The sequence below is a fragment of the Cervus canadensis genome, chromosome 29 (genome assembly GCF_019320065.1).
Source record: "Cervus canadensis isolate Bull #8, Minnesota chromosome 29, ASM1932006v1, whole genome shotgun sequence".
Lineage (NCBI taxonomy): Eukaryota > Metazoa > Chordata > Mammalia > Artiodactyla > Cervidae > Cervus > Cervus canadensis.
In genome coordinates, this window is record NC_057414.1 from 36,139,413 (window position 1) to 36,211,501 (window position 72,089).

General features: G+C 42.9%; 1 protein-coding gene and 1 pseudogene across 1 annotated transcript; both read right to left on the reverse strand.

Annotated features, from left to right (window-relative positions):
* Positions 1-2,119, reverse strand: part of LOC122430726 — a 21,438-nt pseudogene extending 19,319 nt beyond the window's left edge.
* Positions 2,120-35,769: 33,650 nt separating this feature from the next.
* On the reverse strand, positions 35,770-44,946 carry LOC122430692 (pregnancy-associated glycoprotein 1-like). Its single transcript, XM_043451536.1, has 9 exons — positions 44,894-44,946; positions 43,673-43,823; positions 42,586-42,703; positions 42,368-42,486; positions 40,979-41,172; positions 39,936-40,052; positions 37,758-37,917; positions 37,602-37,700; positions 35,770-35,919 (listed from the first exon to the last, which is right to left on the reverse strand). The coding sequence occupies exons 1-9, from the start codon at positions 44,944-44,946 to the stop codon at positions 35,770-35,772; spliced, it is 1,161 nt and encodes a 386-aa protein (XP_043307471.1).
* Between the last annotated feature and the right edge of the window lie 27,143 nt (positions 44,947-72,089).

Here is a 72,089-nt window from a genome sequence, read left to right on the forward strand (position 1 = left end):
GCATATCTCTCAGGCCAGCATGGGTATTCTTGAAGACAAAATAAGCCTTTTTTCTAATCTAAAAACAGTAACCAATGTGTTAGATTCTTACGGCCTTACACAGAATACGGGTTCAGTATCTTTTTACGGCTGTGGTTCTTGCCTCTGTGGAAATTGAATTCCTCTGCCTAGGGATTTACAATTGCTTTGCAGTTTGTTCTACCTTCTGATCAGAGATTGTTCACTCTTCGTCTGTAACTGAGTGACTCACTTAGTTCAGAAGGAACCTCTGCTTCTGCTGCTGCTAAGTCGCTTCAGTTGCGTCCGAGTCTGTGCAACCCCATAGACAACAGCCCACCAGGCTCTCCCTTCCCTGGGACTCTCCAGACAAGAACACTGGAGTGGGCTGCCATTTCCTTCACCAATTCAGGAAAGTGAAAAGTGAAAGTGAAGTCGCTCAGTCATGTCCGACTCTTAGTGACCCCATGGATTGCAGCCTACCAGGCTCCTCCATCCTTGGGATTTTCCAGGCAAGAGTATTGTAGTGGGTCACCATTGCCTTCTCCTCAGAAGGAACAATCTCCCTCAAACTAATGACACATCTTTGACACAGAAATGGATGTTTACCTGCCACCTGCTAATTTCTGAGCCCAGTCACCAAGACCAGGAGTTGAGGATGAGAGTGCCTTCTCCTCTGGGTAAGGCCCCTATGCCCAGGGTTTCCATGTCCTGCAGGAAGCCCTGGCCCCAACATCCCATGTGGCATCTCCAAATGAGCCCTAGTGCTAGGCTAGAGCACCAGGGGTGCTGTGGGGCACCATCCTCCCAAAACGCTCACTTCCATGATGTTCCTCAGGGGTGAATAGTTATATTTGAGCCAAGAGAAGAAATCTGAGACAGTCTTTAAGCATGTTCCTTCTGGAAATTGTTCAGCATATCTCTTTCACTGAGGGTATTTCTCATGGTCTTCACTTTCATTAGAGGTATTCTTTCACGGAACATTTGACAATGAAAACAAAGAAGAAGCTACAATTAGCTGTCAGTGTTAAGGTATAACTGTCATTGTAATGGCCCTGTGTATTTTCCAATCATTTTTATGAGTCACCTTATTATCAGAATGTTATGCAAATACCATGGCAAAGACATAGGTTTGATTACATGTTCTGTTCTGTAATGTTAGGTAAGTCATATGACCCTGTGGGGTCTCAGTCTCCCCTCAGTAAGATGGTGGAATGTAATGATTCAAACCCTCCAAATAGAATATTTTGGGGATAAGTGAAGTGATGTATATAAGGTACATAATAAATAGAAATTCTCAACAATGCAAGCCATTCACATTGCTCTTGCCATCCCACTGTATCCTTCTCATAGAAGCTCAGGGAAGTAGGTAGAAGGGGGATTCCTATCCTCTCTTACAAGGGAGGAATTTGAAATGCAAGAGGTTTGCAAATTTGCTGTGGTCACATTGCCTGTCAGATATAAAACAGTGTATAAGTAGCTCTTATAATCTTTCTCCAAGTTAAAAGAGAGGAGAGAGTTGAAAGAAGAATCCAGGAGATAGGAAACAAGTTAGGGAAATGTAGAGGCTCGAGAAGGAAGTAGATGAGTCAAAAGAAAAATTAAAAGAAAACAACACAGAGACAAATACACTCACAGAGACTTCCAAAGAGATGAAGAGATAAATGATAGTGATACAGAGAATCAGACAAAGACATATACACACTGAAGTAGAGAGGGAAAAAAGAGGACATGTTAAATAAAAGGTAGAAAAGTGCTATTCCACAGGACCACACCTACATCTGCATTGACTGTGCACTGAACAATTGCAAGGAGTTCCAATTTCCATAGGCCATGACATAACTGGACCCCAAGAGTTGTGCAACTCTGCAAATCTACTCTGAAAATGTACACCAACCCTTGGGACCCACAGTTCCTATAGCAAGGTACTTATCAATAAGTAAGAGTTGAACTTTAACACTGTCAGGGAAATATTCCATTTCCTTCTAAACCTGATGGGTGGAAGAAAAATCAGATGAAAAGAAAAATCACAGAAAGAAATATGATGCGGCTTAAGTCCCCATACGTACATGACTCTGCAATCTGAGAAGGCAACCAGCTCAAAGAGCACAAACCACTTCATGCTTCTTTCCTGGCTCCAAGTACTCAGGGAAGTTCAGGTTCTTAGTATGTAGTGGTAACCAGGAGCCCCTAGTTATATATGCTCTGGCATGCCCTAGCTGAACCCTTTAGGCCACTAGTAGATCTGAAAAAACACAAAGGTCTCGATAAAATCTGTACCTTCATCAGTGCCCTTGGCGAGTAGACTTTGAATCTTCTCAGAATACAGACAATTGAACTGTAATCTCTTCCTTGAAGCTTGGCTGGAAAATCAAACAGATCTACACTGACATCTAAGAAGATGGAGAACCTTGCCTACTTGGAGAAAAAGGCTGCTAAGAACATCATAAAAATGGATACTAAGGGCCATACTAGACATTCACGGTTTCATGTCATCTTCCTAGCCACTTCGTGAGATATGCATTGCTGTCTTCGTTGGAGAGGAGATTTCTAGGAGGATCAGTTGTCAAATGGCAAAGTGAAGACTTCAGGGACAGCCCAGGGACATACAACTGGCTTTAGGTAGTGGGTCTAGTGGCAGAGATCAGGGGTTCCTGTGAAACCAGTCTGCATCAAAGATTTAAGGCAGAGCAGTACTTCAATTACATGGTTTCAGTATTGGAAGAAACGTCATATGCATCCACAAGATATTTTATATCATCCAACAAACGTACAAGGAAGTACTGTGTGTTGGGTTCTGGGTTAAATGCTTCAAAGTCATAGTTGATCAAGACAAAAGTAGTCTTTATCTTCCGCGAGCTAGCAGTCTAGTTCTCACAAACTCATGGCCCCAGAAGCAAGAGAAATGATAGTACTACTAGTTGGCCATGTTGGACCCTGGGCAGCACAGGCCTGACCACTGGGAGCAGCCTTTCCTCCACTTCAACCATGCTGGAAAGCAGGCCAATTGGCCATGTTTTCAAGAGAATCAGAAGGTTGGATATTTATGTACAATCTACTGATTTTAATGTTAGCAACTAATTTTTTTCTGGAAAAAACAGTGGGAACACAATCTCCACAATGATGTGCTGAAATCAGCCTTCAGTCTCTGAAGGTTTTTATTTCTGGCCTGGACTTGGGAGTGCAATGGGGACAGAGAGGAATTTAATTCAAGATGGTTGATTTACAAAGAGACTGAATGCATACTGAACATGTTTGTTTCCTTTGTATTTATAAAGAAAGATCACTGGAGACATACAAACCAACAAATTTAACTGCTGAAGATAAATGGATATATTCTGATAAAATTTCCCCATAGGGTCTATGCCACGAAAAATTTTGTCTGCCAGAGCAAACATACAAAAAAATAATTTTGAAATGTCTTCCCAATCAAAGAAGACAAAACACCTGTGGCAGCCAAAGTAAAGATAACCCTGTTTAATGACTCATCCAGAACTCCCTGGGCCTATTCCTGCCTGAGATCTATCCAGGCCTGTCCCTTGAATACAACAGAAGCCTCTCCTGTTGCCAGATGTGTTTAGGTGGGGCACTGTGAATTAATCCTCATTTTTGCATATTGTTTAAATTCAGTTTGGGTGGTTAAATCCCAACAGGGGAATATGAAATCACTGACAAATGACACTCATATATGCCCTTTGAACTATGGTGTTAGAGAAGACTCTTGAGAGTCCCTTGAACTGCAAGGAGATCAAACCAGTCCAAAGGAAATCAGTCCTGAATATTCACTGGAAGGACTGATGCTAAAGATGAAGCTGCAACTATTTGCCCACCTGATGGGAAGAACTAACTCAATGGAAAAGACCCTGAAGTTAGGACAGATTGAAGGCAGGAGCAGACGGGGAAGACAGAAGATGAGATGGTTGGATGGCATCACCAACTTGATGGACATGAACTTGAGCCAGCTCTGGGAGTTGGTGATCGATGAGGAAGACTTGCATGCTACAGTCCAAGTCACTGCAAACAGATGGACACAACTGATTGACTGAACTGAATTGTACAAATACAGAACAAAGACTGATAAATCTAATTGCATCAAGTTGGTGACTATGTGCCCGTACCAACACATTACTTAAGTGGCTTTAAAATTCAGAATTATGACTATATTCATAGTGGAATATCTTCTAAAGAAAAACAAAAATACTGCCCATCCAAAACAAAACAAAAGAAAACCAAAAGAAAAACAGGAAAGAAATCTGAAACCATATTCAACAACTTATTGTTCCTCATATTGCTTCTGTTATTGTGACAGAATCATATGTATGTTAACAGATAAAAACAAAACAATAATTAAAACTAACATTCTGAAGTATGCCTTTCAGTGGCTAGAAAACGAGGTTCACACATAACATAAAGAAGTTTAATTAAAATCCTGCTGTCTTAAATCTTAAATGGAAAGCATAAGTTTGTACCAACTAATTATTCCTTTTTATTTTATTTTTTAAGGAAAATATGTACTTCCTACTCTGACCAATGTAAAGTCTACAAGCAATGACAACTTGATAACAGTGGCTATTCTGAGGTCTAACATGTAGCTTCTAAATACATTTTCCATCAGACGAACCATAGATTGTTAAAGAGATGGCTGATTTCAGGACTGGGTCAAGAAATGCATAAAATAATCTTGGGAATCGTGAAGGACCAGAAAGCTGAGGGACTTCAAAGACCAGAGAGGACTGGACAGAAAGTTTAGGAATCCAAATGAAAAGGCCAACCATCTATCAGTTTGTTGGCCAGAATGATGTTTCTGCTTCTCAACCAACTGTTTATGTTTGTCATAGCTTTCCTGCCAAGAAGCAAACGCCTTCTGATTTCATAGCTGCAGTCATCATCCACAGTGGTTTTAGAGGCTAAGATGAAGAAATCTGTCCTGCTTTGACCTTTTCTCCTTCTATTTGCCTTGAAGGATGGGGCTGGATCCCATGGTCAGATTTTTCTAATATTAAATTTTAAGCTGGCTAAATGCGCCCAAATGTTGATAGGCAACATTTACTTTGTCACTGTGATAGACTGCAAGTCACCAACTCACCATTCTGAGCACTGAGAAAGGAAAATAATCATCAATATTTATATTATTTTTGTTTATATTAAGCATATGTTATGTAACTATAAACAGTTCCAGGAAAACAAGCTAGACTGCCCCTTCAGGGGGTGATGAGAGAGTGATGGGGAGCAGCTATAATACAGATGAAGCCTCACTCACTGGCCTGCAGCTCATCCCCTCTGGGGAGTTCTGGTTCCTAATAGACCAAGGACTGGTACTGGTCCTGGACCACTGTGCTGGTATTGTGGACTCCTACTCTAAACCCAACATGGGACATTCTGTAAAACAAACCACCCTGCTTCCTCCCAGTTTCTGAACAAATAAATGGCATTAAATTTGGGAGAGGAACAGTTATTTTGTCTTAAAGGAGAAAAACAAAGTGCAAAAAAATGAGTACATCATTTCAATGAACTGTGAAAAGACAACTGCTTTTTGAGAATCAGAGAAATTTGCACATGAACTGGATATAAGATGTTCATTTTATTGGGAACAAAGAGCAATTTTTTCACATCCTATTACTTTATCCCAAATACTTATTAGGTACATTTTGTGAACTGTTCATCTCGTCCCTAAAATACTTCAGAAAAAATGAATAAAGAGTAAAAGAGAGAATCAAATGAGGGATTATCTCGATTTGAAAACTGATCAGAGTAGCTGCTATGGATTGAATTGTGTCCACCCTTGACTCCCAATGTGATGGAATTAGGAAGTAGGGTCCTTGGGATATAAGCAGGTTGACATGGGGTTTTGATGGTGGTTCCTCATGATGGGATTAGTCACTCCCTCTTTTTCTTTCTTATTCTCCCTCTTCCTCCTTACCTTCCCCCACCACATGTGTGAACATAGCAAGAAGAGAAAGACCTGATGCAAGTCAAGAATGTCTCTACTGGGAACTCAACTGTCCACCACCTGGATGTTACATAGTCTCCAGTCTATGACAAGCTGTGGGACTAACAGGTTAGTTTTGTAGTTACTAATGCCAAATGATGAAATATAGGGTTCATGACACACTTCCTTCTTATATTTGTTACGTGTGAAATCGTTTAGTACTAAGAAGTTAATAGGAGGTCCATTTTGAAGTTTCTGTATTAATGATACCATGAGGAGCCCAAGATAGCTGATTCAGGCAGGTCCCCAATGAATGAGTGACTAGAGGAACACATGTTCATTACTCCACCTCATCTCTTGTCATCTGAAAACTGTCCCCCACACCTGACAACGTTACCGCACCCCCCCCCACCACCACCATCGACATCTCCATATCCCTGGTAAGCTGAGTAATCTAGTTGGAAATGTTGATTCAGGACAGGGTCTGGAAGAAGAAGGAATGCAGACATTTTTACAAACAATTAACGGGGCAGACCTCTCCTTGGTTTTCCCTTCTTTAGTGCCATCTTCAGGTGAGGGATTGGGCCTGGGTACGGAGTGAGCCACAAGTGGGACTGCAAGTGAAGGGAGGAGGGATTCAGAACCCAGTAACCAGCAGGTGGGCAGCATGCACGGGACCCAGGAGGGAAGGAAGAAGCAGTGGGAAAAGAATAGTGTGTAACAGAGGGCCAGACCCACCTGAGTCTTCTGGTTAATCTTGGAGGTCATGTCCTTCCTGCTGGAATTCTTACTCCAATTGTGGAGGGGCTAGAACTGTACTCACTGCCAAGGAGTCATGGGGAGATGGACAGCCTCCCCTCGAGGCCGTTTGATTCCACTCCAACTGTGGGTATCCTCCCAAGCCAGAGAGCAAATGGCCGGTTATCCAAAAGATGACCTACTTTAAATAGTGTTTAAAATACTACAATATTTGTCTAAGAGTCCTGGGATATCTTGTTCCCAGAGATTTTTAAGAGAGAGGATTCATCAGCCAAATTTGGGTTTCCACTGAAGAATCTACAAGCTTCCCCATTGGTAATGTCTGAATTATAACTACCTGATCTCATCCCACAGAACTCAAGTGACGGTAAGTTCCAGTAAGCAAGGCCTCTAAGGTCCTCGGTGTCACAGCACCTGTGGGCCAAGTGGTCTATCACTCCCAGGCCTGAGGCCAGGACAGAGGAACATCACCAGACAGTTACAGTCCCCTGCCCACCAGAGGCAGCCTCAGAATCCTCAACAACACGCACCTCTGAGCCATTTGTCCACTGATTGGCACTGAGCTTCAGTCTGGAACAAGTGTTCTGGAGCAAGTCCAGTCTCCCTCATCCAAGATGGCAAACTGAGCCCTGGGTGTATGTCTCACCTTAAGGCTGCAGGTAAGTTAGTGAAGACTTGGGACCCAGGAACTCTGGTTCCCAGGCTAGGAGACTTCCAGGAAGGGCAAGATGAGTGAAAGCTCAATTGCATCCACTGCTGGGGAGCTCTCAGATATCTGCAAGCATCAGAGTGGAAGTTCCTTTCCTGTTGCCCCTCAAGTCTGGTTCCGATTTTATCAGCAGACCTGCCTCCACGTAGCAGCAGGAAAGCAACATTCAGGGCTGTTTCTTCTGTGTTCAAGGCACAATGGGGAAACCCCAGCTGTAGTGACCCCAGGAGGCAGTCATGCAGGTGGTGACTGACTCACTTCCAACTTAGGATCCAAAGAGCACCTGCTCCTCATTCACACAACACAGACCCTTGGCTGCCTGGGTAACATGTACCTGCATTCACAGCGAGAAGCATTCTCTTCACAGCCTTCTGGCAACTTAGATAAGTGTCTTATGTTTCCTCAGGGAACCCCTGGCTGAGCGAAGTTGGGGTTTAAGACTAGCATCAATGAAGGGGATGTTTTCCCTCTTTGATGCTCCAAGAAATCTTGGAGCGTCAAAGGCCTTGAATAGGTTACAATCACATTTATGCTTTTCAGGGACTTTGCTTTATGAATCTGGTTGGAGACAAAGGACAGAAAGACAGGACAAGGCTGGCCATCTCTGGGTCCCAGCTGATTGTGAGTTGTTTCAACCATCAGGCTTCATAGTCAGGGGCTGATGTTATTCACAAGCCACCTTTGAAGAAAGAATAGAGGAAAGAGTTTTTGGGCAGAGAGCAGTGTGGTCAAAGGGCCATGGGAATCACACAGGGCAAGATGAAACAAGTGATTACTTGTTTTTTTTTTTTTCTCTATCAGTTCCTTGGAGTTTCTATGCCTGAGAACAACTACATGGAGACAGTCAAGGCATTGAGGGTGCCCCTGGCACCTGATGCTCCTGGTGATAACCAGTGTGTGTACACGTCCCAGAGTCCAGAGCCAATTCAGCCTTGTGATAGCCCCAGGTTTTTCCTTCTTGGAAGGTTGATATGGCTCATTGCTGCTAACTCACAGCTGAAATGTGGGATAAGGCCATGCTGTTGACCTGTAGGGCATGTTCTAAACATGGAAGGATGCTTGGCAGTGGAAGGGTAGCCATTCATTAAGCTTGGTTACCTTGATTCTTAGCAATGGCTACTTCCCTCATCTAGAATGCTTTTCTCCCAGCTTTTTGCATGGCCAGGTCCTTCTCAACATTTAGCATCATCTCAAATGAGTGTCTCTCAGGTTTGCTTTCCCTGGTCACTACACTCTCACAAGCACAGACTCTGATCCAAAAAGTGCCTAGACACTTCCTTTGGTCAGAACAATAATTAAAGTTACCATAGTGGCAAGGTGGGAGAGAGATAAATTGAGAGTTTGAGATTAATATATGTATACTGCTACATTTAATAGATAATCAAGAAAGACCTACTCTATAGCACAGGAATTCTGCTCAGTAGTCTGTAATATCCTGTATGGGGAAAGAATCTAAGAAAGAATGGGTACATGTGTATGTGTAAGGGAATTAATTTCCCATACAACTAATATTAATATGATACTGTAAATACACTATAGTCCAATATAAATTAAAAGCTCAATTAAAAAAAAAAAAAAAAAAAAAAACAGGTTACCTGTAGAGACACATGGGGTTTTTTAGACACACAGGATTCCAGATATGATGCTGGAGATGGCAGAATGGGTGCAGAAATCTAGACATGATCTGAGGTTTCATTTTCCTGAGCTTTGGTTTCTCCTGCTTCTAGTGTCACCTTTGATTTGTCTTTGGAGGATCTAATACAAGGGCTCGGAGACACGAGCTGGGTGTAGTTGCAGCATGAGTGGGAGGTGCTAATAGCAGAGTGAAATCCTAGCTCCCTAGCCTTGGTTTGGGGAACGTTTGAGGCACAACTTATGGCCCAAGTTCCCTTTGAAAACAGACTGTAGCTTCCCTCTCCACAACTTGCAAGAAATCAGACCCAGACTGGTTTCATCTTTTGTCATGTCCTGCTTCCCCTGAGACCACACTGGTTTCTCTGGGAGATTTTTTTTTTTTAAATTTTGACTGCACTAGGTTTTCATTGCTGCTCATGGCTTCTCTATTTGCAGCAAACAGGGGCTACTCTGTAATTGCAGCACACTGGTTTTCAATCCTGTGCTTCTCTTGAATAGATTGCAGGCTCTAGGGCACTCAGGCTGAGTAGCTGTGGCCCACCAGCTTAGTTGCTCTGGGGCATTTGCAATCTTCCACAACCAGGCCCCAAATGCTTATCTTAAGCACTTGATCAAAAGGGGACACACTCTGGAAGGAATTAGAAATGCATCACTTTTACATGAAACTTGTCACCATGGCCTATTGATGAGGAGACTGATAGAGGATTGTCTCCTGCTTCAAGCAACCTCCTGAGACCAGGACTGATTTAGGTTCCCCTCCCAAGTGTTCCTACAACATCTTGACTGTCCTGCCATGTGGCTTTGTTCTTGCTTGAGTTTCTGAAACCCACACTAGACCACAGCTTCCAGAGGGCAGGGCTGTCACTTGACTCACTTGTAAGTATACATCAGTAGATCTTGTCTCATTCAGACTCTAATGTCAAGACAAGGCTAATACAAAGATCAGTTATTCTATTATGAGTATTAGTTTACAAGTTCACCTACTGTAATCAAACCCTAAATAACATAGTCTTAAATAGAATACAATTTCAATTCTCTCTCATATAATGGTTGTGCAGTTCACTCCAGAGAGATGAGGAGCCACTTCTTTCTTGTCACAACTTCCACCTATGCTACTTACCTCTGGTCTGAAATGGCTACTCCAGCTCCTGTCATTACATCTGCATCTCAGCTTGTGGGACAGAAAATAATACTTCCATTTGGAAGTGACTTATCAACTCTACTCAAATTCTACTGGCCGAAGTATCTTCCATGGTCATGGCAAAACTGGAGGTGGTGGGTCCACAGTAGGGCAGGGAAATGTGATCCTAGTACAGAACATTCATGATGAGTGACAAGGGCCACCATCCTTCATTCCTGTACCCATAATTCATTCTTCTTTCGTTCTACCCACACACCTCTCAGTCTATTGTGGCCTGCAGACATGGATATGATGAGGTTAAAAGAGAGGAAATGGCCCAGCTGTACAAATATGGAGAAAACAAGAAAGGAAAGAAGATAAGAAAGTATAAAAATGCAAAATCTATAGGAAAGCATGCTTGTAATTGTAATTTTGCATCTATACAACTTATGTATACCTGTGGTTTATGAATCAATTTATAAAATAAAAACTAAGAGAAATGTAAACTATAAATATATTCACTAAACCCAACAAAATAATAAGGCTATATCATATTAAATGCATAGTAGTATCAGGATTAAGTTTGGATGCACATTGCAAAAAACTAAAACAACCATAATTTTAGCAAGATAAGCTTGATTTTTCCCTCCCACTGAAACAAAGCTGGAGGTGTGCCAGCCAGAGCTTGGGTGGTATCCATCTATAAGGTTACATGATCGTCCAGTACAACTACAGGAGTTCCAGCCATCACAACTAAAATCCAGACAACAGTTAGGAAATACGTGGGAAAGGGAAGAGTCTCATCTTTCAGCTAAGTCAGCTCCTTGAAAGCAGTCTTCCAAGAAATCCGTCTTCTAGGTTGCTTGCATCTCAAAGTCGCCAGTCATTACTAAGAGCATGGGTGGGCAGGAAATGCAGTCCTGTAGCTACTGGGCTCATAGCTATATAACAAATTATTTTCAGTTTTCAAAGAGAAGCAGAGAATAGGTCATTTTGTAGGTAGCCACAAGTGCCTCCCTTAAAGAACAAACCTTTTCTGAATGGATGAGGCTGAATGGCTGGGCACAGTGTGGGAGCCAGGAGGGAGGAGAAGCAATGAGAAACAGCTAGCAGGACCTGAACTGTGCTCCAGAAAAAAAGAGACAGACTGGTCCGTAGAGATCTTCTATGGACTGAAGTGAGGATTATACATACCACGTGAACCAATTTGTTTTGAAAACTGCTTTTCCAACTCAGGTCCCAAATCTCTCTCAATTCTTCAGCTTCTAAATTCCTTGACTTCATTACTTCACATTCTGACCTACCTGTCTCACCTTCCTTATTTATGTTCACATCACTTCTCCATCTAGTCCACCAGCATTGCAAGATCCAGTACCGAGGAGCTAGCAATACTTTCTAGCAGTGGGTAGAAATACAATGACTATTACTATTTTGTTATTTGTTTGTCCTGATCAAGGTCTTTTGAAGGACTGAGATGGTTAGAATTATGAAGATCTCATGTTTCCTCTAAAACCCCAACCAAGAATGTGACTTCCTTGGACCTGGAGGGGATGTGTTCACTTTTGTATCCACAGGTCTTAGCAGAACAGTAAGTCCCCAGTATATGAACAAGTTACATTTCAAAGGGGTGTTCAAAAATCCCAATTTCTTTATAAGTCTAGCAAAGTTACTTAGGTAGTCAACTAAGACAATTGCCTATATATTAGTTTAAAATAGTAGCTTAATAGCTTTATGATACTTTTGACACAAGTAATACATAAAAAACAAACACAAACAATAAAACAAACATTTTTAATCTTGCAGTACCAGGATAGGGCATGGCAACCCACTCCAGTATTCATGTCTGGAGAATCCCCATGGCAAGAGGAGCCTGGAGGACTACAGTCCGTATGTTGTCAAAGTTGGACACAGCTGAGCAACTAAGCACACCTTTAAAAGTAGAGTAGTAGTACCATCTACATCACCACTGCATTTATGCTTCCATCCAGACAGCATAGGCTTGAAATAAAAACACTGCACTATTGTCCTCCATACACTTCTGTACAATAAAGTACACAAAGCACACCCACTTCTCTGGGATGTGCCCACGGCAATGTGTGTCAGATCTGTGAACTAACTGATGGGATTGCACATGCAAACGCACTTTTATATGTTTGAAAGTTTTCAACTTAAATGTCTCTATGTAACAGACTTACTACACAGGCTTTCAGTGAATGTATGTAGTGAAGGAAAAAGAGAGGAGAGTAAGGAGCTGCCTGTTCTTTCTCTTTTTCCATGCATTATGGTCACTCTGAGCGGGAATTCCATTGGGTATAATTGAAGCCCTGTGTATGGGATCATCACTGCCAGTGAGAGGGGACAATGATCCCAGAATGTGGGACAATAGACACGGTTGGTTGAAAAGATCCAGAGGTGAAAAATAGGAGGAAACAAGTTTTCACTGGTGTATGTGAAAGTCTTGGCAAATATCATCCGGATTTGTTTGTAGTGATTGAACGGTGGTTTAGGGGAGCAGTCCCTGTTGCCCAGGATGAGCAAGAGAGGAGAAGAGAGAGGCGACTGAACCGTGAAAATCAAACTTGTATCCTAGGTCAAGTATGTCTAGTATTGAAGAGACATAAGTCCTGTCAATTTATCTGCTCCCTTCTGAGAAAAATTAGAGTAGTAAAAGAGGGAAGGTCCAACTATGCTATCACCTAATTCTTATGTCCAGTGAACATTGATTTCTAATGCAATTTCTTTATAAACAGAGCATATACTTTGTATGATGGAAGACTTCTAATTTACTGTCCCATATAAACCTTTGGGGCTGTGTTGTGCCCAGGAACATGGGGCCCTGGAGACTGGCAGGGTCTGTTTTGGCTGCAAAGTGCAGTGTATGGGGATCTGCTATCGTCTGGGCCCTGGGTTATATCTTCAGTCTGGCTTCACATCTGAGGGTTTAACTCTAGTTGGGTTTAATTCTATCATCTTGCTCTTTATCTTCAATTTGTCCCATGTTCTATGTTTCCATTTCTCCTTTTATCCCTGACTTCTTTGTGACTGAGTAGTTTTTGAGATTCCCTTTTATATCCTTTGTCACTTATTAACAATAACTGTTTTTTAAATAGTTTTAAGATCCATGGTATGCATCTTTAACTTGCCAATCTATCATTAATTATGATAATTATTAAAAATTATTAAATTATATATTTATTTGTCATTTCTTTGGCTGTGTTGGGTCTTAGTGTGGCATGCAGGTCTTCCTTGTTTCCAGGACTCTAATTAAGTAGGGCAAGCTCAGTACTTGCAGCATGTAAACTCTATTGAGACATGCAGACTTAGTTACTCAGTGGCATGTGAGATCTTATTTCTCTGGCAAAGGAACAAACCAGTATCCCCTGCATTGCAAAGCAGTTCCTTAACCAGTGGACCACCAAGAAAGACCTTATATTTACCTTTTAATATATATTACATGTTTATCATTTTGGGGACTGTTCATTCCCCTGTAAATCCAGATTTCCATTTTCTTTTAAATTTCTTCTGACTTGAGACGTTTTATAAAACATTTATTACATTGGTCTGTTGGTGGTGATGCAGTCTTGTAGCCATTGTATGTCTGAGAAAGTATTTTATCTTGTTTTTGATATGTATTTTTCTTGGGTATAAAATTCTGAGTCAATTATATTTCTCTAAGCACTCTAACATGTGGTGCCAGTGTCCTCTGGCTAACATTGTTTCCTATGCCTGATCAGCTGTCATTCCCATTTTTCTGTTCTACTGCGTCTGTTTTTCCTTCTGGTTACATTACTTTGGTTGATTGTTTTAAACAATGAATTATGATGTGCCTTTGAATAGTTGTCAAATTTCTTGTCCTTGAATTAAGTGAGCTTCTGTGTGAATGGGTTTAAAGCTTTCATCATATCTGTAAAATTTTCAGCCAGCCATTATGAAGTTCTTTTCTCTATTCCCCTTTCACTTCCTGTGGGATTCCACTTACATATATTTTAGTATTCTTTACATATATATTTAACTATATTTAGTTTCAAATCTCTGTGAAGGACAAATAATTTTTTCCCAAAGTCTTTCCGTTCCTATTTTCCATGTCTGTGTTTAATATACTCAATATTCTTCAGCTTCATGAATATAAGGACTACTGTTCTAGTAAGTATTTTAATGTCTTTTCCTGCTAATTATGTAATTATATTTTAACTGGGCTTTTACTAATTGATTTTTCCCTCATTATGGATATTTTCTTGCTTCTTTGCACATTGGAATTTTTTTTTCTTTTTAAATGTATTGGAGAAGGCAGTGGCAACCCACTCCAGTACTCTTGCATGGAAAATCCCATGGACGGAGGAGCCTGGTAGGCTGCAGTCCATAGGGTTGCGAAGAGTCGGACATGACTGAGTGACTTCACTTTCACTTTTCTTTTATGCATTGGAGAAGGAAATGGCAACTCACTCCAATGTTCTTGCCTGGAGAATCCCAGGGTCAGTGGAGCCTGGTGGGCTGCCGTCTATGGGGTCACACAGAGTCGGACACGACTGAAGTGACTTAGCAGCTGCATTTATCTTAATTAGAGGATAATTACTTTACAATATTGTGATTGACCTAGGACAAATACTTTCACAATTCATATGGAAATTTTAAATTGGATATTGGATATGGCCATTTTTACCATTGGGATGCTGGATATTTTTTAATTTTTATAAATTACTCCTGGCACTGTTTGCAAACTCTGTTAATTTCTTGGAAACAATTGTACTTTTTGAAGGCTTGCTGTTCAGTTTTTTTTGTTGTTGTTTTTTGTTTTGTTTTGTTTTGTTTTTTAGCTGAGATGAGACCAGCCTTTAGACCAGGTTTACTATTCTCCACTAGCAAGGCAATATTGTCTTCAGGGCCATACTGGTGTCATGGGAATTATGAGTAATTTGCAGGCTGGTGGGTGGGGACACAATTAGACCTGGCTCAATTTGAGCCTCAAGGATTGCTCCTTATAATACTGACCAGTACTATCAACTCTCTGCTGAAAACTGGAGGTGTATCCCCTGTACACTGCCACAGATCTTTGTATGTAGCTCTCTACTGTGAACTCTAACTATCTAGAGTCTCAAATCCCTCTTCTTGGGGAGACCATTAGTCTCTGCCTAGATATCACTTCCATGGAAGTGTTGGAAAATATTTCTAGAGTTGAGGCAATTGTAGAACTCACCTTGCTTGCTCCCCAGCTCAGGAATCCATTCTATGTTGCCTCATGTTTGAGGTAACAAACTGCTGTTTCATTTATCTTGTCTACTTTGGAGTTGTTTGAGACAGGAGGATAAATGTGTCCTTTACTCCTTTATGTCGACTAAAATGGAGGTCCCCCTGCAATCAGAACTCACTGAATGCCTTGTGAGTGCTAAGCACTGACTTCTGTGCCTGGGTGCAGACTTTATTGGGGATATGTGTTGGGGCCTTGGGGAGACCCAGTCTTTCTGGAGAAACACTCCAATTACAAATAGCATTTGCTATGGGGTATGTTCAGTTCAGTTGCTCAGTCATGTCTGACTCTTTGTAACCCCATGGACTGCAGCACGCCAGGCCTCCCTGTCCTTAACCAACACCTGGAGCTTGCTCAAACGCATGTGCATTGAGTCAGTGATGCCATCCAACCATCTCATCCTCTGTCGTCCTCTTCTCCCCCGGCCTTCAATCTTTCCCAGTATTAGGGTCATTCCTAATGAGTAAGTTCTTCACATCAGTTGGCCAAAGTATTTGGGCTTCAACTTCAGCATCAGTCCTTCCAGTAAATATTCACGATTGTTCTCCTTTAGCATTGACTGGTTGGATCTCCTTGTAGTTCAATGGATTCTCAAGAGTCTTATCCAACACCACGGTTCAAAAGCATCAATTCTTCATCACTCACCATTCTTTATGGCCCAACTGTCACATCCATACATGACAACTGGAAAAATGATAGCTTTGATTACATTGAATGTTTTCATCCAAGTAATGTCTCTTCTTTTAAAACAATTTGTCTAGGTTTGTCATAGCTTTTCTTCAAATGAGCAAGCATCTTTTAATTTCATGGCTGCAGTCATCTTCTGCATTGATTGAAGTGATGGGACCAAATGTCATGGTCTTCATTTTCTGAATGTGGAGTTTAAGCCTGATGTTTCACTCTCCTCTTTCACTTTCTTCAAGTGACTCTTTAGTTCCTCTTCATTTTCTGCCATGAGGGTCATGTCTTCTGCATATCTGAGGTTATTGATATTTCTCCCAGAAATCGTGATTTCAGCTTGTGCTTCATCCAGTTGGGCATTTCGCATAATGTACTCAGCATATAATATAAATAAGCAAAGTGACAATGAAACGCTGTTGCTCAACCATGCAAAAATGCCAGGATTCTTGTCCTCCAGAGGAGAAGAATTCAATCTGGGGCCAGAGATAAGGCTTGTTCACTCAGAGCTTTTGTGTAATAAAGTTCTGTTAAAGTATAAAGGTTATAGAGAAAGCTACTGACATAGGCATCAGAAACGGGCGGAAAGAGTACACCCTTGCTAGTGTTAGCCATGGAGTTATATACTCTCTAATTAGTTATTACAGTGAATCAAAAGAACGTCTGAAGGTTACAAAGACCTCACTAGACCTACTGCCATAAATTACACCTTAAGATAACAGGATTAACCAGAAGGTTTTTTTTCCCAGAGATGGTCCTCAAGCAGGATACTTTATTGTTATATAATCCTAAGGAATGTAGAGGGACAAAAAAAGTTTGTCCTTTCTTCCTCCTTGAGAATTCCAGACCCCTCTCTCCTTGGGGACCCCTGGACTTTTTATCAATCTGCCTAAGAATTGACGCTCTCATTCCCCTCTTTTTTTTTTTTTTTTAATTAGTTGGAGGCTAATTACTTCACAATATTTCAGTGGGGTTTGTCATACTTTGATATGAATCAGCCATAGATTTACACGTATTCCCCATCCCGATCCCCCCTCCCACCTTCCTCTCCACCCGATTCCTCTAGGTCTTCCCAGTGCACCAGGCCCGAGCACTTGTCTCATGCATCCCACCTGGGCTGGTGATCTGTTTCACTGTAGATAATGTACATGCTGTTCTTTTGAAACATCCCACCCTCACCTTCTCCCACAGAGTTCAAAAGTCTGTTCTGTATTTCTGTGTCTCTTTTTCTGTTTTGCATATAGGGCTATCGTTACCATCTTTCTAAATTCCATATATATGTGTTAGTATGCTGTAATGTTCTTTATCTTTCTGGCGTACTTCACTCTGTATAATGGGCTCCAGTTTCATCCATCTCATTAGAACTGATTAAAATGAATTCTTTTTAATGGCTGAGCTATATATTCCTGTTTGTTATTATGTACCACGCTTCCTATCATTCATCTGCTGATGGGCATCTAGGTTGCTCCATTGTCCTGGCTATTATAAACAGTTGCTGTGCTATGAACTTGGGGATGTGTCTCTTTCAGATCTGGTTTCCTCAGTGTGTATGCCCAGAAGTGGGATTGCTGGGTCATATGGCAGTTCTATTTCCAGTTTTTTAAGGAATCTCCACACTGTTTTCCATAGTGGCTGTACTAGTTTGCATTCCACCAACAGTGTAAGAGGGTTCCCTTTTCTCCACACCCTCTCCAGCATTTATTGCTTGTAGACTTTTGGATAGCAGCCATCCTGACTGGTGTGTAATGGTACCTCATTGTGGTTTTGATTTGCATTTCTCTGATAATGAGTGATGTTGAGCATCTTCTCATGTGTTTGTTAGCCATCTGTATGTCTTCTTTGGAGAAATGTCTGTTTAGTTCTTTGGCCCATTTTTTGATTGGGTCATTTATTTTTCTGGAAATGAGCTTCAGGAGTTGCTTGTATATTTTTGAGATTAATCTTTTGTCTGTTGCTTCATTTGCTATTATTTTCTCCCAATCTGAGGGCTGTCTTTTCACCTTGCTTATAGTTTCCTTTGTTGTGCAAAAGCTTTTAAATTTCATTAGGTCCCATTTGTTTATTTTTGCTTTTATTTCCAATATTCTGGGAGGTGGGTCATAGAGGATCTTGCTGTGATTTATGTCGGAGAGTGTTTTGCCTATGTTCTCCTCTAGGAGTTTTATAGTTTCTGGTCTTACATTTAGATCTTTAATCCATTTTGAGTTTATTTTTGTGTATGGTGTTAGAAAGTGTTCTAGTTTCATTCTTTTACAAGTGGTTGACCAGTTTTCCCAGCACCACTTGTTAAAGAGGTTGTCTTTTTTCCATTGTATATCCTTGCCTCCTTTGTCAAAGATAAGGTGTCCATAGGTTCGTGGATTTATCTCTGGGCTTTCTATTCTGTTCCATTGATCTATATTTCTGTCTTTGTGCCAGTACCATACTGTCTTGTTGACTGTGGCTTTGTAGTAGAGTCTGAAGTCAGGCAGGTTGATTCCTCCAGTTCCATTCTTCTTTCTCAATATTACTTTGGCTATTCGAGGTTTTTTGTATTTCCATACAAATTGTGAAATTATTTGTTCTAGTTCTGTGAAAAATACCGTTGGTAGCTTGATAGGGATTGCATTGAATCTATAGATTGCTTTGGGTAGAATAGCCATTTTGACAATATTGATTCTTCCAATCCATGAACACGGTATGTTTCTCCATCTGTTTGTGTCCTCTTTGATTTCTTTCATCAGTGTTTTATAGTTTTCTATGTATAGGTCTTTTGTTTCTTTAGGTAGATATACTCCTAAGTATTTTATTCTTTTTTTGCAATGGTGAATGGTATTGTTTCCTTAATTTCTCTTTCTGTTTTTTCATTGTTAGTATATAGGAATGGAAGGGATTTCTGTGTGTTAATTTTATATCCTGCAACTTTACTATATTCATTGATTAGCTCTAGTAATTTTCTGGTAGAGTCTTTAGGGTTTTCTATATAGAGGATCATGTCATCTGCAAACAACGAGAGTTTCACTTCTTTTCCTATCTGGATCCCTTTTACTCTTTTTCTGCTCTGATTGCTGTGGCCAAAACTTCCAAAACTATGTTGAATAGTAGTGGTGAGAGTGGGCACCCTTGTCTTGTTCCTGATTTCAGGAAATGCTTTCAATTTTTCACCATTGAGGTGATCTAACTGTTGGGGTTTGTCATAAATATAGCTTTTATTATGTTTGAGGTTGTTCCTTCTATTCCTGCTTTTTGTAGAGATTAATCATAAATGAGTGTTTGAATTTTGTCAAAGGCTTTCTCTGCATCTATTGAGATAATCATATGGTTTTTATCTTTCAATTTGTTAATGTGGTGTATTACATTGATTGATTTGCGGATATTAAAGAATCCTTGCATTCCTGGGATAAAGCCCACTTGGTCATGGTATATGATTTTTTTTAATATGTTGTTGGATTCTGTTTGCTAGAATTTTGTTCAGGATTTTTGCATCTATGTTCATCAGTGATATTGGCCTGTAGTTTTCTTTTTTTGTGGCATCTTTGTCTGGTTTTGGAATTAGGGTGATGGTGGCCTCATAGAATGAGTTTGGAAGCTTACCTTCATCTGCAATTTTCTGGAAGAGTTTGAGTAAGATAGGTGTTAGCTCTTCTCTAAATTTTTGGTAGAATTCAGCTGTGAAGCCATCTGGTCCTGGGCTTTTGTTTGCTGGAAGATTTTTGATTACAGTTTCGATTTCCTTGCTTGTGATGGGTCTGTTAAGATCTTCTGTTTCTTCCTGGTTCAGTTTTGGAAAGTTATACTTTTCTAAGAATTTGTCCATTTCATCCAAGTTGTCCATTTTATTGACATAGAGCTGCTGGTAGTAGTCTCTTATGATCCTTTGTATTTCAGAGTTGTCTGTTGTGATCTCTCCATTTTCATTTCTAATTTTGTTAATTTGGTTCTTCTCCCTTTGTTTCTTAATGAGTCTTGCTAATGGTTTGTCAATTTTGTTTATTTTTTCAAAAACCCAGTTTTTAGCTTTGTTGATTTTTGCTATGGTCTCTTTAGTTTCTTTTGCATTTATTTCTTCCCTGATTTTTAAGATTTCTTTCCTTCTGCTAACCCTGGGGTTCTTCATTTCTTCCTTCTCTAATTGCTTTCGGTGTAGAGTTAGGTTATTTATTTGGCTTTTTTCTTGTTTCTTGATGTAAGCCTGTAATGCTATGAACCTTCCCCTTAGCACTGCTTTTACAGTGTCCCATAGGTTTTGGGTTGCTGTGTTTTCATTTTCATTCATTTCTATACATATTTTAATTTCTTTTTTGATTTCTTCTATGATTTGTTGGTTATTCAGAAGCGTGTTATTTAGCCTCCATATGTTTGAATTTTTAACAATTTTTTTCCTGTAATTGAGATCTCATCTTACTGCACTGTGGTCAGAAAAGATGACTGGATTGATTTCAATTTTTTTGAATTTTCCAAGACCAGATTTATGGCCCAGGATGTGATCTATTCTGGAGAATGTTCCGTGTGCACTTGAGAAAAAGGTGAAGTTGATTGTTCTGGGGTGAAATGTCCTATAGATATCAATTAGGTCTAGCTGGTCCATTGTGTCATTTAAGGTTTGTGTTTCCTTGTTAATTTTCTGTTTCGTTGATCTACCCATAGTTGTGAGTGGGGTATTAAAGTCTCCCACTATTATTGTGTTACTATTAATTTCCTCTTTCATACTCATTAGCGTTTGCCATACATATTGCGGTGCTCCTATGTTGGGTGCATATATATTTATAATTGTTATATCTTCTTCTTGGATTGATCCTTTGATCATTATGTAGTGTCCTTCTTTGTCTCTTTTCACATCCTTTATTTGAAAGTCTATTTTATCTGATATGGGTATTGAGACTCCTGCTTTCTTTTGGTCTCTGTTTGCATGAAATATTTTTTTCCAGCCCTTCACTTTTAGTCTGTATGTGTCTCTTGTTTTGAGGTGGGTCTCTTGTAGACAGCATATATAGGGGTCTTGTTTTTCTATCCATTCAGCCAGTCTTTGTCTTTTGGTTGGGGCATTCAACCCATTTACATTTAAGGTAATTATTGATAGGTGTGGTCCCGTTGTCATTTACTTTGTTGTTTTGGGTTCACCTTTATGCATACGTATATGCATTTCCTGTCTAGAGAAGATCCTTTAGCATTTGTTAAAGAGCTGGTTTGGTGGTGATGAATTCTCTCAGCTTTTGCTTGTCTGTAAAGCTTTTGAATTCTCCTTCATATCTGAATGAGATCCTTGCTGGATACAGTAGTCTAGGTTGTAGGTTATTCTCTTTCATTACTTTCAGTATGTCCTGCCATTCCTCATTCCCCTCTTTTCTTTTAGGAGAATTATGTTGCCAAGGGAAAGGGGCTTCATTTTCATTCCATAACTACTTTCTGCTGTTTAGGGTTCTGGTCCCTAAATCGTTAAGGCAGTATTTTCTCCTAACACTCATATTGAGGTTCTCTGATCCAGGAACCTCAACTAATAGTTGGAGGAACCTGTGGCACAGATAGCAGATCAGACAACCATTTGTAACTTAAAAGCCTTCATTTGACTAGAAACAAATCCACTTACGTAGTTGCAGATGCAGGGAACAAACAGCAAAAGTGGAACAATTAGAATTATTGTCACTAAGATAGTTTTCCACCATGGGGAACTAGTTAACATCTCCCAAAGTGAGGCAATTGAGGCTTCAGGAGTCTCCATAGCCTCAATCATCATGGTCATGCATTTAGTAAAATGAGTGACATCAGTGCTCATATCAGGTATATAAGTACAGCGTTGGGTGTGAATAATGGCACAAGTTCCTCCTTGCACAGATGGCAGAATAGCTAAAGCTAATCTGTTTTGTAAAACTACCTTTCTAATTTGTGCTTGTTCAGCATTAAGAGCTGAAATAGCTTTTTGAGAATCTTGTAATGCCTGCTGAGTAAAATTAGTCAAAGCATCCTCTCATAGCATAACATCTGTAGTTCCCAAAGAGGGAACAGACACTGCAGCCAAATAATCATACCAGTGAAATACAGACCTTGCCCACCGGCTTTTAAGGTAGGGTAAATTAGCAGGCTTTTCCAGAAGCTCTGAAAATATAAAGCCATGAGTAAAGGTTAGACCTAGGGTGCATCTCCCTATCTAACCAGGGGGAAGCCATGCCCATAGGTAAGAGCCACATATCCAATAAGTCCCGATTGGAGCAAGCCAGCATGACTGAGATATCCAGTGGCTGGCCAGAGAAAGGGAGGATATGAATTGGGGTTGGAAAACAAAGGAATGATTATATTGCATATTTCCTGAGGCAAAAATCCCAAGTGTTTCGAATCACTATAATTAATTTGCCGACTAACTTCTGGGGATGGTTCTATTTGTTCCCCGCATATAGGGGCAGTAGATATTAGATGTCCTTTTTCAGGAGCTAACCATATAACCTCATGCGGTATTTGATAGACATCAGGTAAAAAGCCATTAGATCAAGACCGATTTGCCTTTTATGTAGCAAACTCGTCATTGAACCTAGACAATGTATAATCGAAATTAAAAGTCACATTATATCCATAGTTAAAGTACAATGTGTTGCACCCATCCATTTTAGGATTGTTAGATGTCTTCAGAAGAAGAAGAGGCATCGCATATGAGTGTTGTCAAAGGTATTTGCAGACTTGGAGAAAGTATTTCTTTGAAGTGGAGATGTCCACCATGGGAAGCCTTCCAGTGACGAGGAGCAGAGTTCTCCACAGACCCAGCTGTCAGACTGATTGTGAAATGCTGCAGAGGAGTGAGCCCAGGACATGAAGGCATTGTTTTGAGGATCAAAAGACAGACTCAGGATATTTGGAGTAAACATAAGTAGGCTCACATAGATTATCAGTCCCATCTGAAAAGTATAAAGTCAGAGCATAGAAAGTAAAGACATAAAATGAAGTCACTTAGTTCTGGTCAGAGTGTCACCTCTTAACTCGAGTCTGATGTACCCACATATCAATTCCTGGCACTTTGATAGCTGTGGGAGAAGAAAGAATAACCTGGTAAGGGCCTTCCCAGTGGAGCTCCAGGGTTGGCCCCTAGGCCCCAATATGAGGACCTCGGTTCCTGGCTCAGATAGAGGCTTGCTTGACTCAGAGCTGGGTCAGGAGTCATCTCTGGGAGTTCTGTTAATGCCTGTTGAAAAACTGAGAGCTGAGTTACATAACTAGTTAATTCCAAATCTTCAGGGTCTATAACAATGTCTGTGCATAAGAAAAGCCTTCCATAAATACATTCAAAGGGGGGGGAGGGGCAGTCCTTCATTTTTGGGAGCAGTTCAAGCCCTCATTAAAGCTATGGGTAGGACTTTAATCCAGTTGTCCTGGGTCTCTTGAGTTAATTTGCACGGATATCTTTTGATAATGTCATTAACTTTTTCAACCTTTCCTGAGGATTGGGGTCTCCAGGAACAGTGTAAGTGACACTCTATTCCTAGAGCTTTAGACACCCCCTGAGTTACAGCAGCATTAAAGGCGGAGCCATTGTCACTCTGAAGGCTCCGTGGCAGTCCAAACCTGGGGATAATTTCATGGATTAAAATCTTTATAACCTCCTTAGCTCGTTCATGGAAAAGCCTCAATCCATCCAGTAAAAGTAGCCACCCAAAATTGTAAGTAAGAATATCCCTTAGCTTTTGGCATATAAGTAAAATCAATTTCCTAGTCCTCTCCAGGATACTTTCCACTTCCTTGTAATCCAGATTTTGCCAGCTTTTCAGTCTTTGGGTTATTTTTCTGGCATTCCTCACACCTTTTGATAATGTTCTTTAAGTGCTCATTACATTTTTCCCTTCAAACAAACAAGAAGCTATCTGGTAAGTACTCTCTCACCCAAATGAAAACTGATGTAAACCCTTAAGAATTTTGCATTGAGCACTTTCAGGAATTATTAATCATTCGTGCTCAGACAGTAACCATCCTTTATCAGTAATCTTTGCTCCTCTTTTCTCATATCTTTCTAATTCTTTCTCAGTATATTGTGGTTTTCCTGTTCCACAGGACCTGTCCAGATCAAAGGCATCTGTAGTGTGTGGCCTTCATAAAGTGCCGCTTTTCTGGTTTGACAGTCAGCCAGCTGATTATCTTCACCTACTTTACTCCCATCCCTGTTGTGTCCTTTGCAATGCATAATAGCTACCTCTTTAGGACAGTATATAGCAGGTAAATTCTCTCGATCTCTCTGAAATGTTTAATAAGTTCTCCTGTTGCTGTTTAAAACTGTCTTTCTTTCCATATTGCAGCATGAGCATGTAAAATCAAATAAGCATACTTAGAATCAGTGTAGATATTTACCTGCTGCCCTTTGCTTAACTTTAGAGCTTCCCTGGTGGCTCAAAGGTTAAAGCGTCTGCCTGCAATACAGGAGATCCAGGTTCAGTCCCTGGATCGGGAAGGTCCTCTGGAGAAGGAAATGGCAACCCACTCCAGCATTCTTGCTTGGAGAATCCCATGGATGGAGGAGCCTGGTAGGCTACCAGTCCACAGGGTCGCATAGAATCAGACATGACTGAGCGACTTCACATGTCATGTCATGTCAGAGCTTGGGTCAGAGCCACAAGCTCCACTAACTGAGCACTGGTTCCCTGGGGGAGAGATTTTGCTTCTAAAACCTGTTGAGCAGTCACCACGGTGTAACCTGCTTTACACTCTCCATCCCGAACCAACGAACTGCCATCAGTAAATATTTCCATGTCAGGATTGTCTAATGAGGTATCCATTAGATCCCCCCAAGCTGCATAGTTTAAAGTTAAGAATAGGGAACAACCATGATCAGGTGTTTCATTTTCCTTCTCAAGAAAGAAAGTGGCAGGATTTAAATTTCCACACACTTTAAGCTTAGTTGATGGTCCTTCTAACAACAATGACTGATATTTAAGAAGTCTACTGTCTGTCATCCAAATATTAACCTTAGAATTTAAGATTCCACTCACATTATGAGAAGTCAAAACAGTAAGGTTTCATCCATTAATTACTTTTAAAGCTTCAGGTGCTAATAAAGCCCCTGCCTCAATTACTCTTAGGCAGTGGGGCCACCCACGTGAAATTACATCTAATTCTCTGCTTAGATAAGCAATAGGTTGCTGGTGAGGCCCTTGGGGTTGTGTCAAAACTCCCAAGGCCACACCTTTCCTTTCAGTGACAAACAAATTAAATTCTGACCCTGTGGGCAAGCTCAGAGCAGGAGCTTTCAGGAGGGCAATCAGAAGAACCTTAAAAGCCTTTTGAGTATCTGAAGACCAAACTGGTTTGTCAGTTTGGGCCTGCTGAGCTTCAGCTATAAGTTTATTTAAAGGCTGGGCAGGTTCCCCATAAGCTGGAATCCATAAGTGACAGTAGCCAGTGATTCCCAAAAATCTTCTCAATTATCTTAAAGTCATAGGTAGGGGATGATTTATTATAGGTTTAATTCTCTCAGGGCCTATGGCCCTAGTCCCTTCTGATAAGATTAAGCCCAGATATCTAACAGATTGTTGACAAAACTGAGCCTTCTTTCTTGATGCCTTGTAACCACAGCCTGCCAGAATGTTTAAGAAGTCTTCTGAGGCTCGTGAACAAGCCTCCTCTGTCTCACAACAGAGCAAAATGTCATCTATATTTTGTAACACCACAGCTTTGGAGCTATTAAAGTTTTGTAGATCCCATGACAAACATTGTCCAAATAATGAGGACTCTAACGAAATCCCTGGGGCAAAACTGTCCAGGTTAATTGAGAAGCTGGCTGTGCAGGGTCCTGAAAGGCGAATAGAAATTGACTTTCCTCTGTGAAAGGCCCTGAATAGAAGGCACCTTTTAAATCAATTAGTGAGAAACATTTGGCTTGCTCAGGAATTTCAGACAATAGCATGTAAGATTAGGCACCACGGGGTGTAAAGGAAATACAGCCTCATTAATTACTTGTAAATCTTGAACTAGTCTCCATTTACCATTTGATTTCTTTATATCCAAAATAGGAGTGTTGCATGGACTGTTACAGGAAATTAATAGCCCCTGCTCATTTAAATTCTCAATGATGGGTTTTAACCTTTCCTTAACCTCAGGTTTCAGTGGATACTGCTTCTTATGTGGAAATAAGTATTGGTCTTCGAGCTTGACAACTACAGGAGTAGCATTTTGTGCTTGACCCACAGATTTTCCATGAGCCAATATGCTAGGATTTACATTTTGTTCAATTCAAGGGAGAGAAAGGGAAGACTCCATATTCATGAAAATAGAGGCATGGGCCTTACTCAGTATATCCCTCCCCAAAAATGGTGAGGAAGAATCTGACACAATCAGAAACTCGTGTGAAAATAGCACAGAGTAAATCACAACTTACAAAAAAAAAAAACTGAAGTAATACATTTTGGCTCATGCAGACAGTCCCATTACAGAAGCAGATTGGGAAGAAAGTGGGCCAGGGTTTCAGTAATTTGACCCAGTATCTAAAAGGAAATTGACGGATTGCCCCCACACACACACTTATTAATGGGGGGCAGTAATAATTAATAATTAATTAACCCCAATGCCTGGGGTTCCTCAGGTGCAATTATGAAAGGAGCTTGTGTGGGGACCTGTGGGCATATTCAGTCCTGATTGTCTTGAGAGTCTGACCCCTGACACCCATGCCTCTGGGGGCCGTCTTTTCCAGTGTGGTCCCTTGTGGACCAGACATGAAGCCCGGGGTGGCCTGGATGTCTGAGGGCAATCCCGCTTGAGGTGCCCCTCCTTTCCACAGTAATAACAATCCCATCCCTTTTCACCTAGGTCCCTCTGTGCATTTTTCTCAGGCTGTTTAAGAACGGTTTTCATAGCCATTGCGAGGGCTTCCACCTATTTCCTTGTCCTTTTCTGCCTTTAATACCTTTAAAGTCTTTAAACACCTTTAAAAGCTCTAATATATTTTTCTGGGTCCTCTAAATAGTCTCCCAGATCCTCCTTGATTTTTTGTGTTTCTTGATAAGAAAAAGGCTTATTAACTCTCATAGACTGATTATTTCTCCTGCTGAGTGCTTCATGAAGAGGAAACAGCTTGTGTGTCTGTTCCTCAGTCTCTCTGGCTGCTCTGTGCATATGATCCCAGGGATAGATTGGAGAAACCTGCTTTTCTTTATCTCTTTGTCTCCTGTCCTCCATCTCATCTAGCCAAGTAGGAGGACAGGAGGGAGCTGAAGGTGTCACACCCAAATCTATACCCTTAGGACACAAGTCTGGCATATTTCACAGAGAGAAAAAGGGCAACACATATGCTACTTCTACCCATTTCCCTTGTTTTCTACATAACTGATCTAATTGTAAACCAGTATTATACTTAAGAGACCCTCCAACCAACCAGCATTCACTGTTCTCCAATGGATACTGTGGCCATGCAGTATCACATAGGAAGACCTGGTGTGTCTTCTTTAAGCCCTGGGAATCAAATCTATCCCAGTTTTTCAGGATACAGTTCAAAGTAGTGAGGCTGGAATTCTTAGCTCCCCGCTGTAAGAGAGGGAAAAAAAAAGCGACCAGCACCCTCTTTCTGCTGGAGGCATCCCTGCCTGCTCTAGATGGGGGTATAGACAGACTTTACACCAAAGCTTTTCTTTCCTGCTCAGAGTTAGTGGGTCCCTTACCGATGCAGGCGATGTACACGTCCCTCCTGGTTCTACCACCGAGATGGGGTGGAGATGCACCAGGGGTAGACCTGATGGCATCCCTGACTGACGTCCAGCTCCTCACTTAAAACCTTGCTTGACTGTGATGCCACCCAGGGTGCAATCAGAGTAACCTTTCAGAATGCCTCCCAGGCTAAACTGCTGGGGGAAACGTTCTCATCACCTGAGTGCCTGTGCACGACCCTGAGTAAATTTCTGACCACAATATGACCGATATGAACATAAAACTGAGATGTTCCTTCAAAGCCTCACCACACCAATATAAGAGCTTCCTAAGTGTCACCAAACCAGTATAAGAGTCTCCTCTTTTCCACTAAGAGGCACCGTTACCAAAGCGGGGTGGGTGGGGGGGATCCCTTGTAGTTCCAATCTCAGTAACCTTTAACCTCAGAGATGCTCTTCAAGCTAGAGCTCCATCTAGCTTCCAAACATTCCATGCCTAGCAAGGCTAGGTGCGTCCTGACTACCAATCCAAGTTTGGGACCAAAGTCATCATACACAGTAATAGCATAGATCACAAGTCCCTTGACAGTCTATGATCCGACAGATTAGGTTACTACTTCTAATTCCAAGGAGTTCTGATATGGTCAAAGAGACTGAAAAGTTTGGCCAGAAAGGAGAGTTCAGTCCACATGCTTTGCCCATTTCTGGCGGGTCCCCTAAAGGAGCTATGGGTGCCTCTTGGCATTGACAGGTCGGTATAAACCCCCAACAGGTATCTGCCATAAGCCGTGTGAGGTGACCATGGAACCGCAGAGCAGGGCTCCACACGTAATTTGTGCAGGGCATGCCATTCATTCACACAAGCACACCATAGAGTTAGTAAAGTAGAGCAGAAAATGTGTTCACTAGGAGAACAAGGAACTAGAGCTCCAAGCATCCTTACCTTGTCCTGAGGAATCCCCCCAAGATGAAAGGTTGTTGCTGAACTACAAAAAGACGCCAGGATTCTTGGCCCCCAGAGGAGAAGAATTCAATCCGGGGCCCGAGATGTGGCTTGATCGCTCAGAGCTTTTGTGTAATAAAGTTTTATTAAAGTATAAACGAGATAGAGAAAGCTACTGACATAGGCATCGGAAGGGGGCAGAAAGAGTACCCCCTTGCTAGTGTTAGCCATGGAGTTTTATACTCTCTAATTAGTTATTACAGTGAATCAAAAGAATGTCTGAAGGTTATAAAGACCTCGCTAGACCTACTCCCATAAATTACACCTTAAGATAACAGGACTAACCAGGTTTTTTTTCCAGAGACTGTCCTCAAGCAGGATACATTATTGTTATATAATCCTAAGGAATGTAGAGGGACAAAAAAAGTTTGTCCTTTCTTCCTCCTTGAGAATTCCAGACCCCTCTCTCCTTGGGGACCCCTGGACTTCTTATCAATGTGCCTAGGAATTGACTCTCTCAAAAATATACAGCCTTTACATACTCCTTTCCCGATTTGGAACCAGTCTGTTGTTCCATGTTCAGTTCTATCTGTTGCTTCTTGACCTGCATTCAGATTTCTCAGAAGGAAGGTAAGATGGTCTGGTATTCCAATCTCTGGAAGTTTCCCACAGTTTGTTGTGATCCACAGTCAAAGGATTTTGCATGGTCAATAAAGCAGAAGTTGCTGTATTTCTGGAATTATCTTTTTTTTTTTTTTTTTAATGATACAGTGGATGTTGGCAATTTGATCCCTGGTTCCTCTACATTTTCAAATCCAGCTTTAACATGTAGAATTTCACAGTTCTTGTATTGTTGAAGACTTGCTTGGAGAAATTACTTTTGTAGCATGTGAGATGAGTGCAACTGTGTGGTAGTTGAACATTCTTTGAAATCACCTTTCTTTGGGATTACAGTCAAAACGACCTTTCCAGTCCTGTGGCCACTGCTGACTTTTCCAAATTTGCTGGCATGTTGAGTGCAGCACATTCACAGCATTATGTCTTAGGATTTCAAATAGTTCAACTGCAATTCCATCACCTCCACTAGCTTTGCTGTTAGTTATGCATTAATAGGTCCACTTGACTTCACATTTCAGAATATCTAGCCCTAGGTGAGTGATCACACCATCGTGGTTATCTGGGTCATTGATATCTTTTTTGTATACTTCTATATATGCTTTCAATCTCTTCTTAATATATTCTGCTTCTGCTAGATCCATGCCATTTCTGGCTTTCATTGTGCCCATATTGCATGAAATGTTCCTTCCCTACCTCTAAGTATCTTCAGTGGATCTCTGACCTTTCAAATTCTATTGTTTTCCTCTATTTCTTTGCATTGATCACTTAGGAAGTCTTTATTTTTTAAATCTCTTCTTGCTATTCTGTGGAACTCTACATTCACAGGGTATGTCTTTCTTTTCTCTTTTAAATTTTGCTTCTCTTCTTTCTTAAGTTATTTGTAAGGTCTCTGCATACAACCATTTTGCCTTTTTTCATTTCATTTCTTGGGAATGGCTTTGATGTATTACATAGAGATTAAAAAAAAAAACTAAGATAATTGCATCTAGTTCCATTACTTCATGGCACATACATGGAGAAACACTGAAAACAGTAACAGACTTTATTTTCCTGGGATCCAAAATCACTGAAGATAGTAACTGCAGCTGTGAAAAAAAAAAAAAAAAGACACTTGCTCCTTGGGTTAAAAACAAACAAACATGAAAAACCTTGACAGCATAATAAAAAGCAGAGACATTCCTTTACCAGTAATCCTCTGTATAGTCAAAGCTATGGCTTTTTCCAGAAGTTGTGGGTGGATGTAGGAGTTGGGCCATAAAGAAAGCTGAGTACCAAAGAACTGCTGCTTTTGAACTGTGGTGTTGGACAAGACTCTTGAGAGTCCCTTGAACTGCAAGGAGATCCAACCAGTCCATCCTAAAGGAAATCATTCCTGAATATTCTTTGGAAGGACCAATGCTGAAACTGATCCTCCAATACTTTGGCCACCTGATGGGAAGAACTGACTCATTAGAAAAGACCCTGATGCTGGGAAAGATTAAAGACAGGAGGCAAAGGGGAAGACAGAAGATGAAATTGTTGGGTGGCATCATCAACTTGATGAACATGAGTTTGAGCAAGCTGTGGGCGTTGGTGATGGACAGGGAACTCTATCGTGATGCATCCAATGATATAGCAAAAAGTTGGACATGACTGAGAGACTGAACTGAACTGAGGTACAGAGGACATCAAGGAGCAGGCAGAAATCTTTGGGGAAGGAGGAAGGACCAATTCTTGGATAGCTGACAATGATAGGTCGGCAGTCTGTTTCAAGCTGGAGAAGCTGTGGTGAAGCAACTCTATGCCAGGTGGAGAGAATGGTAAGAGAAATGCAAGGCGGCAATGCTGGGATTTCCCAGACGACAAGATCCCTGTTCTATTAAAATTCATCAATGCTCAATTTTTTTAGATGATTGGAAATATGAGTTTTGTTTTGAAAGTGGTAGAGCAATATTCAGTGGAAGGACTGATGCTGAAGATGAATCTCCAACACTTATACCATCTGATGTGAAGAGCCAGCTCATTGGAAGAGACCCTGATGCTGGGAACGATTGTAGGCAGAAGGAGAGGGATCAAAGGGAGGAGATGGTGAGATGGCATCACCAAGACAATGGCCATGAGTTTGAGGAAACTACACAAAATAGTGAAAGACAGGGAAGTCTGTTCTGTTGTCATACATGTAATCACAAAGAATCAGACATGACTTAACAACTGAACAATACCAATGAGAACAGAGGGTCCAGTGAAGCCTCTGGCTCTGGTGGGAGTGGAGAAAGATTTTGGTGGAAGACTAGGTTTCCCATTCTCTGATGCAGTTCCTTGAATCCAAGACAAGGAACACAAGATATTGAATGTATTACCAAACATCGTTTTCTGAAAAAAAAACAAAAAACTGTTTTCTGCAGGAGTAAGAGGTTAGACTGAGTTTGTGATTGAGATTTTACTGAGGGGTGTGGAAGGAAACTGGAGTGGGCTGAGTCTGCAAAACCCAGGTGACCAGCTGCTGGAGGGCGAGGCATGTGGTAAACATTCTGCGCTAGGTGGAAAATGAATCCAGAAAAAGTGTCCCTTCTGGAGTGTACAACCAATGTAGTCCTTTAATGCAGCAGATCAATTCAATGGTGTTTTGGGGCAAGCGAAAAATGCACAATGGTTGGTTTGCTTTTGTCAGTTCCTGTGGATAGTTAGATGACTCAATGTCTGGTTACTTCAATGCATGGTTGGAATCATGCTTGGAAAAGAATACTAGATGAAGTCTACACATATATCGTCATTAAACAGCAAGCATAGGAAGGTTTCTATGGCAACTGTAGGGATCTCATCATGAGGGGCCAAATGTGGACAGTTTCATTTAACCGGCTGAGATTGGACTGTACAGGTTGCCATAATTGTTGCTATGACAAGTAGCCATAACAGCTACTTGTTGCTATTTTGCAGATGTGGGAAACTGACAAGAGACCAAAAGCCTTACAACTCTCCGTGCAGTGCAATTTCAGGCTAGAAGCAGTTGGCAAGGGAAGGCTGACAGGTAAGGCTGGGAATGGAGTAATCTGAGCCAGTAATCATTAGCTCTTGTGGAGCCCAGAAAACAGAAGCATTGACACATTCCGAGTTCTGTGTCATGGTTCATAAATAGAGGTCCTTTGGCTTAAATCAATATTTAGCCTTGGGGATGGCAGCCATAACCTCTAAACAGAAGATTCCCTTCTCCCCGGGTGGGAGGATAATTCATATTTGTTCCAGACTCAGGAACCCAGAAAGCCCTCTCAGTGCCACTTTTTCTCAGCAGGCACACACACAATCTAGAAGGTGGAATTATCATCATAGTGCCCATTTTCCAGATGAGACAACTGAGGTTAAGGGACTTGATCAAGTTCACACACCTATACACGTGAACGGCCAAGCAAAAACCCAGGGCAACAGACCTCAATTTGTGTGTTTTTGCTCCACACCCACTGGGAGTGGTGGGTGGTGATCTGACACCAATGCATATGCAGAAGCAAGCAATATTCAGGCTTAAATTGAAGAAAGTAAGGAAAACCACTAGAACATTCAGCTATGACCTAAATCAAATTCATTATGATTATATAGTGGAGATGAAAAATAGATTCAAGGGATTAGGTCCGGTAGCCTGCAAAACTATGGATGGAAGTTTGTAACATTGTACGAGAGGTGGCCACCAAAACCATCCCCAAGAAAACCAAATATGAGAAGGAAAAGCGGTTGCCTGAGGAGGTCTTAAAAACAGCTGAGAAAATAAGAGAAGTGAAAGGCAAAGGAGAAAGGGAAAGATATACCCAATGGAATGCAGACCTCCAGAGAAAATCAAGGAGAGATAAGAAAGTCTTTGTAAGTGAACAGTGCAAGAATTAGAGGAAAATAATAGAATTATAAAGAGTATAGAACTCTTCAGGAAAATTGGAGCTACCAGAGGAACACATCATGCAAAGTTGGGCACAATAAAGGACAGCAAAGTCAAAGACCTACCAGTAGCAGATGAAATTAAGAGGAGGTGGCAAGAATGCCAAGATGAACTGTACAAAAATGGTCATAAATTCGGGATAGGGATGATACTTGGGTCACTCTTGTAAAGCCAGATATACTGGAGTTTGAAGTCAAGTGGGCCTTAGGAAGCATCACTACAAACAAAGCTATGAGAGGTGAAGGAATTCCAGCTGAGCTGTTTAAAACATCCTAAGGAATGAGGCTATAAAACTGCTGCATTCAACATGTCAGGAATTTGGAAAACTCAGCAGTGGCCACAGTGCAGGAAAAGGTCAGTTTTCAACCAATCCAAAAGAAAGGCAACTTCAAAGAATGTTCATCCTATCATGCAATTGTGCTCATCTCACTTGCTAGCAAGGTAATGCTCAAAATCTTTTAAGCTAAGCTTCAACAGTAGATGAACTGAGAACGTTCAAATGTACAAACTGGTTTGCGGAACCAGAGATCAAATTTCCAACATCCATTGGATCATAGAGAAAGCAAGGGCATCCCAGAAATACATGTCCATCTGCTTCACTGACTTTGCTAAATCCTTTCATTGTGTGGACCACAACAAACTGTGAAAAATTTTAAGGAAATGGGAGTACCAGGCCACCTTACCTTTATCCTATAAGCCTGTATGTAGATCAAAAAGTGTCAGTTAGAATCAGACACGGAACAACTGAAAGATATAAAATTGGGAATGCAGCCTGACAAGGTGTACAATGTCATTCCCGTTATTTAACTTCTATGTAGGATATATCATTCGATATGCTGGACTACATAAATTCCAAGCTGGAATCAAGATTGCTGGGAGAAGTATCAACAACCACAGATATGAAGATGACACCTCCAAAATGGCAGCAATCAAAGAACTAAAGAGCCCCTTGATGAGGAGAGGAGATGCAAAAATTGACTTAAAACTCAACATTCAAAAACCTATTCACACACAAAAAAATACTCAACATTCATGGCATCCAATCCCACCACTTCAAGGCATATAGATGAGGGAAAAGAGGAAACAGTGGCAGAATATTTTCTTCAGCCCCAAAATCTGGACCTTGACTTCAACCACAAAATTAAAACACACTTGCTCCTTGGAAGGAAGAAAGGCTATGAAAAATGGACGGTGTATTAAAAAGCAGAAAGTCACTTTGCTACAGAGGTCTGTAGTGTCAAAAGTATGATTTTTCCAGTAATCATGTGTAGATGTGCTATCTGAACCTTAAGAAAGGGTGAATGGCAAAAGTTGAGCTTTTGAACTGTGGTGCCTCAGAAGATTCTTGAGAATCCCTTATGCAACAAGGATATCAAACCAGTCAATCTGAAAGGAAATCAACTTCTGACCCCTGGTGTCTCAGCTGAGGCATCTACTAAGGGCCTCCAGGTGGAAAGAATGGATGCTTCTGAGCAAAATTGCCTAACCGTGGCAGCTCCAAGCAAAGAGTTTGTAGCTCCACCCCTGGAGGAAGCTCAGAAAGACTGAAGGCTCTGTGTACCCTGGATCCCCCGATACATGCGTTTCATTGTCCCCAGCAGCATTGGAGGCCAAGGAAGGGGCATTCTGGGCCCTGGAGGAGGGGGATGGCTCAGGGATTCACTGGAGCCATCACTTACCAAGTAGGACTGGAAAGGACAGAGCAGGCATATGTGGCAGAGAGCTGGTTAATCAGTGTGGGAGCAAGAGGGAACCAGCTCTGCATGAACTACCTCACCCAAACTCCCCTGGAGGAGAAGTCCAGTGATAAGTACATCTGAGATGGGATGAAAAAAGTCTATTTCTTTACCCCTTAGAATTCCTCTGAATGAGGAGGTGGTGAAGTTGGTGGGTCATCACAAACTCTTCCATGGCCTAGACCATCCCCCAGTCACTATCCTTGGGGCTGCCTCTCCCCAGCTTCAGTCATGTAGTACTGGAGGAAACTGAGAATCATGTGTGCTGCTGGGTCAGGGCCAATGACCATGTAAACCCAGTCATAGGACCCCATGGCCCTGCCAGGATGGCTGATCTGGGGCTGTACAGGTGATCTGAGGTGGGTCATTCAGAGAACACCACTGAACTCTCATATCTCTGAACTTCTTTCCTTACTAGAGGATGCCTTTGGGATGTAAAACCCTAGGGCAGGTAGCTTGGACTCCCTCACTAGGTGTAGAAGCCTTAAGGAAGAATGTTTTCAGGCTAAGACCTCCAAAGAAGAGAAAAGGGAAAGAGCGAGGGTGAGAAAGAGAGAACTGATAACTTCTGATTTCTTGGGGCCAGTCACTGAAATCTTTGTATTTGCTCTGATTCTTGTATCCTGCATTCCCAGAATCATTGCAATGAGTCTCCCTTTTCCTTGAAGTCAGTTGGAGTTGGTCTCCTCTCAATTCAATTCAGACTTGGTTCTAGATCCTTCACTCCCAGACACAAACAGAGGCACCCATTTGTTTCAGCACCATTACGAGTGAAACCCTTTATTCTTTACTGAGAATAGGGTGTGCAGACCACCAAATACAGTTCATCAGCATCCTGGGCAGGAGTGCCCTAAGTGGGAGTGAGTCTGTGTTAGGAGTGGCCTTACTGATTCCTGAATCACTCCCAGCGTTTACACTGCCTGTGCCAGGCCAATCCTGTCATTTCCTCGATCAAAGACCGAGAAATACTGCCTCAGGAAGACGTCACCCAGGGTCCAGGTCTCTGTAGATCTATTCACTCGGGTCCCTCGAAAGCCGATAAAGCAGTCACCGCTAGAATCCTGGGGGAGTCAGAGACACATTCCAGTCAGCCTGAGCCCTTACGTGCGACTCCCAGAAATATCCAGACCCAGCAACGTTCTTGGTTTTTATTTCCCTCTTTTGGTAAGTATCAAGTGGTTTTATGAGCAGCAGGGGGTGTGAGAGTTCATCCAAAACCAAATAGGGCCCATACATGCGGCTGCCATGAGGAAGGTTGTGGTGAGTGGAGGACTGGGAGTTGGGAAAACAGTGGAATGATAAACAACAAAGTCCTACTGTAGAGAGTAAGGAACTATATTCAATAATCAGTGATAAACCAGAAGAAAAAGAATGTATATTTTTTATGTGTATAACTGAGTCACATTGCTGTGCAGCAGAACTTAAGGCGACACTGAAGATCAGCCACACTTCAGTACAATTTTTAGAAAAGAACAAGAGTGTCCATAGTTCTCCTCAGTCCCTGTTTCTTTCCTCCTGATTCTTGCTCCTTGTTTTCTCTACCGAGAATTCAGGTCCTCCTCTGGCATCCCCACAGTCCAAACTGTATTAAAAAACTATTTTTTTATTGGATTATAGCTGATTAACAATATTCTGGGTTTCAGGTGGACACTAAACCAACTCAATTGTATGTAGCTATGTATCCTGGTCCCGAAGATACCCCTCCCATCCAGGCTGTCACATAACTGAGCGGATTTGCCTGTGCTACACAGTAATTCATTGTTGGTTATCCATCTTAAATATAGCAGTGCCCACAACACGTTCATGAAGACTTAGCTCAGTAACTCTGGGAAGCTTCTTTTGGCCCACACTCACCCTCTATGGCCACTCCAGGCTTGGTTGGGTAACGTACTCTGGTTCCCCATTCCCACCAGTCAGTCCGTAGCCCTTATCACCCCTAGTAAGTCCCAAGTGCCCCAGTGCAGAGCACCTTGGGATGCCATTTGCATGGAATCCAGTGCAGTGTTGCCTAGAAGCATTCAACCCTCCATATGTCTCCATGAGTTTGTGGTTTAAGAATTCTTGATTCCCTCTGTTCCTCAAAGCCTTCTTTGAGCCCATCAGCCTGCTATGTACTCCCACAGGGAGCTGACATGAAGCCTCCACCCTGTGCCGGGGTGAGCAGTCACTGTGCACCCTTTATTCACCTTTGTATTCAACATCCTCACAGAGGGGTCGGGTACCCCAATTCACAAAGGGGGCACCTGGCCAGAGCAAGGGGAAGAAGCAGCCGAGATCTAGCGTGACTGTGTAATTTATCATCCAAAGCAGGAAAACTTTGAGAAGGGAAGGGAGACTGTTAATTTATGATGGAGCATCACACTGGGATTGTCCCCAGCCATTCACCTTGTAACATGGCCTATTTCAGGGACTGCTAGCACTGACTTTCATGTTCATGCACCTAAGGATTCAGATTGAACTGAAGCTCTCTGAGGACTGAGGGCCTCAGTGTTCCCCTCGCCTTGTGACTCCCACCATGCCAGCATGGTGTGGCGTCTCCACATTTATTTCAGGATGATCAGTGTCCCAGACGGCCCTTTACTGTCAGGTAGTTGGTTCTGTGGGAGGCACTGGCCCAGCCACAAGGCTCAGAGCATCTGCAATGGTGTGACATGGCCTGCAGAGGGCGTCCTCCTCCCAGCAGCAGCCCAAGGGTTCCTGCAAGCTCCAGTTTGAGAACCAACCCTCAGTATTGCCCCCTCACCTTGATGGTGTAGGCTTGAGCTGGCACTGGGTAGTTGATGCCGTTGATGGTGAAGTCAATAGAGGGCAGGGTATTGACCACAGAACATGATACATAGTGCTATTAGAGAGAGAGGGAGAGAGGTTGGCCCTGGAGATCCTTGATGTGTGCGGTGACTGGGAGTGACCCTGGGGCATGACCATTCACCTTGGTGGTACCGAAGAGCCTCAGGATGTTATCGACCAGTCTTCCTGGGCCAAGGATCAGTGACGTCCCAGTGTCCACAGTGGCCTCACAGCCGTCATTACAAGCAATAACCCGACTGTTCATGGAGATGCTGACAGGCAGTGGAACAAAGTGGTCATCGAGGTCACTCTGAGTCTCCCCAGACCTGCCTCATTCCCAACTGTCTCCTAAACAGCCCTTTGTCTCTTGCCCTGACTCTCTTCATCTGCTCTTGACACTTCACCTCCCTTGACATCCTTGAATGCGGTACTTGAATACACCAGGATGTTTTGTACCTTGACACAAGCTGGTCTTCCTTCCTAGAAGACTCCCCTCCCCTTTGACTAGCAAATTTCTTCTCATCTTCCAGACTCCAGCTTAATTGCACTGTTTTCAAGGAAGACTTTCCCCTGGTGTTTATCAGTCTCCTCTCTTGGTCACTCTGTGTAGACCCTTCCTCACATCTAGCATGTACCAAAGTTACAATTCATTAAGTGTGCATGTCATTTCTGTGCATCTGCCTTCTTAGATGTGAGGGCGAGTTTTATTCTCATTGCCTCCCTAAAGTGCCTGACACACAGTGGATGCCCAATGTTTGTCTGTTCAATGAGTGAATGAAGACTGAAAATAATGAGAAACATCCACACAGCTGTATCCGGTGGGGAACAAATAATGGGTCGAACACAGAGTGAAGATGGAGATTTGCAGGTGCAGCAGATTCTCATAGTGGAGGGAGAGACAGGCTTCTCTGTGAGAGGGTGTCTCCCAGCACTGCTCCTACAACCAGCTCAGGCCCTGAGACCCTGGCCAGGAAATACATGACTAGCCTGTGGAAACTCCAAGGACATGTCAGCTTTTGTCGGAGCGTATCACACAGAATCCTATCAGATATTGCCCCTTGTCCTCAAGTCACTCCTGAATCCCACCTTTCTGATTCTCTCAGTTATAGCCCCTGCCCCACTCTGTGCCCAGGGATGTGGGGTGTCTTTCTTATTAGTTGCTTTCACATTTTAAGACTGCTGCCCACCTCTCTCCACTGCTGGGTAGCTTCTCCATAAGGAGACCAGTTTTCCCCATTTTCTGAAGACTTTCCCTGTTTCTAAACTGACATTTATCTGTACTGAGAACTTGCTTGGTCCCAGGTAGCCCTGGACAGTTGGTCATCTTATAACGCTGTCCAGGCTGGGGAAATCCTCCCTGATCTTGTTCACCACACTGCAGAGTCCTCTGAACATGCTCGCTGCCTCACAGGGCAGTGGATGAAGTGCTCTCCCAGCTTCACAGACCTCTCTGGACCCTGTGAGGACCCTGATCAGAGCCCTGGTCAGGAGGCCTGGGGATTATGAACCCATGGGCTGTTTGTGTATTGATGTGCTTGTGTGTTTATTTGTATGTGTGTTTGTATGTGTCTCTGTGTGTGCTACTGTGTCTCTGACTAGCTATGCATGTTTATATGTGTCTCTGTGTATGTTTGCTAACAAAGGTCCATCTGGTCAGGGCTATGGTTTTTCCACTCGTCAGGTATGGATGTGAGAGTTGGACTCTGAAGATAGCTGAGAGCCCAAAAATTGATGCTTTTGATCTGTGGTGTTGGAGAAGACTCTTGAGAGTCCCTTGGACTGCAAGGAAATCCAACCAGTCAATCCTAAAGGAGGTTAGTCCTGGGTGTTCATTGGAAAGACTGATGCTTAAGCTGAAACTCCAGTACTTTGGCCACATCATGCGAAGGGTTGACACATTGGAAAAGACCCTGATGCTGGGAGGGATTGGGGGCAGGAGGAGGAGGGTACGACAGAGGATGAGATGGCTGGATGGCATCAGTGACTCGATGGGCATGAGTTTGAGTAAACTCTGGGAGTTGGTGATGGACAGGGAGGCCTGGCGTGCTGCAGTTCATGGGGTCACAAAGAGTTGTACACGACTGAGCGACTGAACTGAACTGAACTGAACTGTGTATGTTTATGTGTCTGCTTGTTTTTTCCATGTGTCTCTGTGTCTGTCTATGTCCTTGTGGGTGGTGTATATGTCTCTGTGTCTATTTTTCTGAGAGTGCATTTGTATGTGTCTGCCTGTGGTCATGTACAGTAGTGGGAGCATTTTTGGGGCTGACCCTCAGAGGGAGAGGCTTACCGGTCCATGCGGACACGCCATTTGCCCACTTGGATCAATGGTACCCAGTTGAGTGTTCCCTGGTAGTAGGATTTATCCACCCCACCAAACATCACCACACTGCCCTCTGGCTTGCTTCTGTAGAGAGAAGACAGCGGGGGGATCCTTGGAGGACAGTAAAAACAGCACTGTCTGAGAGCTGTGCTTGTCTACCCATCAAGGCCCTAATAAGGTGCCCATCTACAGATGCAGAAATCGAGTTAGGAGCGATTGAGAACCAGACTGAGGTCGGTTCCTGGCTAATGAGTGACATAGAGGAGGGTAGAAGCTGAGTCACCTGGATGGGCTCCACCCACTATATCTTCTGAAGATGCCCGGGACCTCCTGTGACCTGAGTGCTCAGACACCCTCAGAGGACAGGGTGCTGAAGCATTTTGGCTTTCCCCTTGTCCACTTTGTCATTTTTCAGGAAAATCAAGGCCTGCAAGTGCTAAGGGTGTGGGATCAGGTCACCCAGAGTTGTATCCACTGGCCTGTGACCTCTACTGTCCAAAAGGCCCCACACTCAGAAGGGACCCCACCTCTGTTCTCCCTGTCTTGAAATTGCTAATATTTCATGAACAAGTGGTCCCACACTTTTGTTTTGTGTCCCACACTTTCATTTTTTACTGGCTCTTGCAAACTGGGTAGCTGGTGCTGGGCTTACAGTGAAATGCTAATGAGGAAGGAAACATACCCACCATCGTTCTGCTTCCTTATCAAATTCATAAGCAAATCCTAATGCCTTTTCCTTCAACTTGATTCCCGTTGCCTTCCGTTAGTCTTCCTCCTCATTCATCCCTCTAGAAAAAGTTACTGATCTTGAGCCCAGGAGCAGGGTTGTATTCCAATAAAATGTTATTTATAAAAGCCAGTGGTGGAGCCAGGTAGGGTCCTGGGGTCATAGTTATCTGGGATTAGATTATCTCTCAGGATACTTCTTTGTCAAGTGTTTTATAAATTTCCTACAACTGAAAGTGAATTACAGATAATTTGGAGAAACTGATTGTCCATCTCAGACTTACTTGCTCAGGTAGAAGGCAAAGACAGGCTCCGAAATGGCACCTTGATTCTTCAGGTTGTCAAAGATGGGGATACCTCCAATGAAAGATATGTTGGGGTAGCTCAAGCCCAAGACGCCATCAAAAGGCATTCCCTCAAACCCGGAATGCTCCATGCTCAGACCAAATGGCTGGTCAGTACTTACAAGGTCCCCAATCTGTGTGAGAGAAGAGTGATCCCACTTACAGATCGGTGAAGTGGGGCTACGACTGAGCTGGGGTGCATTGCCATTAGATCCTCAGAGACGAACTGAGGCTGTGCTGTGTCTTCGGTGGATCTCAGGCAGTTATACCAAGCTGGGAGGGGAGTTAGGGTTCCATTTGTGAGAGGCTGTGAATTTTAAAACATCTGCCCCTCTGAAAAACACCACCTGAGTGAGTCAAATTGGCCTCGTGGCTTCTGTACAGGTGGGGCAACCGAGTCAGGCCAGGTCCCATCTGTGCCCCCTTGTGGACAAAATGAGCCGCGAGCAAGGCAACCTTCTCTTTGGCATCACTGTGACCTAATGACAGGAATGGACTGCAGTCTCTGTAAGGTACTGTGGATTCTGCATCTGTCCAGGAAAACAGAAGCTGAAAACACAATCTTACTTGCAGGGATCTATGAAATTCCTGCCTGGGGATTAACTTTTGGGTATATGTGTGTCTTTGTGTGAGTGTGTATGAGAGAGAAAGAGAGAGTGGGAACTACTCAAGTACTTTGGGGGAGGCAGGCCATAAGTTTTGTTGGACTCTCAAAGGACCCCTAGAGTGAGAACTCATGTATCAGACCCCCTTAAATTCTCAGGCCTCCAGTTTCCCAGTCTGGATACCTGAAGCCCTTGACTGCCCCGAGGTTCCCCAGATCAGTTTTATCCTGTCCCCAAACACCCCACAGAAACTTCAGTCCTGAAAAGCCAGCCGAGCTCCACTGTTTACCACATGTGTGTTCTCAGCAAGGTCCTTGCTGTCTGCACCTCAGTTTCCTCATATGTCTCATTAGCTAATCAGAGTAACTGCTGTGTGGGGTTGTTGCAGGACTAAACCACTTATCACCTGAAAGTGCCTGGAACAGTCTGAGAATATAAAAGTGGGTGCTTGTCCCCCTCTTCTCGCTCCCAGCAAAATGAACCTTGAACTGCTCATGGACAGAGAAGCTGCAAGAGCCCATCTCAAGCCACTCTCTGGGTTAGCTAATCTGAGTGCTCATGTGTCACCAGGGGCACTGCCTCCCCAGGGACAGGATCCTGTGGGTAAGATGGCCAATATCTACGGGAGTTAGGCTAGGAAGGGTCCTGCCAGAAGGTCCTGAATCTGTTTTGCAAGCAGTGGTTACTCCATAGCCAGTTGACTTAGCATTTGTTACACTCTTACCCGAACGGTGTCATGAACAACAACTCCCTTCATCCACCCAGAACTGTATCGGATTCTGAATCTCCTTTGGGTAGACCGGAAGGTGGAAGACTCATGATGTCTGAACAAAACGTGTGAAGCTGCAGACACAAGAGATAAGTGTCATCAGGTGCCAAGGGTGCAAATCAGGGTGGCAGGGCAATGGAACGATGGTCTGGGTACGGGGTGTCTGTACTCACAGCAGAGTCGGCTGGTGCAAAAGACAGAGTGCACCCACAAGTCAGATGAGCCTGTGTCAAAGACAACCTGGAATTCCTGAGGGGGTGTTCCAATGGTGATGTTACCCGCATATACTGTCTACAGGGAAACGGAGGGAGTGGGTTAGTGCAGAACTGGCTACCCTCTATTCCCACAATCATGGCTCTCTCTGGATGTCACATATGTCTTGAGATCCCTTTCTAACTACCATGCAGCTCACTGAGTTTGGTCACAGAGGTGCCTGCATTTGATATATTTTTCCTGTGCTACATGTTATGCAGGATATTGACTCTATGACCAGGTGTTGAAGTGGTACCTCCTGCTTTGGAAGCACAGAGGCATATTCACTGGACCTCTAGGCCTACTGGACACCCAGGTGCCTTCATTTGAGAAGCTCTGTAGTCTCTTCAAACCCAGCCTTAACACCCCCTTCTCCAGGACGCCCTTCTTGATCAACCTCAGCCACTCCCTCTAAACTCAGAACACATCCAATCAACACCACACAGGTGACCCTTTCATTTGACATCTATTTACTAATATGCCTACCTCTCAGGCTGGCATGAGCATCCTTGAAGACAAAATAAACCCTTTTTCTAATCTATAAACAGTAACCACAGTGTTATATACTTATGGCCTTACACGGAATATGGGTTCAGTAACTTTTTACAGCTGTGGTTCTTGCATCTGTGGAACCTGAATTCCTCTGCCTGGGGATTCACAATTGCTTTGCCGTTGGTTCTACCATTTGATCAGTGACGGTTCCCTCTTCATCTGTAACTGACTGACTCACTTATTTCAGAAGGAACAATCTCCCTCAAACTAATGACACATCTTTGACAAAGAAATGGATATTTACTTTCCACCTGGTAATTGCCTGGCCCAGTCATAAAGACAAACAGTTGAGGATGAGAGTGTGTTCTCCTCTGGGTGGGGTCCCTGTTTTCCAGTGTTTCTGCCTCCTGCAGGAACCCCAACCCCCACTTCCCACATGGCACCTCAAGATGAGCCCCAGTGCTAGGCTAGAGCACCAGGGGGCGCAGTGGAGCACCATCCTCCCAAAATACTCACATCCTGGCTATTTCTCAGGGGGTGAGTAGTTATATTTGAGCCAGGAGAAGAAGTCTGGTACAGTCTGTAAGCATGTTCCTTCAGGAAATTGTTCAGCATGATTTTTTCACTGCGGGTTTTTCTCATGATCTTCACCCTCTTTAGAGGTATTCTTTACCGAGCATTTGACAAAGAAAACAAAGAAGTTACAATTAGCTGCCAGTGTTAAGTTAAAACTGTCATTGTAATGGCCCTGTGTATTTTCTAATCGTTTTTATGAGGCACATTATTATCAGAATTTTATGCATGCCACGGCAAATACATAGGATTGATTACAGGTTATGTTCTGCAATCTGGGACAAGCCATATGACCATGGGGTGTCTCAGTCTCCCCTTCGGTACAATGGTGGAATGTAACAATACAAACCCTCCAAATAGAATATCTTGGGGATAAATGAAGTGATGGATATAAGGTATCTGATAAATAGGAAGTCTCAACAATGACAGCCATTAGCATCGCTGGTGCCATTGCACCGTATCCTTCTCATAGAACCTCAAGGAAGGAGGTAGAAGGAGGACTCTTATGCTCTTTTACAAGGGAGCAATTTGAAATGCAAGAGGTTACTGAGTTGGCTGTGGTCACACTGCTTGTCAGATGTAAAACTGTATATCAAACAGTGTATATTTCTCCAAGTTGAGAGAAGAGGGAGTTGAAAGAAGAATCCAGGAGATAGGGAACAAGTAAGGATAATTCAGAGGCTCAATAAAGAAGGATGAGCCAAATGAAAAATTAAAAGAAAACAACACAGAGACAAATACACTCACAGAGACTTCCAAAGAGATGGAGAGGTAAATGATAATGATACAGAGATGCAGACATAGACATATACACACTGAAGTAGATAGGGAACAAAGAGGACTTGTTGAATAAAATGTAGAAAAGTGCTATTCCACAGGACCACACCTACATCTGCATAGACTGTGCACTGAACAGTTGTTAGGAGTTGCATTTTCAATTGGTCATGACTGGACCCCAAGAACTGTGCCACCATGAAAATCTACACCAAGCCCCTCGGGATTCACAGTTCATAAAGCAAGGTACTTATCAATAAGTAAGGGTTGAATTTCAAGACTGTCAGGGAAATATTCATTCCCATCTAAACCTAATGGGTGGAAGAATCATCAGGTGAAAGGAAAAATCTGAGAAAGGAAGATGATTTTGCTTACAGTCCCCATACTTACTTGACTATGCAATCTGAGAAGGCCACCAGCCCGAGGAGCACAAGCCACTTCATGCTTCTTTCCTGGCTCCAAGTACTCGGGGAAATTCGGGTTCTTAGCATGCAGTGGTGACCGGAAGCCCCTAGTTATATATGCTATGACTTACCCTAGTTTTTCCCTTTATGCCACTAATAGATCTGATAAAAACACAAAGCTTTTGATAAAATCTTTACCTTCATCAGTGTCCTTGGTGAGTGGACTTTGAAGCTTCTCAGAATACAGACAATTCAACTGTAATTTCTTCCTTGAAGCTTTGCTGGAAAATCTAACTGATCTGCATGGACATCTAAGGAGATGGAGAACCTTGCCTACTTGGAGAAAAATCATGAAACATCTAAGAACATCATGAAAATGGTAACTATGGGACATACTTGACATTCATGGTTTCATGTCATCTTCCTAGCCACTTCATGAAATGTGCATTCCTGTCTTAGTTGGAGAGGAGATTGCTAGGAGAATAAGTTGTCAAATGGCAAAGTAAAGACTTCAGGGACAGCCCAGGGACATACAACTAGCCTTAGGTAGTGGGTCAAATGGCAGAGACCAGGGGCACCTGTGATGCCAGTCTGCATCAAAAATTTGGGGCAGAGCAGTACTTCCATTGAATAGGTTTCAGTATTGGAAAAAATGTCATATTCATCCACAAGATATTTTATATCATCCAACAAACATACAAGGAAGAACTGTGTGCTGGGTTCTGGGTTAAAGGCTTCAAAGTCAAAGTTGATCAAGACAAAAGTAGTCTTTATCTTAAGAGAGCCAGCAGTCTAGTTCTCACAAACTCATGGCCCCAGGAGGCAAAAGAAATGATAGTAGGACTAGATGGCCATGCTGGACCCTGATCCCTGGGAGCAGCCTTTCCTCCACTTAAACCATGCTGAAAGCAGGCCAGTTGGCCATGTTTTCACGAGAATCAGAAGTTTGGATATTTATGTACAATCTACTGATTTTAATGTTAGCAACTAATTTTTTTTCCCCCGAAAAAACAGTGGGAACGAAATCTCCACAACAATGTGCTGGAATCAGCCTTCAGTCTCTGCAGGTTTTTAAATCTAGCCTAGACTTGGCAGTGCAGTGAGGACAGAAAGGAATGTAATTCAAGTTCGTTGATTTAAAAAGAGACTGAATGCATACTGAGCATGTTTGTTTCCTTTCTATTTATAAAGAATGATCATTGGGGACATGCAAACCAACAAATTTAACTGCTGAAGATATCTGGTTATATTTCTAATAAAATTTCCCCTATAGGGTCTATACCATGAAAAACTTTGTCTGCCAAAGCAAACACACAAAAAAATAATTTTGAAATGTCTTCCCAATCAAAGAAGACAAGACACCTGTGGAAGCCAAGGTAAAGACAACCCTGTTTAATGACTCATCCAGGACTCCCAGGGCCTATTCCTGCATGAGATCTATCCAGGCATGTCCCTTGAATACAACAGGAGCCTCTCCTGCTGCCAGCTGTATGTAGGTGTGGCTCTGTGTCTTAATCCTCATTTTTGCATATTGTTTAAATTCTATTTTGGTGGTTAAATCTCAACAGGGGATACATTACATCACTGACAAATGACACACATATATGCCCTTAAAACTATGGTCTTGGAGAAGATTTTTTTTTTTTTCATTTATTTTTTTATTAGTTGGAGGCTAGTTTTTGACACTATTGTAGTGGTTTTTGCCATACATTGACATGAATCAGCCATGGATTTACATGTGTTCCCCATACTGTTCCCCCCTCCCACCTCCCTCTCCATCCCATCTCTCTGGGTCTTCCCAGGGCACCAGCCCTGAGCATTTGTCTCATGCATCCAACCTGGGCTGGTGATCTATTTCACCCTTGATAGTGTACTTGTTTCAATGCTGTTCTCTCAGAACATTCCACCCTCGCCTTCTCCCACAGAGTCCAAAAGTCTGCTCTATACATCTGTGTCTCTTTCGGTTTTGCATATAGGGTTTACGTTACCATCTTTTTAAATTCCATATACATGTGCTAGTAAACTGTAGGTGTTTATCTTTCTGGCTTATGTCACTCTGTATAATGGGCTCCAGTTACATCCATCTCATTAGAACTGATTCAAATGAATTCTTTTTAATGGCTGAGTAATATTCCATAGTATATATGTACCATGGCTTCCTTATCCATTCATCTGCTAATGGGCATCTAGGTTGCTTCCATGTCCTAATAATTATCAACAGTGCTGCTATGGACATTGGGGTCCATGTGTCTCTTTCGATCTGGTTTCCTCAGTGTGTATGCCCAGGAGTGGGATTGCTGGGTCATATGGCAGTTCTATTTCCAGTTTTTAAGGAATCTCCACACTGTTCTCCAGAGTGGCTGTACTAGTTTGCATTCCCACCAACAGTATAAGAGGGTTCCCTTTTCTCCACACCCTCTCCAGCATTTATTGCTTGCAGACTTTTGAATAGCGGCCATCCTGACTGGCGTGTAATGGTACGTCATTGTGTTTTTGATTTGTGTTTCTCTGATAATGAGTGACGTTGAGCTTCTTTTCATGTGTTTGTTAGCCATCTGTATGTCTTCTTTGGAGAAGTGTCTGTTTAGTTCTTTGGCCCATTTTTTGATTGGGTCATTTATTTTTCTGGAATTGAGCTGCAGGTGTTGTTTGTATATTTTTGAGATTAATCCTTTGTCTGTTGTTCGGTTGCTATTATTTTCTCCCATGCTGAAGGCTGTCTTTTCACCTTGCTTATAGTTTCCTTTGTTGTGCAAAAGCTTTTAAGTTTCATTAGGTCCCATTTGTTTATTTTTGCTTTTATTTCCACCATTCTGGGAGATGGGTCATAGAGGATCCTGCTGTGATTCATGTTGGAGAGTGTTTTGCCTATGTTCTCATCTAGGAGTTTTATAGTTTCTGGTCTTACATTTAAATCTTTAATCCATTTTGAGTTTGTTTTTGTGTGTGGTGTTAGAAAGTGTTCTAGTTTCATTCTTTTACAAGTGGTTGACCAGTTTTCCCAGCATCCCTTGTTAAAGAAGTTGTATTTTTTCCATTGTATATCCCTGCCTCCTTAATCAAAGATAAGTTGTCCATAGGTACGTGGATTTATCTCTGGGCTTTCTATTTTCTTCCATTGATCTCTCTATCTGTCTTTATGCCAGTACCATGCTGTCTTGATGATTGTGCTTTGTAGTAGAGCCTGAAGTCAGGCAGGTTGATTCCTCCTGTTCCATTCTTCTTTCTCAAGATTGCTTTGGCTATTCAAGGTTTTATATATTTCCATACAAATTGCAATTATTTGTCCTAGTTCTGTGAAGAATATCATTGATAGCTTGATAGGGATTGAATTGAATCTATAGATTGCTTTGGGTAGTATAGTCATTTTCACAATATTGATTCTTCCAATCCATGAACACGGTATATTTCTCCATCTGTTTGTTTCTTCTTTGAATTTTTTATCAGTGTTTTATAGTTTGCTATGTATAGGTCTTTTGTTTCTTTAAGTAGATGTAATCCTAAGTATTTTATTCTTTTGGTTGCAATGGTGAATGGGATTGTTTCCTTAATTTCTCGTTCTGTTTTCTCATTGTTAGTGTATAGGCATACAAAGGTTTTCTCTGTGTTAGTTTTATATCCTGCACCTTTACTGTGTTCTCTGATTAGCTCTAATTTTCTGGTAGATTCTTTAGGGTTTTCTATGTAGAGGATCATGTCACCTGCAAACAGTGAGAGTTTTATTTCTTCTTTTCCTATCTGGATTCCTTTTACTTCTTTTTCTGCTCTGATTGCTGTGGCCAACATATCCAAAACTATGTTGAATAGTAGTGGTGAGTGTGGGCACCCTTATCTTCTTCCCAACTTTAGGGGAAGTGCTTTCAATTTTTCACCATTGAGGATAATGTTTGCTGTGGGTTTTTCATATATAACTTTTATTATGTTGAGGTATGTTCCTTCTATTCCTGCTTTCTAGAGATTTATCATTAATGGATGTTGAATTTTGTCAAAGGCTTTTTCTGCATCTATTGAGATAATCACATGGTTTTTATCGTTCAGTTTGTTAATGTGGTGTAATATATTGATTGATTTGCGGATATTAAAGAATCTTTGCATTCCTGGGATAAAGACCACTTGGTCATGATGTATGATCTTTTTAATATGTTGTTGGATTCTGTTTGCTAGAATTTTGTTAAGGATTTTTGCATCTGTGATCATCAGTGATATTGGCCTGTAGTTTTCTTTTTTTGTGGCATCTTTGTCTGGCTTTAGTATTAGGGTGATGGTGGCCTCATAGAATGACTTTGGAAGTTGCCTTCTGCAATTTTCTGGAAGAGTTTTTGTAAGACAGGTGTTAGCTTTTCTCTAAATTTTTGGTAGAATTTATCTGTGAAGTCATCTGGTTCTGAGCTTTTGTTTGCTGGAAGGTTTCTGATTATAGTTTCGATTTCCTTGCTTGTGATGGGTTTGTTAATATCTTCTATTTCTTTCTCGTTCCAGTTTTGAAAGTTATACTTTTCTAAGAATTTGCCCATTTCTTCCAAGTTGTTCATTTTATTGGCATATAACTGCTGGTAGTAGTCTCTTATAATCCTTTTTATTTCAGTGTTGTCTGTTGTGATCTCTCCGTTTTCATTTCTAATTTTATTGATTAGGTTCTTCTCCCTTTTTTTCTTGATGAGTCTGGCTAACGGTTTGTCAATTTTATTTACCTTTCCAAAAAACCAGCTTTTAGCTTTGTTGATTTTTGCTATGGTCCTTTTTATTTCTTTTTGCATTTATTTCTGCCCTAATTTTTAAGATTTCTTTCCTCCTGCTAACCCTGGGGTTCTTCATTTCTTCCTTCTCTAGTTGCTTTAGGTGTAGAGTTAGGTTATTTATTTGACTTTTTTCTTGTTTCTTGAGGTAAGCCTGTATTGCTATGAACCTTTCCCTTAGCACTGCTTTTACAGTGTCCCATAGGTTTTGGGTTGTTTTGTTCACATTTTCACCCGTTTCCATGCATATTTTGATCTTTTTTGATTTCTTCTATGATTTGTTTGTTATTCAGAAGTGTGTTATTTGGCCTCCATGTGTCGGAATTTTTAATAGTTTCCCCCCCCCCCCTGTAATTAAGGTCTAATCGTACTGCATTGTGGTCAGAAATGATGACTGGAATGATTTCAATTTTTTTGAATTTACCAAGGCTAGATTTATGGCCCAGGATGTTTATGGCCCTGGAGAAGTTTCTGTGTGGACATGAGAAAAAGGTGAAATTGATTGTTTTGGGGTGAAATGTCCTATAGATATCAATTAGGTCTAGCTGGACCATTGTGTCATTTAAAGTTTGTGTTTCCCCAGATCTGAAAGAGACACATGCACCCCAATGTTCATCACAGCACTGTTTATAATAGCCAGGAAATGGAAGCAACCTAGATGCCCATCAGCAGACGAATGGATAAGGAAGCTGTGGTACATAGACACCATGGAATATTACTCGGCCATTAAAAAGAATTCATTTGAATCAGTTCTAATGAGATGGATAAAACTGGAGCCCACTATACAGAGTGACGTAAGCCAGAAAGATAAAGACCATTACAGTATACTAACACATATATATGGAATTTAGAAAGATGGTAATGATAACCCTATATGCAAAACAGAAAAAGAGACACAGATGTACAGAACAGACTTTTGGACTCTGTGGGAGAAGGCGAGGGTGGGATGTTTCAAGAGAACAGCATCGAAACATGTAAATTATCTAGGGTGAAACAGATCACCAGCCCAGGTTGGATGCATGAGACAAGTGCTCGGGTGCTCGCTGGTGCACTGGGAAGACCCAGAGGGATCGGTAGAGAGTGAGGTGGGAGGGGGGATCGGTATGGGAAATACATGTAAATCCATGGCTGATTCATGTCAATGTATGGCAAAACCCACTACAATATTGTAAAGTAATTAGCCTCCAACTAATAAAAAGAAATGGAAAAAAATAGTTTGTGTTTCCTTGTTAATTTTCTGTTTAGTTGATCTATCCATAGGTGTGAGTGGGGTATTAAAGTCTTCCACTCTTATTGCATTATTATTAATTTCCCCTTTCATTGTGTGTTATTTTTTGTTTCTCCCTTTCTGCTTTTAATATTTGTTCTTTGTGTTTGATCTTTGTTAATTTGATTTGTATGTGTCTTGGGGTGTTTTTCCTTGGGTTTATCCTGTTTGTGACTCTCTGTGTTTCTTGAACTTGTGTCACTATTTCCTTCCCCGTTTGGGGGAAATTTTCAGCTATTATCTCCTCGAGTCTTTTCTCATGGCTTTTCTTTTGTCTTCTTCTTCTGGGACTCCTATGATTCAAATGTTGGGGCATCTCACATTTTCCCAGAGGTCCCTGAGGTTGTGCTCATTTTTTGTTTTTTATTCTTTTTTCCTCTCTGCTTCATTTATTTCCACCATTTTATCTTCCACCTCACTTATCCTATCTTCTGCCACCATTATTCTACTCTTGGTTCCCTCCAGAGTGTTTTTGATATCATTTATTGCATTATTCATTTTTAATTGACTCTTTTTTTTATTTCTTCTAGGTCCTTGTTAAACATTTCTTGTGTCTTCTCAATCCTTGTCTCAGGGCTATTTATCTGTAACTCTATTTGGTTTTCAAGATTTTGGATCATTTTTATTATCATTATTCTAAATTCTTTTTCAGGTAGATTCCCATTCTCCTCCTCTTTTGTTTGGCTTGGTGGGCATTTTTCATGTTCCTTTATCTGCTGGTTATTTCTCTACCTTTTCATCTTATTTAGATTGCTGTGTTTGGGGTGGCCTTTCTGTATTCTGGTAGTCTGTGGTTCCTTTTTATTGTGGAGGTTTCTCCCAGTGGGTGAGTCTGGACATTTGTCTTGTCGAGGTTTGCCGGTTAGGGAAGCTTGTGTTGGTGTTCTGGTGGGTGGAGCTGGATTTCTTCTCTCTGTAGTGCAATGGAGTGTCCAGTAGTGAGTTTTGAGATGGGTCTATGGGTTTGGCGTGACTTTGGGCAGCCTGTGTATTGACACTCAGGGCTCTGTTCCTGCTTTGCTAGATAATTTGGGTGGTATATCTTGCTCTGGAACTTGTTGGCTCTTGGGTGATGGTTGGATTCAGTGTAGGTATGGAGGCTTTTGGATGATCTCTTATTAATTAATGTTCCCTGTAGTCAGGAGTTCTCTGGTGTTCTAGGTTTTGGGCTTAAGCCTGTGGCCTCTGGATTTCAGTCTTTTTCTTCCAGTAGCCTCAAGACTCCTCCATCCATACAGCACTGATAATAAAACTTCTAGGTTAATGGAGAAAGGGTTCTCCACAGTGAGAGACAGCCAGAGAAGTTCACAGAGGTACATGAATAAGAGGAATGGGAGGAAGGAGATAGAGGTAAGAAGGAGGAGAAAAAGAGGAATTCAAGAGAAGAGAGACAGATCTAGGCAGTACTCTGTTCCCTAAGTATTCTCCACAGCCCAGAACACCCACAGACATTCACAGAATTGCATTGAGAAGGGAAGGGGGAGTGAGGAAATAGAGGTGCTCTGGGGGAGAAAAGGGAGAGTTAAAAGGGGGAGAGAGTGATCAAACCAGTAATCACACTCCTGAGTAAAAATGGGTACTGAAGGCTGGATTCTTAAATGTCCAAAATTGATATCAAATACTGAAAAACAAAGATTAAAAATCTAGAGTAGAGGTTAGACTCTTAAAAATACAATATTAAAAACACACAAAAAATTAAGAAATATATATGAAGTTCACTTTAAAAATAGGGTACTTTTTTGGGGGGATCAGGTTACAATGGGTTATAAAAATGAAAATTGAGGAGTAATAGAGGACTTTAAAAATTAATTAAAAAATAATAATAGTAAAAATATATATCAGAATTTCTCTAGAGTTGTTGCAGGCAGTGTGGGTTCAGTTCAGTTTCAGATAGCTCCTTGTTCCAGCTTACACTTCTCAATATCTATAGGCCCCTTCCAGTGTAGTTAGTATTAGCTATAGGGATTTTAATCCATTGCATCTGTCACTTCTGAGGTGGTTCCCTTTGTTTATTTGGCTTCTGTTTGCAGGTCTCTTCAGTGTCTAATTTCTGCCCTGACACAAGTGGGCGCAGGTGGTCTCTTGTTTAGGATAGCTTGTTCATTCGTGCTGTGGGGAGGGAGGGGCACTGCAGAGAAATATCACTTGCGTGTGTGGGGAGTACTATAAGTGTTCCAGCCACACTGGGTTTGCCCCCCTCTCATGGTGTGTGTGCTTTCCCCAACTACACTGCTCATACTCCAGTCTGTTCTACAAGAAGCGGGCCCTGAGTTGCGTGCACTTCGCAGGCATAAGCTAGTCAGGTTCAGGTTCTTGGGTACTTCACAATGTTTTGCCCGATGTCCAAATCCCCAAGCGGGAATAGAGAAGGTTTCCAAGACAATGCAACTTGCAAAAAGGGAAGTTTACTACTGACTCGAGCCAGAGCTTCTGCCGCAACCAACGCATTGGTGCAGGGTCAGAAAGCCCTGAGCCCAAGCTGTTACACAAATTTATAGGGTGAGCACACGCCATTGGTAGTTGGTTTAAGCGGATTGGTTACAAGTTTGCAAAGCAATTTCATTGGTCAAAACTTTCTCACGTGTGGGACTTTCCTGAGGGTTTCCGCCACATTCCTAATTTCCTAATTGGCAAACAGCGGTCAGTCCTAAGTGAAAGCTGATTGATTGTATCCAGGTGGCCTGATAATCTTACCACCCAGAAGTAGGAAGGCCTACTCCTAATCTCAGCTGCCTGCCATGGCGTTACTTCTGCTTGCCTCACATTCCTCCCTGTCTGTTGTTCAAGTAGAAGAATCTTCCTCTTTTCCATCTTGGGCCACTGGCTGATACTGTCGTCTCAACACCATAATCTGAATGATGTTGAGGCATTTTTTACTAGTCGGTTTAGCACTATAAGTAGACCCAGGAGGGTGGAAATTATGGTAGTCAGTCAGGGGGAGTGTAGAAACCAAGACTCAAACCATCTCTGCTGGGCTTCCTGTTCTCTCATTGTGCCAGTCCCTCTCTCACTTTTGCCATAGATTCTCTTACCACTCTTGTATGGTCTGCATAGAAACAACATTCTTTTCCCAGAACCTCGCAGACCCCACCCTGTTGGAGAAAAATCAAGTCTAATCCTCTCTTATTCTGCAAGACCACCTCAGACAAGGAAGTCAAAGACTTCTCTAAGTGACTGATTGCATCTACAGTTGCTCGTAGGGAGGAAAGCCCTTGGCCTTGCAGAGATAGTGAAGCTTGGTTAAATTGCACCCGTATCTGAGGTACTTGGCCCTGGGGATTGCGCCACACTCGGGGCTACCAAATCTCTGTTTCCTACGTCCCATTCCCGGGGCCCATCACAAGAGGTTATACAGCTCCAGCTCCTGCAATAATAGCTTTCCATGCCACCACAGGTTTTCCAGTTATTTCTTATGTTGCCCAGGCATGCAAAGAACCCCTCTTGACCAAGTTTTCTCCCGGTCCTTATGGCCCCCCATGGCCCGAATTGTGGGTACTTCCCCCCGGGGTCCTTCCTGGGGGAAGACTCCCCTCAGATCAAAGTAAAGGTCTGGCCACCAGGTGTTTGGAGGGTGGACTCCTGAGGTCTCATTGAGCAGCTCATGAGTCTGCCCGTCGCTGATCAGCAGGAGAATTAGGAGACCTCCTGGCAGATGAGTTTCAGTTTCAAAGGATTTGACAGGTGAGGACTCACCTTCCATTCTGCTCGTGCTTTTTCCTGTTCTTCTGGTGTGGCTTGCCACACGTGATTGCAGTGAACCCAGGGTCCAATCCCGTCAACCTTGACAACAGTAGGAGTGGTAAAGAGAACAACATAAGGGCCTTTCCGTCTAGGTTCTAATACTTCAGATTGGTGCCATTTTACCCAAACCCAATCACCTGGGCCAATATTATGTGAGGGGATGGCCCCCTTATTTTGACCCTTGTGTATCTCTCGAATCAATTTCCAAACATGGTTATGCACCTTACTTAATGCCATCAGAGTTTGCTGGAATTGTCCCAAAGTAGGGGGTGGCAGGCATTTTCCTTTGAAAATAGGACACACAGGAGGGGGTCTTCCATACAGAATCTCAAAAGGGGTAAGATTCAGCTTATAAGGGGTGTTGCATGCCCGAAAGAGTGTGAAGGGAAGGAGGGTCACCCAGTCCCCGCCAGTCTCTATTGTCAACTTTGTCAAAGTTTCTTTTAGGGTCCAATTCATTCTCAACCTGTCCTGAGCTCTGGGAATTATATTCACAATGTAACTTCCATTTCGTCCCCAGAGCTTGGGCCAGCCCTTGTACAATCTGGCTCACAAAGGCAGGTCCGTTATCAGAGCCCATAGTCACTGGCAGCCCTTACCTAGGCACTATCTCCTCTAAGATCTTTTTAGCAACTACTATTGCTGTCTCTTCCTTAGTGGGGAAGGCTTCCACTCACCCCAAGAAGGTATCTACCAGAACCAATAGACAGCAATACCTGTAATTGCCTGGCTTTACCTCAGTGAAATCTATCTCCCAGTGTTGCCCTGGCTCTTCCCCTCGGTACCTCATTCCCATGTGCTGCTTTTTCCCTGTCCTCATCAGCTGGCATGCTTTTCAAGCCTGGATTATCTCTAGTCCAGTTGCATTTTGTCGAGGGAACCTCAGGCAGGCCATCTGGAGAAGAGTCAAGGTCTTTTTCTCTCCCAAGTGTGTAGTTGTGTGCAGGTGTTCACACAGGTGACGACCCAGGATGGCAGGCAATATCAGGTTGTTGTTTTGATCTCGGTACCATACATCTTTGTCATCCTTCTGGAGGGTGGTATCCTTGTTGATCCAGGCGAGATCAGGGAGGGAATATTTGGGAACTGGTGGCAAGGTCCCCATACCAGGAGGTGGAAGTCCCACGGCTAATATGGGGGCGGCGTAGTCCCAGCTAGCCGCTTTTTGAGCGGCCGCATTAGCGGCACGATTGCCCCGTGCCTTAGGGTCTTCTCCTTTCTGGTGACCGGGGACATGTACTATTGCTACTGCCCGGGGCAGTTGGACAGCTTCCAGGAGCCTGCAAATCTCGAGCAAATTTTTGACCTCCTTCCCCTCAGCTGTCCGAAATCCCCTTTCTTGGTATATTGGACCTTGAATATGGGCAGTGCTGAAAGCGTATCGGCTGTCAGTAAAAATGGTGATTCTCTTCCCTTTGGTTTGCTCCAGGGCCTGTATTAGGGCAATCAATTCTGCTTTTTGCGCAGAAGTGTTTGGGGGAAGTGTCTCAGCCCATATCGTCTGTCCTGAATCATCAACTATGGCGGCTCCCGCCTTCCTTTTCCCATCTTTTACATAGCTGCTCCCATCGGTGAACCATACTAGCTCACTGTTGTTTAGGGGTACATCAGTTAAGTCTTTTCATGCCGCCAGGGCCTCAGCCAGTATCTCACTGCAATCATGGAGAGGGCGGTCTTTCTCTGGGTTAGGTAGAAGCGTGGCCGGATTCAGGACCAAGGGGTCTGAAAACGCACCTGTGGGGCATCGAGCAGCAAGGCCTGGTAATGTGTCAAGCGGGCACTGGAGATCCACTTACCCGGCGGCTGCTTCAAAACCCCTTTAATGGCGTGGGGGGTTGTAAACCAAGAGTTGCTGTCCATACGTCAACTTGTCAGCGTCGCGGACAAGGAGGGCAGTGGCTGCGATGATGCGAAGGCAAGGGGGCCACCCAGCGGCCACCGGGTCCAATCGCTTCAAAAGGTATGCCACCGGCCGCTTCCACGGTTCCCATTGTTGCGTCAAGACCCCCTTTCCTATTCCTTGCTTTTCATCTACAAACTGCTGGAATGGCTTATTTGGGTTAGGCAGGGCAAGGGCTGGGGCTTCTAGTAGGGCCCGTCTGAGTGTCTGGAAAGCCTGTTTCATTGGCTCAGTCCAAGTCCAGTTTGGGGTCTCTTTACTTCCCTCATACAAGGGCCAGGCCTTCTCAGCAAACCCCATGATCCACAGTCTGCAATATCCAACAGTCCCCAGAAACTCTCTCACCTGGCGGGGGGTCTTGGGCTCTGGTATCTGCAATATTGTTTCCTTCATGGCCTGGGTTAGCCACCTTTGCCCCTGCCTGATCTTATACCCCAAATAGGTGACCTCTTGCCGGGCTATTTGCGCCTTCTTTGCACTAGTGTGATACCCCAAGGTGCCTAGGGCCTGTAAGAGGTCCCCGGTGGCACAGCTGCATGCCTCCTCTGTGGTTCCAGCCAACATAAGGTCATCCACATATTGTAGCAGAATGACCTCTGGGTGGCAAGTCTGATTATCTCGGCTGTCCAAGTCCATCTGTGACTGTCATTCTCCCAGGGTCAAAATGAATCTGAGCATTAACTTTAGTCAACAAGTCTCTTCCAAGTAGAGGGGCTGGGCATTCTGCTATCACCAAAAACGAATGGGACACCTGGTGGGTCCCCAGATCTACTTTTTGTTCTGTGGTCCAATAATATCTTTTTGTCCCCGTGGCTCCTTGCACCAAGCTGGTTTTCTTAGACATTGGTCCCAGTTTTTGATTTAAAACAGAGTGTTGGGCACCAGTATCTACCATGAAGCCAACGGGTTTCCCCTCTACATGTATGGTTACCCAGGACTCAGGGAGGGGTGCCGAGTCTTGATTCCCCCAGCCACTGTCTTCCCCCGCATATAGAACTCGAGTTCCAGGGGAGATTCTCTCTCTCTGGGTCATTCCTCTCCTCGGGTCCCTCTTAGGGCACTCGTTTTTCCAGTGCCCCTGTTCTTTGCAGTAGGCACACTGATCTTTCTTTAGGGCCTGTCTTTTTGGTTTCTCTTTTTCTCTCGTCCAGGGGTCTTGAGGTTCCCTCAATTCTGTTCCAGCCTTTATCCCCGCAAAAAGAATCTGGGCTAGCTCCCTCTGGTTCTTCTGGTTTTCCCTTGCTCTATGGTCTCTATCTTCCTTCCTGATCCTCTCAGCTAATTCCCTTTCCTCCCGTCAAATTCGTTCTTCCCTTTCTTCTGGGGTCTCCCTATTATTAAATACCTTTTCAGCTGCTTTCAGTAAATCCTGTATCATCTGTTCTCCCAATGCCTCTATCTTTTGTAATTTCTTCCTAATATCTGGGGCTGCCTGATTTACAAACGCTAACAGAACTGCAGCGCATGACTCCTCAGCCTGGGGGTCCATAGGTGTATATTGCCTGAAAGCTTCCATCAGCCTCTCTAGGAGGGCTGCCGGGCTCTCAGTTGGCTCTTGCCTTACTAAATTTACCTTCGCCAAATTTGTCGGCTTTCTTGCTGTGGCCCACAGGCCAGCCATTAGAGTCTGGCAGTACACTCGGAGATGCTCCCTACCTTCCACTCGCTCAAAATCCCAGTTAGGCCGTAACAGAGGAAACCCCTCGTCCACGAGATGAGGCTGGGCAGTTGGCCTCCCGTTGGCCCCTGGGACCCGTTTCCACGCTTCTACCAGAATTCACTCCTGTTCTTCTGTGGTGAAGAGCACCTGCAACAGCTGCTGACAATCATCTCAGGTGGGGTTCTGAGTGAAACGAGAGTTTCACCTGTCGGGCTCTAGTTACTGAGGCTCACTTACTGTAGGGCCTTCAGAGTCCGCCAGAGTGTAGCCCTGGCCGGGACTCATCAATTGCCCCCACAAACATTCACCTGTTCACTGAAACTCCTGAAGAGAGTAGTAGTTGAGGGCAGATCAGAGAAGAAGGGGAGAAGGAAGAGAATGATGCACCAGAAGAGAACGAGACCAGAGACAATGCCGGCACACACACAAACACGGAGAATGAAGACAAACACACGGACAGACAAACGTCGGCCGACAACACAACACTGGGTTTTCGGGCCCCCTGAGTTTTTGTCCACTGCTCACCAGACTCGGGATCAGGAGAGAAACTCTCCTTCCCGCAGAGCCGGCTGCCTTCCAGCGCACTCGCTGGCCTTGGCCTTATGTCAGCTGGAACGTTTAATCCGTTCCCCCCTTTATAGAAAGCTTTCTCCTGTGACAGATACCTTCCTGCTTCACAGCAGGGCCTCGGATTTACACTGGACTTTCCTGTCCTGCCTGACCCCCGGTGCTATTATCTACCCTTCCCCTCTGTCCTGGAAGTGGTCTCTTCCCCCGGTCAAGGGATCCCAGATGAGCCCCCAAATGTTTTGCCCAATATCTGAATCCCCGAGCGGGAACAGAGAAGGCTTCCAAGACAATGCAACTCGCTAAAAGGGAAGTTTACTACTGACTCGAGCCAGGGCTTCTGCTGCAACCAACGCAGTGGTGCAGAGTCAGAAAGCCCTGAGCCCAAGCTGTTACACAAATTTATAGGGTGAGCACACGCCGTTGGTAGTTGGTTTAAGCAGATTGGTTACAAGTTTGCAAAGCAATTTCATTGGTCAAAACTTTCACGCGCGTGGGACTTTCCCGGGGGTTTCCACCCATTCCTAATTTCCTAATTGGCAAACAGTGGTCAGTGTTAAGCGAAAGCTGATTGATTGTATCCAGGTGGCCTGATAATCTTACCACCCAGAAGTAGGAAGGCCTACTCCTAATCTCAGCTGCCTGCCATGGCGTTACTTCTGCTCACCTCACAACAAAGGCCCAGACTCGTTTGGACCTGCGTTTTGTGCCTTCCCCGTCCGAGCAGCTCAGGCAACCAGGAGCTTGAGGAGTGCACTCCCCCCAGGTGCAGTGTGCCTTATTCCCTCCACGGTCCCAGACTCACTTTCTGGGCGCTGGTAAGGTGCACCTTGTGTCTCTTCTGGGGAGCTGATTTCTGGCTGCGACCCTCCCAGTGGATGTCAACTATCCAGAATCTCAGGAAGTCTTGGTTAGAGACTGGAAGTCTGTTTGCAGTTTGGTAGGGGATGCCATCTCTGGGGCTGAGTTTGTGCCTTTCCCCTCCCTCCTGCCTCCTGCCTCTGGCGGGGGCTGGGCTGGTACGGAGCCGGCTAGCTCTTCTTTGGTATTGACTCAGTCCGTTTTTCTGGGAACGGGTGGGGAGTGCCTTAGTTTTGGGCTTTTCCCAGGTTAATTCTCTCTCTCTTTCTATCCCACAGTTTAAGTTTCTATCTCTCCTAAGCTCCCTCAGATTGCCCTCAGGGCTTTCAGGTCCTGTCCTTACCCTAAGCAATGCCGCTGCCCCCTCCTCTCTGATCAGCCCCAACTTGCTGGTGGTGGATGCGAGCGTCTGGGGTATTTTTCTGCTGGGAATTGTTTTTAGGCATGTAATCTGTGGGTTTTATTTATTTTTCCTCCCAGTTAGGTTGCCCTCTGAGATTTGAAAACTTCCCCCAGACCTGCTGGTGAGAGGGTTTCCTGGTGTTTGGAAACTTCCTCTATTAAGACTTCCTTCCTGGGATGGATCTCTGTCCCTACTCTATTGTCTCTCTTTTTATCTTTTATATTTTGTCCTACCTGTTTTTGAAGATAACGGACTGCTTTTCTGGGTGTCTGATATCATCTGCTAGAGATTGGAAGTTGTTTTGTGGAGTTTGCTCAGCATTCAAATGATCTTTTGATGAATTTCTGGGGGAGAAAGTGGTCTCCCCCTCTTATTCCTGTGCCATCTTAGCTCCTCCCACTGGAGAAGACTCTTGAGAGTCCCGTGGACTGCAAGGAGATGAAACCAGTCCATCCTAAAGGAAATCAGTCCAGAATATTCACTGGAAGGACTGATGCTGAAGTTGAAGCTCCAATTATTTGCCCACCTGTTGGGAAGAACTGACTCATTGGAAAAGACCCTGATGTAAGGAAAGATTGAAGGCAGGAGGAGAAGGGGAAGATAGAGGATGAGATGGTTGGGTGGCATCACCAATTCGATGGACATAAGCTTGAGAAATCTCCGGGTGTTGGTGATGGATAGGGAACTTGGCATCTTGCAGTCCATGGCATTGCAAACAGAAGGACACGACTAAGGACTGAACTGAACTGAATAAATTGAGAACAAAGACTAATAAATCTAATTGCATCAAATTGGTGACTAGATTCCTATAACAACACATTACTTAAGTGGCTTTAAAATTCAGCCTTGTGACTACATTCAGAGTGGAATATCTTCTAAGGAAAAACAAAAATACTTCCCATCAAAAACAAAACCAAAGAAAACAAAAAGAAACAAAGGAAAGAAATATGAAACTATGTTCAGGAACTTCAGTTCAGTTCAGTCGCTCAGTCGTATCCAACACTTTGTGAGACCATGAACTGCAGCTCGCCAGAACTCCCTGTCCATCACCAATTTGTGGAGTCCACACAAACTCATGTCCATTGAGTCAGTGATGCCATCCAACCATCTCACCCTCTATCATCCCCTTCTCTTCCTGCCCTCAATCTTTCCCAGCATCAGGGTCTTTTCAAATGAGTTGGGCCTTTGCATCAGGTGGCCAAAGTATTGGAGTTTTAGCCCCAGCATCAGTCCTTCCAGTGAACATTCAGGACTGATTTCCTTTAGGATCTGGTTGGATCTCCTTGCAGTCCAAGGGACGCTCAAGAGTCTTCTCCAATACCACAGTTCAAAAGCATCAATTCTTCGGGTCTCATCTTTCTTTATAGTCCAACTCTCACATCCATGCATGACCACTGGAAAAACCATAGCCTTGACCAGACGGACCTTTGTTGACATTGTAATTTCTCTGCTTTTCAATATGCTGTCTAGGTTGCTCACAAATTTCCGACTAAGGTGTAACCATCTTTTAGTTTCATGGCTGCAATCACCATCTGCAGTCATATTGGAGCCCACAAAAATAAAGTCAACCACTGTCTCCACTGTTTCCACATCTATTTGCCATGAAGTGATGGGACCAGATGCCATGATCTTAGATTTCTAAATATTGAGCTTTAGGCCAACTATTTCACTCTCCTCTTTCACATTCAACAAGACGTTCCTCACTTTATGCCATAAGGGTTGTGTCATCTGCATAGCTGAGGTTATTGATATTTCTCTTGGCAGTCTTGATTCCAGCCTGTGCTTCCTCCAGCCCAACGTTTTCATGATGTACTATGCATATAAGTTAAATAATCAGGGTGACAATATACAGCCTTGATGCACTCCTTTCTTATTTGGAATCAGTCTGTTTTATCATGTCCAGTTCCAACTGTTGCTTCCTGACCTGCATACAGGTTTCTCAATAGGCAGGTCAGCTGGTCTGGTATTCCCATCTCTTGAAGAATTTCCCACATTTTATTGTGATCCACACAGTCAAAGGCTTTGGCATAGTCAGTAAAGCAGAAGTATGTGTTTTCCTGGAATTCTCTTGCTTTTTCGATGATCCATTGGATGTTAGCAATATGATTTCTGGTTCCTCTGTCTCTACATTTTTTTAATTTTTTTAAATTTTTATTAGTGGCTAATTAGAGGCTAATTACTTCACAACATTGCAGTGGGTTTTGTCATACATTGACATGAATCAGCCATAGAGTTACATGTATTCCCCATCCCGATCCCCCCTCCCACCTCCCTCTCCACCCAATTCCTCTGGGTCTTCCCAGTGCACCAGGCCCGAGTGCTTGTCTCATGCATCCCACCTGGGCTGGTGATCTGTTTCACTGTAGATAATGTACATGCTGTTCTCTCGAAACATCCCACTCTCACCTTCTCCCACAGAGTCCAAAAGTCTGTTCTGTACATCTGTGTCTCTTTTTCTGTTTTGCATATAGGGTTATCATTACCATCTTTCTAAATTCCATATGTATGTGTTAGTATGCTATAATGTTCTTTATCTTTCTGGCTTACTTCACTCTGTATAATGGGCTCTAGTTTCATCCATCTCATTAGAACTGATTCAAATGAATTCTTTTTTCATCTTTCTTCTGCCTCTTTTAAAAACAGCTTGAACATCTGGAAGTTCACAGTTCATGTATTGCTGAAACCTGGCTTGGAGGATTTTCAGCAATACTTTACTAGTGTGTGAGATGTGTGCAATTGTGCAGTAGTTTGAGCATTCTTTGGGGTTGCATTTTTTGGGGATTGGAATGAAAACGGACTTTTTCCAGTCCTGTGGCCACTGCTGAGTTTCCCAAATTTGCTGGAATATTGAGTGCATCACTATAACAGCATCATTTTTCAGGATTTGAAATAGCTCAACTGGAATTTCATCACCTCCACTAGCTTTGTTCCTAGTGATGCTTCCTAAGGCCCATTTGACTTCACATTCCAGGATGTCTGGCTCTAGGTGAGTGATCACACCATCGTGATTATCTGGGTCATGAAGATCGTTTTTGTACAGTTCTTCTGTGTGTACTTGCTACCTCTTCTTAATATCTTCTGCTTCTCTTAGGGCCATATAATTTCTGTCCTTTATTGAGCTCCTCTTTGCATGAAATACTCCCTTGGTATCTCTAATTTTCTTGAAAAGATCTCTAGTCTTTCCCATTCTATTGCTTTCCTCTATTGCTTTGCATTGATTGCTAAGGAAGGCTTTCTTATCTCTCCTTGCTATTCTATGGAACTCTGCATTCAAATGGGTATCTCTTTCCTTTTGTCCTTTGTGTATTGCTTCCCTTCTTTTCACAGCTATCTGTAAGGCCTCCTCAGACAGCCATTTTGCTTTTTTGCATTTCTTTTTCTTGGGAATGATCTTGATTCTTGTTTCCTGTACAATGTCATGAACCTCTGTCCATAGTTCATCAGGCACTCTATCTATCAGATATAGTCCCTTAAATCTATTTCTCACTTTCACTGTAAAGTCATAAGGGATTTGATTTAGGTCATACCTGAATGGGCTAGTTGTTTTTGTTTTTCCACTTTCTTGAATTTTAGTCTGAATTTGGCAATAAGGAGTTCATGATCTGAGCCACAGTCAGCTCCCGGTCTTGTTTTTGCTGACTTTATAGAGCTTCTCCATCTTTGGCTGCAAATAATATAATCAGTTTGATTTTGGTGTTGACCATCTGGTGATGTCCATGTGTAGAGCCTTCTTGTGTTGCTGGAAGAGGGTGTTTGCTATGACCAGTGCGTTCTCTTGGCAGAACTCTATTAGCCTTTGCCCTGCCTTTCTGTACTCCAAGGCCAATTGTGAGAGTTACTCCAGGTGTTTCTTGACATCCTACTTTTGCATTCCAGCCCCCTATAATGAAAAGGACATTTTCATTGGGTGTTAGTGCTACAAGGTCTTGTAGGGCTTCATAGAACTGTTCAACTTCAGGCTCTTTAGCGTTACTGGTTGGGGCACAGACTTTGATTACTGTGATATTGAATGGTTTGCCTTGGAAACAAACAGATCATTCTGTCACTTTTGAGACTGCATCCAAGTACTGCATTTCGGAATCTCTTGTTGATTATGATGGCTACTCCATTTCTTCTAAGGGATTCCTGCCCGCAGGAGTAGATATAGTGGTCATCTGAGTGAAATTCACCCATTCCAGTCCATCTTAGTTCACTGATTTCTAGAATGCCAATGTTCACTCTTGTCAACTCCTGTTTGACTGCTTCCAATTTTTCTTTATTCACGGACCTAACAAATCCATGTTCCTATGCAATATTGCTCTCTACAGCATCGAATCTTCCTTCTATCACCAGTCCCATCCACAACTGGGTGTTGTCTTTGCTTTGGCTCCATCCCTTCATTCTTTCTGGAGTTAGGTCTCCACTGGTCTCCAGAAGCATAATGGGCATGTACCAACCTGGGGAGTTCATCTTTCACTGTCCTTTCTTTTGCCCTTATCATACTGTTCATGGGGTTCTCAAGGCAAGAATACTGAAGTGGTTTGCCATTCCCTTCTCCAGTGGACCACATTCTGTCAGACCTCTCCACCATGACCCATCTATCTTGGGTGGCCCCAAAAGGCATGACTTAGTTTCACTGAGTTAGACAAGTTGTGGTCCGTGTGACAGACTGGCTAGTTTTCTCTGACTGTGGTTTCAGTCTGTCTGCTCTCTGATGCCCTCTCTCGGTGCCTACTGTCTTACTTGGGTTTCTCTTACCTTGGACGTGGGGTGTCTTTTCACCGCTGCTCCAGGAAAGCACAGCCGCTGTTCCTTACCTTAGAAGTAGGGTAGCTCCTCTCGGCTGCCGCCCCTGATCTTGGACGTGGGGAAGCTCCTCTCCACCGCACTTCTGTGCTTCCCTTGCAGCCGCCACCCTTCTGCACCACCACAGCAGCTGTGGCTAGCAATAATTCAACAACTTATTCTTCTTGATATTGTTTCTGTTATTGTGACAGAATTATATGTATGTTAATAGCTAAAAGAAAGACAATAATTAAAACTAATGTTCTGATGTAAGCCTTTCAGTGGCTAGAAAAAGAGGTTCACACATAACATAAAGAAGTTTTATTAAAAACCTGCTGTCTTAAATCTTGAACTGAAAGCTTAAGTTTGTACCAAACAATTATATTCCGTTTTGTTTTATTTTCTAAGGAAAATGTATACTTCCTCCTGTGACCATTATAAAGCATAGAAGCAAAACAACTTGATCACAGTGACTGTTCTGAGGTCTAACATGTAGCTTCTAAATACATTCTCCATCAGACGATCTTAAAGAGATAACTGATTTCAGGACTGGGTCAAGAAATGCACAAAATCATCTTGGGAATCTTGAATGACAGGAACCTGAAGGACTTCAAAAACCAGTGGGGACTGGACAGAAAGTTTAAGAATCCAAATGAAAAGGCCAAACAACTACCAGTTTTTTGGGCAGAATGATATTTCTGCTTCTCAATACACTGTTTATGTTTGTCAAAGCTTTCCTCCCAAGAAGCAAACTTCTTCTGATTTCATGGCTGCAGTCACCATCCACAGTGGTTTTAGAGGATATGATGAAGAAATCTGTCACTGCTTCCAACTCTTCTCCTTCTATTTGCCTTGAAGGATGGGGCTGGATCCCATGACCAGAGTTTTCTAATATTTAATTTTAAGCTGGTCGAACGTGTCCAAATGTTAATAGGCAACATCTAATTTGTCACTGTGATAGACTGCTAGGGCACCAACTCACCATTCTGAGCACTGAGAAAGGAAATAATAATCAATATGTATGCTATTTTTGTTTCTATTAAGCATATGTTATGTAACTACAAACAGTTCCAGGAAAACAAGCTAGACTGTCCCTTCTGGGGGTAATGAGAGAGTGACGGGGAGCAGCTATAATATAGCTGGCCTGAAGCTCACGTCCTACTGTGGAGTTCTGGTTCTTAGTAGACCAAGGACTGGTACTGGTCCTGGCCCACTGTGCTGGTATTGTGGACTCCTGCTCTAAACCCAATAGTGGGACATTCTGTAAGACAAACCACCCTGCTTCCTCCCAGTTTCTGAACAAGCAAACGGCATTAAAATTGAGAGAGGAGCAGTTATTTTGTCTTAAAGGAGAACAACCAAGTGAAACAAGTGAGTACATTCTTTCAATAAACTGTGAAAACTGCTTTTTGAGAATTAGGGAAATTTGCATATGGACTGGATATAAGATGTTAATTTTATTGGGAAAAAAAGAGCAATTTTTTCACATCTTATCATTTTACCCCAAATACTCATTATGTACATTTTGTGAAATGTTCATCTTGTCCCTAAAATATTCAGAAAAAAATGAATATGGAGTAAAAGAGAGAATGAAATAAGGGTCTGTCTTGATTTAGAAACAGATCTGCATAGCTGCTATGGATTGAATTGTGTCCACCCTTGACTCCCAATGTGATGGATTAAAAAGTAGGTTCTTTGGGAGGTATGCAGGTTGACATGGGGTTTTGATGGTGGTCCCTCATGATGGGATTAGCCTCTCCCTCTTTTTCTTTCTTATTCTCCCTCTTCTTCCTAACCTTCTCCCACCACATGTGTGAACATAGCAAGAAGAGAAAGACCTGATGCAAGTCAAGAATATCTCTACTGGGAACTCAACTGTCCACCACCTTGATGTTGCATGGTCTCCAGTCTATGACACTCTGTGAGAATAAGAGGTTAGTTTTGTAGTTATAAATGTCAAATGATGAAACAGAGGTTCATGACACTCTTCCTTCTTATATGTGTTATGTCTGAAATAGTTTAGTAGTAAGTTTATAGAAGGTCCATTTTGAAGTTTATGTCTTAGTGATACCTTGAAGAGTCCAAGATAGCAGATTCAGGCAGGTTCCTACGAATGAGTGATTGGAGGACCACATGATCCTTACTCCAATTCATCTCTTGTCATCTGAAAACTGTCCCCCACACCTGACAAATTTCCTGACCTCACCCCAGCCCTCCCCACCATCTGCATCTCCATTTCCCTGCTAAGCTGAGTCATCTAGCTGGAGATCTTGATTCAGGACAGGATCTGGAAGCAGAAGGTATGCAGACATTTTTAGGGAAAACAATGAACTGGGCAGAGTCCTTCTTGGTTTTTCCTTCTTAAGTGGCATCGTAAGGTGAGGGATTGGTCCTGGGTAAGGAGTGAGACACAAGTAGGACTCCATAGAAATCTGCAAGTGAAGAGAGGAAGAATTCAGAATCCAGTAACCAGGAGGTGGGCAGTTTGCACAGGACCCAGACGAGAAGGAAGAAGCACTGGGAAAAAAATAGTGCCTAACAGAGGGACAGACCTAAGGGGGTCTTCTGGTTAAACTTGGAAGTCACCTCCTTCCTGCTGGAATTCTTACTCCAGATGTGCAGCCGATAGAGCTGTACTCACTGCCAAGGAGTCACGGGGAGATGGACAGCCTCCCCCAGGGACCTTTTGATTCCACTCTAACTGTGGGTATCCTTCCAGGCCACAGAGAAAATGGCAGGTCATCCAAAAGGTGACCTACTTGAAATACTATTTAAAATACTACAAAATTTGTCTAAGAGTCCTCACATACCTTGTTCCCAGAGATTTTTAGGAGAGAGGGTTCATCAGCCTAATTTGCGTTCCCGCTGAAGAATCTACAAGCTTCCCCATTGGTAACGTCTGAATTATAATGACCTGATCTCATCCCACAGAACCCAAGTGATGGTAAGTTCCAGTGGGCATGGCCTCTAAGGTCCTTGGTGTCACAGCAGTTGTATGCCAAATGGTCTACCCTTCCCAGGCCTAAGCCCAGGATCCAGGAACATCACCAGACAGTTACAGCCCCCGGCCCACCAGAGGCAGCCTCAGAATCCTCAGCAACATGCAACTCTGAGCCATTTGTCCACTGATTGGCACTGAGCTTCAGTCTGGAACAAGTGTTCTGGAGCAAATCCAGTCTCCCTCATCCAAGAGATGGCAAACTGAACCCTGGGGTGTATGACTCAGCTTAAGGATGCAGGTAATTAGTGAAGACTTGGGACCTAGGAACTCTGCTTCCCAGGTTAGGAGACTTCCAGGAAGGGCATGATGAGTGGAAGCTCAATTGCACCCACTAGTGGGGAGCTCAAGAGTGGAAGTTCCTTTACTGTTGCCCCTCAAGTCTGGCTCTGATTTTATCAGCAGACCTGCCTCCATGTAGCAGCAGGAAAGCAACATTCAGGGCTGGTTCTTCTGTGTTCAAGGCACAGTGGGGAAACCCCAGCTGTAGTGACCCCAGGAGGCAGTCACGCAGGTGGTGACTGACTCGCTCCCAACTTAGAATCCAAAGAGCACCTGCTCTTCATTCACACAACACAGACCCTTGTCTGCCTGGGTAACATAAACCTGCATTCACAGAGAGAAACATTCCCTTCTCAGCCTGCTGGCAACTTTGATAAGTGTCTTATGTTTCCTCAGGGAACCCCTGGCTGAGCGAAGTTGGGGTTTAAGACTAGCATCAATGAAGGGGATGTGTTCCCTCTTTGATGCTCCAAGAGACTTTGGAGCATCAAAAGCCTTGAGTAGGTTAGAATCACATTTATGTTTTTCAGAGACTTTGCTTTATGAATCTGGTTGGAGAAAATGGACAGAAACACAGGACAAGGCTAGACATCTCTGGGTCCCAGCTGATTGTGAGATGAGTTTCAGCCACCAGGCTTCAGAGTCAGGGGCTGATGTTATTCACAAGCCACCTTTGAAGGAGGAATGGAGGAAAACGTTTTTGGGCAGAGAGCAGTGTGGTCAAAGGGCCACAGGAATCACACAGGGCAAGATGAAACAAGAGTGATTACTTGTTTCTTTGCTCTATCAGTTCCTTGTAGTTTCTACACCTGAGAACAAGTGCATGGAGATAGTCAAGGCATTGGTGGTGCCCCTGGCATCTGATGCTCCTGGTGATAACTAGTTTGTGTACATGTCCCTGAGTCCAGAGCCGATTCAGCCTTGTGATAGCCCCAGGTTCGTCCTTCTTGGGAAGGTTGATATGACTGCTTGCTGCTGACTCACAAGTGAAGTATGGGATGAGGCCATTGTGGTTGACCTATAGGCCATGTTCCAAGCATGGAAGGATGGTTGGCAGTGGAAGGATAGCCATTTATTTAGCTTGGTTACCTTGGTTCTTAGCAGTGGCTACTTCCCACATCTTGAATGTTTTTCTTCCAGTTTTTTGCATGGCTGGGTCTTTCTCAACATTTAGCATCATCTCAAATGAGTGTGTCTCAGGTTTGCTTTCCCTGGCCATTGAACTCTCACAAACACAGACTCTGATTCACAAAGTGTCAAGACACTTCTGTCGGTCAATACAATAATTATAGGTACCACACTGGCAAGGAGGGAGAGGGGTAAATTGAGAGTTTCAGATTAATATATGTATACTGCTACATTTAATAGACAATCAACAAACCTACTGTACAGCATAGGAATTCTGCTCAGTAGTCTGTAATATCCTGTATGGGAAAATAACCTAAGAAAGAATGGATACATGTGTATGTATAAGGGAATTAATTTCCCATACAACTAGTATTAATATAATACTGTAAATACACTATGCTCCTATATAAATTAAAAGCTCAATTTAGGGAAAAATAAAGATTACCTGTAGAGTCCCATGGGGTTCTTTAGACAGGCAGGATTCCAGATATGATGCTGGAGATGGCAAAATGAGTGCAGAGGTCAAGACATGATCTGAGGTTTCATTTTCCTGAGCTTTGTTGTCTTTTGCTTCTGGTGGCACCTTTCATTTGTCTTTGGAGGATCTAATACAAGAGCTCAGAGACACCAGCTGGGTGTAGTTTAAGGATGAGAGGGAGGTGCTAGTAGGAGAGTGAAATTCCAGCTCCCTAGACTTGGGTTGGGGCACATTTGAGGCACAACTTATATCCCAAGTTCCATGTGAAAACAGACTGTAGCTTCCCACTCCACGACTTGCATGAAATCAGATCCAGACTGCTTTTATCCTTTGTCATGTCTTGCTTCCCCGAGACCACACTGGTTCCTCTGGGAGAATTTTTTTTTTTTTAATTTTTCCTGCCCTAGGTCTTCATTTCTGCTCAGGACTTCTCTATTTGCAGCAAGCAGGAGTTACTCTGTAACTGCAGCACACTGGTTTTCAACCCTACCCTTCTCTTTAGCAGATCACACGCTCTAAGGCACTTAGGCTCAGTCATTGTCGCCCACCAGCTTAGTTGCCCTAGGGCATTTGCAATATTCCCCAATCAGGTCTCAAATGCATTTCTTAAGCACTGGATCAAAAGGGAAAAGACTATGGAAGGAATTTGAAGTGCATCACTTTTACATGAATCTTGGCACCATGGCTTATTTATGAGGAGAATAATAGAGGATTGTCCCCTGCTTCAAGCAACCTCCTGAGACCAGGACTGGTTTAGGTTCCCCTCCCAAATGTTCCTAGAGCATCTTGACTGTCCTGCCATGTGGCTTTGTTCTTGTTTGAGTTTCTGAAACACACACTAGACCGCAGCTTCTAGAGGGCAGGGCTGTCACTTGACTCACTTGTAAGTATATTTTGGTAGATCTTGTCTCACTCAGACTCTAATGTCAAGACAAGACTAACACAAAGATCAGTTATTCTGAGTGTTACATTACAGGTTCAACTTTTGTAATCAAACCCTAAATAACATTGTCTTAAATACAATACAATTTCAATTCTCTTTCATATAATGTTTGTGCAGGTCTCTCCACAGAGATGGGGACCCACTTCTTTCTTGTCAACTCTTCCACCTCTGCTACTTACCTCTGGTCTAAAATGGCTACTCCAGCTCCTGTCATTACATCTGCATCCCAGCTTGTGGGACAGAAAATAATACTTCCATTTGGAAGTGACTTATCAATACTACTCAAATTCCACTGGCCAAAGTATCTCCCATGGTCATGGGAAACCAGGGGTGGAGGGCCCACCAAAGGCAGGGGAATGTGACCCTACTTACAGAGCATTCATGATGAGTAACAAGGGCCACCGTCCTTCATTCACGTTCCGTAATTCATTCTTCTTTGGTTCACCCCACACAGCTCTCAGTCTGTCTTGGCCTGCAGATATGGATATGGATGTGGCTATAAGAGAGAAAATGGCCCAGGCTGTACAAATATGGAGAAAACAAGAGAGGAAAGAAAATAAGAAAGTATAAAAATGCAAAATCTATAGGAAAGCATGGTTGTAATCATAATTTTGCATTTACACAATTTAGGTATACCTGGGCTTTATGAATCAATTTATAAAATAAAAAAATAAGAGAAATGTAAAATATAAATATATTCAATAATCAGAACAAAATAATAAGGCTGTATCATTTAAACACATAGTAGCTTCAGGATAAAGTTTGGATGCGCATTGCAAAAAACTAAAACAACCATAACTGTAGCAAGGTACACTTGATTTTTCTCTCCCACTGAAACAAATCTGGAGGTGGGCCACCCAGAGCTTGGGTGGTATGCATCTCCAAGGTTACATGATTTTCCAAAACAACTACAGGAGTTTCAGCTATTACAACTAAAATCCAGACAACATTTAGGAAATAGGTGGGGAAGGGAAGAGTCATCTCTCAGCTAAATCAGCTCCTTGAAAATAGTCTTCCCAGAAAATCCTCTTCTAGGTCTGCTTGCATCTCAAAGTCACCGGTCATGACTAAGAGCATGGGAGGGCAGGAAATGCAGTCCTGTATCTACTGGGCTCATAGCTATATGACAAATTATTTTCAGTTTTCAAAGAGAAGCAGAGAATAAATCATTTTATAGGTAGCCACAAGTGCCTGCCTTAAAGAACAAACCTTTTCTGAATGAATGAGGCTGAATGGCTGGGCACAGTGTGGGAGCCAGGTGGAAGGAGAAGCAATGAGAAACAGCTAGATGTATCTGAACTGTGCTCCAGAAAAAAAGAGACAGAATGGTCAGTAGAGATCTTCTAAGGACTGAAGTGAGGATTATACAGGCCACGTGATCCAATTTGTTTTGAAAGCTGCTTTTCCAACTCAGGTCCCAAATGTCTCTCAGTTCTTCAGCTTCTAAATACCTT

Bases quoted from the DNA above. Each gene is read 5' to 3' on its own strand.
- LOC122430692 (XM_043451536.1), bottom strand. From the start codon at position 44,946: ATGAAGTGGCTTGTGCTCCTCGGGCTGGTGGCCTTCTCAGATTGCATA. The intron at 37,701-37,757 runs GTCACCGCACAC...TCTCTCTAATAG, and splicing joins ATGCCCCAGGGTCACTCCCA to CACTATGTATCATGTTCTGT. The intron at 35,920-37,601 runs GTGAGGGGGCAA...TGACTCCCCCAG, and splicing joins CTCAAGCCTACACCATCAAG to GATTCTAGCGGTGACTGCTT.